A 70,870-nucleotide genomic window follows, 5' to 3' on the forward strand; every position below is an offset into this window, starting at 1 on the left:
GGGGGATCACTGGGGGGGGATCATCCCGGGGCGGGGGGGTGTGTGGAATCATCCGGGGGAGGGGGGGGATCTTGGAGGGGGGGATCTCGGATCATCCCGGGGGGCTGTGTGTGTGGAATCATCCCGGGGGGTGGATCACGGGTGGGGGGATCATCCCGGGGGGGGGGGTGTGTGTGTATGTGTAATCATCCCGGGGAGGGGGGAATCACTGGGGGGGATCATCCCGGGGAGGGGGGGGGGTGGTGGAATCATCCCGTGGCGGGGGGGGGGGGGGGTATGGAATCATCCCGGGGGAGGGGGGATCATGGGGTGGGGGGGAGATCATCCCGGGAGGGGGGATCACTGGGGGGGGGGGGGGGGGGGATCATTCCGGGAGGGGAGGTGTGTGGAATCATCCCGGGAGGGGGATCACTGCGGGGGGATCATCCCGGGAGGGGGATCACTGGGGGGGGGGGATCATCCCGGGCGGGGGGATCACTGGGGGGGATCATCCCGGGAGGGGGGGGCGGTGTGGAATCACCCCGTGGCGGGGGGGGGTATGGAATCATCCCGGGAGGGGGATCACTGGGGAGGGGGGGATCATCCCGGGAGGGAGGGGGGGGTGGAATCACCCCGGGGGGGGGGGGGGATCATCCCGAGAGGGGGATCACTGAGGGGGGGGGATCATCCCGGTAGGGGGGGCGGGGTGTGTGGAATCACCCCGGGGGGGGGGGGGTGGGGTGGGGTTGTATGGAATCATCCCGGGAGGTGTATCACTGGTGGGGGGGATCATCCCGGGAGGGGGGGATCACTGGGGGGGGGGGGGATCATCCCGGGCGGGGGGGATCACTGGGGGGGGGGGGGATCATCCCGGGAGGGGGGGGGGGGGGGGTGTGTGGAATCACCCCCGTGGGGGGGGGGGTCGCCGGAGCTGAGCCGCCCTTGCCCCTCCGCAGGCCGAAGGTACGGAGCAGGCGGAGGCGGGAGGAGGAGGAGGAGGAGGAGGAGGATGAGGCCGAGGAGCGCGGGCGTGACCGGGCGGCGGGCGGCGGGCCAGGGCTCGCACGCTCCAGCGCCGCGTCCCCGGCCCGGCCCGGCCCCCCCGCGGCTGCGGAGTGCGGGTGGGTGTGCGGGGGGAGCAGCCGCGCTGGCGGCCGGCCCAGCCCCGGCTTCCCCGCCTCTATATAAACACACATTGACTTTCCTTTTTTTACTCAAACTCAACACCGAGTAGGGGGCTATGCCCGGCAGCTTTACAGAAGTCTGGTGAAAAGTCTGGGGCTAACAAACAAGCGGCATATAGCGAGCTATATATTTATAGGGAGGTATTTCTATATAGGGCTAGCGATATAAACCGATCCTCCTCGCTCCGTGTGTGTAGATACATATATATAGAGCTATTTAATTCTTCCATCTCTCCAGGTCGTGGCTGAATTATTTTATGATTTTTTTACCATTTTTTTAAAATCTCGCTCCTTTTTTTTTTTTTCCCCCTCTCTTTCCCCCCCCCTCTTTTTTTTTTTTTTTTCCTCTCCTCTTCCCCCCCTTTCTGGTGTGTGTGGCTTTGCCTTGAAAGCGAGGGAGAGCCAGAGCATCTGCAGTTGGACTTTTTTGGGGGTCTTTTTTTTTTAATTATTATTTTTATTTTTGGACTCCGGGGTTTTTCTTTTTTAATTTTTTTTTTTCCCTTACCTTTTTGGCTACTCAGTTACCCCCCACCCCCTTCTTTCGGGGGGTCCGTCTTGGGTGTTTTTTGTTATTTTATTTTTTCTTTTAAACTCCCCCCCCCCCTCTTTTTTTGTGTTGTGTGTGGGGGTCGGTTTTGTGTTTTGTGGGGTGTTTGTTGTGTTTTTTTTTTTTTTTTTCGCCTGTGTCACTCTGTCAAGTTTATTCCAAACAAGAACAAAGTTTTCAGAGAGGGACAGAAGAGAAATTGCTTTTTGCACCCCCTTTTTTTTTTCTCCCTTCCCCCCCCCCCCTCCACCCCTTTTTCCCGTTGTTTTTCTAACCTGCCAGCGGAGAGGGGGGCAACCCGGGTCCCCCCCCCCAACCCGACGACCCCCCCAGGCTTTAAGCGTGCGCTCCGCACTCGCCCTCTTTTCGTGTGCGTGTGTGTGGGTGCGAGCGTGGTGCCTGTCAAGGGGCTGTTTCTCTCCCCACCCTCCTCCTCCTCCTTCTTTCCAAATATGCTTTTTGCAAGTTTTGATCTCGTCTCGGCACTGGCTACCCTCGCGGCGTGCTTGGTGTCGCTGACTTTGCTGCTGGCCGTGTCCCAACAGCTGTGGCAGCTCCGCTGGGCTGCCACCCGCGACAAAACCTGCAAGCTACCAATCCCTAAAGGCTCTATGGGATTCCCTTTAATCGGAGAAAACCTTCCACTGGCTCCTGCAGGTAAGGAGGATTCCCGGATTCCCTTCCCCTTTCCCTTCCATCCCTGGAAGGTGGGATGGGACCGGCTTTTTTTTTTTTTTTTTTTCCCCTCCAATTATTTTTTTTTTTTTCCCCTTCTTTTTCTTCTCCTTTCGATTGCATCATGCGGGTTCCCGGCGAGCTGGGGAGGTAGCTGGGGCTGAGGGGGGGGGGGGGGGGGGCTGATCGCGGTTTGGGGGGAGCGGGGGGAGCGGGGGGGGGAACCCTTGCCCGGCTGCTGCGCTGCGCTCCCCCGGCCGGGGGAATTGCGGGGGTTCCCCCGGCGGGGGCTGCTGGGGGTCGGGGAGGGAGCTTGGGGTCTCCCCCGCGCTGCCAAAAAAAAAAAAAAAAAAAAATCTCCCCAGCCAAAAATCCTTGCCAAAAAAAAAAAAAAATTTTGAATAAGCATAAAGCCGGGGGTGGGAGGTAGCCCCGGGGCGAGGGTGGGAGGTAGCTCCCGGGGGCCATGTCCCCCCGCTCGCCACCCACACGGCCGTGCAATGGGGCACGGGGAGCTCCTCATCCCCCCACAACCCCCCAAAACCCCCAAACCTTCATCCCCGGGGCTGCTCCCGTCGGGTTCGCAGCCCGCCCGGCTCGGGTCCGGTCTTGGGGGAAACCCGCGGAGGTAATCGGTAGATTAACCCGGGATTAACCTTGCTAAATGCTGAACAGCGGCGGGCGGAGCGGGATCCCCTCGGACCGCGTTGCGAGAGGGTGACTGCCAAAAAAAAAAAAAAAAAAATGAGAGAGAAAAAAAATTAAAAAAAAAAAAAAAAGAGGAGGCGGCCGGGGGGTGCCCCCGTTCCGCGGGGAGCTGGGAGCACCCCGGAGCTCGCAGCATCCCGGGAGGAAAATTAGCCCGGGGGTTTCCCACCCTCCTCTCTTCCTAGGGCAAAATAATTAATAATAATTAATAATAAAGCCAATGGGAGGCTGGTGAGGATGCTCCCGCCGGCGGAGGTTTCACTGACGGGACCGCCGAGAGGCCGGCGGAGCCCGCCCGGGGCAGCGCAGCCCGGGCCCGGCTTGCGAAGGCTCCGGTGTCCCCCGGTGTCCCCCGTGTCCCCCCCTCTCCCTCCCCACGCCGCCGGGGAAGCCCCGACGTGGGAGCCCGGCCCGGCAGCCCCGGCCCCGGCCGGCCCCCTCCCCGCCAGCGGCGCCGAAGGGGTTAAGCGCACGCTCTCAATAGGGCTTTATTTTTTAAAGAAATTTATCAGATTTTTTACAGGGGGACCAGAAAAGGGTTCTCGCTTTTCCACAAGGCTCCGTCCAAACAGAGTCCAGGGCTAAAAAATACAAAATTTTGTATAAATTGGACTCCATTCGAAACTTCTCCCACATAAAGGTCCTCTTTGTGCTGCCCTGGAAATGGTGTACAAATAACTCTTTATTAATGCCACAAAAAGGACCTTTAATTATATTTACGCAGATCAAGAAACAGGGTCACCTGAACATCTAAAATTCACAACCGCGCTTTTGTTTCAAAATAAACACAACGCGCTCCCAACCCAGCCCCGGGGCGCGGAGCTGCAGCGCTCGCAGCTATTCTTCCCACTCGGGATGGGTTTTTTTGGGGGACCCCTCCCCACCATTACCCACCCCCCCGGCTTTATCTACCTCCTCGCCGACAAAAGCCCCCGGAGCATGTGGGAAAGTTATTAAATTCTCCGAAATCTGGAGATTTACTTAGGCAAATTGCAGCCTTTCGAGTAAATGCAGCCTGGGTGAAAAAGGGGGAGGAAAAAAAAAAAAAGAAAGAGGAAGGGGGGGAAAAGGAAGGAGGAAGGGGGGGAAAAGGAAGGAGGAAGGGGGGAAAAAGAAAGGAGAAAGGGGGGAAAAAGAAAGGAGAAAGGGGGGAAAAAAGGAGAAAGAGAAAAAAAAAAGAGAAGGGGGAAGGAGAAAGGGGAAGAAAAAATAAAAAAGGAGAAAGGGGGGAAAAAAAAAGTTAAAAAGTGCCAGGGGAGGTAAAGGTAGAAGTAAAAGGGAGGAGGAGGAGGAGGAGGAATTGGGGAGGAGGGCACCGACCCCCGCCGGCCGCCCCGTCGGAGGGAGCCGGGCTGTGCGCGGGTGGGATGCGGGGGGTTCCCCCGCTCCCCCCCATTTCTCCCCCCCCCCAACCCGGGCCGGGGTCATCCCCAAACCTTCCGGCGTGACGACCCTCCCCCCCCCCCCCGCCCCCCAAACCTGCGCCGTGGGGATCCCCGCGCGCGGAGAGGCCGTGCGGTAACACCGCCCCCCACGCGTGTCCCCCCCCCCCCCCACTCCCCCCGGCTTCTCCCGCAGGGTTCCTGCTTCCAGTCTTCCCGGCGGGAGAAATACGGGAACGTTTTCAAGACGCATTTGCTGGGGCGGCCGCTGGTGCGGGTGACGGGGGCGGAGAACGTGCGGAAGATTCTGATGGGCGAGCATCACCTGGTGAGCACGGAGTGGCCGCGCAGCACCCGCATGCTGCTGGGGCCCAACACCGTGGCCAACTCCATCGGCGACATCCACCGCCACAAGCGGAAGGTGAGGGTCCCACGCGAGACCGCGCCGGGGGGCGTGGGGGCGCGCCTGGGGCGGGGGGACCCCCTTTTCCTCCGCCTCTCCCCCTCCTCCCCTTCCCCCACCCCTCCTCTCCCCCTCTTCCCCTTCCCCCTCCCCGCCGCCCCCCACCCGTGTGTGTGGGAGGTCTCGCGTGGGCGCCCCCCCCTTCCCTCCGTGTCCGCGCTCGCTGCCTTTGAGGAATTTAAAAGGGCGATGGGGGGGGGGGGGTGTCCCACGCGGCGCTGCCCCGCGGGTTGCTGCTGAGGATGGAGGTGCCCCCATCGCCCCCCCCCCCAAGTCCCCCGTCCCCCCCGCAACCCGTGGCACGCGTGGAGGGGGCTGCCGGGGGGCTGAGCGGCCAGCGCGGGCCCGGAGGGCTCTTAAAAGGGCGATGCTGGCAGCGGGAGGGGCACGGCGCGGCGTGGGGCTGGGGGCGGGGGAGCGTGGGGAGGGGGGAAACGGAGCGCGGTGTCACCACCCCAGTTTCCAGGCTCCGCCGGGGGGGGTGTTGCAGGGAGACCCCGCGGCGTTTGTGCTGGCTGGGGGGGGCCGAGGGGGTGTCCATGGCGCTGAGCGTTGCGTTGGATTTCGGGGGAAATTGGGGCGCTGATGGGGGTCCCGGGGGGACTGAGGTGGCTGGAGGGGGGCTGAGACCCTCCTGGGGCCTCGCCTCGCCTCACCCCCTCGGTGGTCGCCGGGGTGAGACCCCTCCTTCCAGACCCTAAGGTAGCGCAGGGCAGCCTGGTTTCGGGGGGACTTGCAGATGTGGGGGACCACCCTCACGTCCCCCCGTCAGCCAAGCTCCCGCAGCCAAGGGCGGTGGCAAAGGTGACAGCCCCAGCAGGCTGGCGCGGTGGCACGGGCGATGGCTGGCGCGTCCCGTCCTCCACGGGACAGGCTCCTTCCCCGCCGGGCTGGGGTCCGCGGCGGGTTTGGGGGTGACGGTAACGTGGCTGCCCCCCTCGCTGCGGCGCGGGGACGGCGGGGCTGGCGAGGGGAGCGCGATCCCCAGCGCCGAGAGGCTGTCCCGGTCCCTGCCCCGAGGCAAGGTCCACTCTCCTCTCCCTGCTCCAGCAGGATTTCCTATTTTGGAGTAGATATTTCTATAAAATCCCTACCAAACCTGATCGCTCGCTCTTTTCTCCTCGGGGGAGAAGATGAGAAGACAAACACCCCATGACACCCATTAGTCACCTTTCTTAATGTGCTGGCAGCCGGTACTCGAGCGATACCGCAAGAAACGCGGTGTCGATCCCTACCCGGGCAAACTCGGTGTTTGCAATTACACCGCCGTTTGCCTGGGCTATGCCTTTTTTTTAATTTTTTTTTTTTTTTTTTCCCCTTAAGGAGGGAGATATTTTTTTTCCAACCTTGCTGTGAAAGAGAAAGGGCGATAGTTCATGGGGCTCCCTCCATCACGGAGCGTAATTCGCGGCAGGAGAGGTGCAGGGAAATGGGGAGCGACGCGCTTTCCTCCGGCAGCGGGAGGAAGGCGGCAGCTTTGGCTCCTATTTATCTCCTATTAAGGGAGGGTTAAGCGGCAGCAGCCAGCGATTTGAAGGTGCCCCTACGCTGCTGCTTTTATCTTCTGCACGGCAAGATAATTTTTTGCTACTGAAAAGCGGGGAGCTGAAGGCCTTTGGTTGCCAGCGCCTGAATAAAACCACGGAATTCAGACCTCAGGAAAAGACACTGGGGGAGGCGAGGAGAGCGTGGGTTATGGGAACGGGGTCATGGAAAAGGGAGGCCTGACCTTTGTGGTATCCTGATGGACTTGTAATTTGTACCACAGCTCGGCTGGGGAGTGCCGGCACCAGCAAGGAGCAATACCAGCAGCGCAGAAAGGGGAGAGCCTCTCTCCCTCGATATTTATACCCGATGGTCTCACTTTCGTGTTTTTGCCTAGTGGGAGATGTATGTCCCACCCTAAACCGTGAATCCCAATGCTTGTGGATCTTTCTAAGCCAGAAGTCCGCTCTGGATCTCCATTCTCTTCCTCAAACCCCTTTTGCCTTCCCAGTTTCTGGTGTCATGCACGATCCCAAGCTGGCAAGGATCCTAATTCCTCCTTAAGGGATGGCTAAAGCCTCCTGAGAACGGGTACTCTGGCAAAACGCTGTCCCGGGATGACCCTCGCCAGCCGTGCCTGCTCCTGCTCGCACACCTTGCCTCTGCTTTGAGCTCTGGCGTACCCGAGAGCAAACGCTTTCCCCATATCGGCGGGACCGGGGATGCTGGAGTAGCTGATTGTTTTTTAAGCTTCCTCTTTCAGTGGCATGGGGTTGGGTGCACTGGGCTCAGCTGATTCCCTTCCCTTTGTGAAGGGGAGATTGTTCCGATTCCTTTGCTTGGTCTCCTCTTAACTACTGTTTCCGCGGAGCTGAGCATCTCATGTGTCACGCACCCTTGGGTGCTCCCCGAGCCCGGCAGTTGCTTGAATCCCACTCTCCCCTACGCAAACCATCCCTTACCCTGCACCGAGCGAGCTGCGCACGTGGAGAAAAGGGGAACCTGCTTCTGTCAGGAAGAAAATAGATAATTCTCTTCTTGGCCAGATTGCAATGACCAGATTAAAGCTTTTTCCAGGCCAGGTGCCTTCTACCGGCAGAAATTACCAGCGTCTTTTGAGTTCATTAGCCCTGAACTTTTGTTGCTGTTAAATAGTGTCAACTTTTGAGTCTCCCCATCCTGCTGCTGAGACTGCGAGCGGTCTGAGGTGGAAGCACGAGATTTAAGATTTAAACTTGCTCCTTCTAGGTAGAAGTTTTTCTCTTAGATACCCAGTCTGTACCTTCCTCTTGGCCTGCTGGGCCACCGAGCAAAGAACCTGTTGGCAGAAGACAGCGTTTTTCCCAGACTTCGCCAACTTTCATAGTAAGAACGCTAGTATTAAAGAATCGGAGCAGCCTGAAAGCTCCATGGAGAAAAGCAGTAGTGTTCCCTGGGAAACCTTTGAGGTTGGTGATAATTCAGTTTGAAATATTGTGGGGCTTTCTGGAGCGGTAGCTCCATCCAGCTCTCAAATTCTGCTTTTTTACCCCATCCCTGAACTTGAGCCTTCTGTCTTAAGTGGTTTCTCTTTTTTTGGTCTTGCCAGAAATTGTACATGAGGTCTAAGTTCTCAGGAGGCTGCTTGTGGTGTAGGGTGCTAGCTAAGACGAGGAAAGGTGGAGCGTGAAACCCCATGTGCTCACCCTCTTCTGCAGCTTGAACCATTGGGGTCATCTCTAGCTCTTGTTCCACCGACCTTTACATGGTCACCACCTGTGATAAGTCCTCGTCACCTTTCTATAAACCCGTGGAGTTGCACTTATTTGCAGCCAGCACTGGCAGATACTCTTTCATCATTCCCTGGCAATTGAGCTGTGGTCTCCTCTTGATGGGACAGATTGCCACTGAGATGTGAAGACAAGCTCTAGCAAAGAGCTTTAAACCCCACATGTTCTTGCATGACGTTTCTGGTAGCTTGCCATTGAAATCGGCTGTTTTGCTGGCCATGTATTGCAAAGCTTTCCAAAGAGATTTAGCTCTTCAGTGTAACTTCAAGACCAGCAAACTGCAGCTGTCGTACTGGATCTGCCGTAGAACGCTTTGCCCATGACGGTGATGGGATCAGGGCTGGGTCAGGCAACTCAGTGTCTGGAGCTCTTCTCTCAGTTTTGCTGCTTCCCTAGCTCAGCTCCTTTTCAGGATCTCGTACAGATGCAGTATCCCCTTCCATAAAGCAGATGAATGTCCTCTTCTCCATCCCAGGGGCTTAAATCCCGTAGGTGTTGATAAAGGACTCTGAGATGCACGTGTGAAAGGTGCTCAGGAGGAACAAAGCCATGTTAACAAGCCGGTAGCTATGGCAGCTTTCTGCTTTCCCCCCCCCCGTTTATTAAAGCTCCCCTGCAGGAAGCTGTCAAAGTTAATATAAATTGGAGAAAACTCCCCCCTTTTGGGAAATGAACTTTCCAATTATTTGGGGGGGGGGTTCTGGGTCTAAAGTCAACTTTGCCCAAGGACGTGACAGCTCGTGGGGCGGGATGGAGGGTGAGAACGGGGCTGGGAGCAGGGCTTGCCCGCATTAGGGGTATCGCTTTATTGCAGATGTCATCAGCGTTGGCTCTGTCCTTGGCCTGAGATGAAGCTGGTCGATAAGAACAGTTTACAAGTAGTAAACAAAAGCAACCCCAACCCCTTCAACCTCCCTCCTGAGATAAATATCTACTGAGAGGCTGTTACTGCTGTTGGATCATGGAGTTTATGTTGGTGTCGGAGAAGGATCCGGGCCACCCGTGCTGCAGCTCGTTCCTCCGCGGTGGCATTTTTGTCTCAAAATCACCTTGCAGGTTACTGGCAGGAGCAGTCGTGTTGCTCCCACGTCTGCCTGAGCATAGGCGTGTCTTTGCTCTGGCTTTTTGGTGGCAGACCCCTGCCCCTCTCTGTTACATGAAGGATGCACAACATCCCTTGGGGTCAGACGTGGCATGTCCCAAGGGATGGGAGCGCCTGCTCTCCTGCAGTAAGTCATAGGGAAGGGGTGACTGGGGATGGTGCCTGGCTGAGGGAGCTCCACGCTCCGGTGGTCTTCCCATCCTGCTCTTGTTTTGGTGGCACAGCCGTGCCACCTCTGTTGTACCCTGTCCCAGCCTGGCTCCTCACTCAATTTGTTTCGCATCTCACCCTAGATCTGTCCTTTTAGGCATCTTCAGCTCCCATTTATACCCACGAGCTCCCATTTATATGCGTGAAACCCCAGTGAAATCAGTGCAGTCACTCCAGATTGACCGCGTGTGTCTTTTGGAAGTGTCAGTCCCTGGATCAATACGCGCTGTAACGAAGGCAAAGCAAATCTGCTCCTGGGCAGGGCGATAGCGTGGGCTCTGGTTTTATGGGACGTAAGGCCAGTGGGAAGTTGAAGTTCAGCAAACAGAGAGGGAGGCACTCCTGTACCTCTGCGTGCAAGGGACCTCAGCATCTCAGTGGAGAAGGAAACGGGAACTGAAATGGCCGGGATGCACGGCCCTTAGGTTTTCAGATCGGGACCAAGCAGCGCCTGGGGCCAGGAAGGAGTTTCCCCGTGCAGGATACGCGCTGCCGGCGCGGCTGTGCTATGGTGCACGGCGAAGGTGGGACTCAGACTTTCCTCGGAAGCATCCAGCCTTGGCAGGAGAGCGCTGGACTTGCCGGGCCCGTGCTCTGTTCCAGCATAGTAATCCCAAAATAGGCACAGCTGGCTTAAAAAAGGAAAAGAAAGAATAAAATAAAAGCAGTCCGTGGGCTGGGTAGACATCCTAGACCCAGAGACTCGAGGAGGAAGCAGACAGTGGTGCAGAGAAACGGCCTGTTTTGTCTCACTGTCCAAAACTACATCATTCATTAACACACCACAATTAATGTTCTGCCTCGGAGGCATACAAGTGTTGAGCTTATTAGCACCAAGTAGAAAGGTCTGAGGCTTTAATATAGTTTGCAAGAGGATTAAGAACACAAAAGGGGCCATAAATTTACAGCCAAATATAAACCAGCTGCTGTGGGCTGGACTCAGGGGGGAGGGAGGGAAGGAGGGAGATGGGGGAGAGGGGCGGGAGGAGGAAGGAGGGATGGGAGGCGGCGGGAACGTACCTTTCACACTACAAAAAACCCTGACCCAAGTTGTTAAGAGGGGTTTTTTTTAGGTTTTTTTTTTTTCTTGCATTTCCACCCAACCCTGCCACCCTCCTCCGTGTGACTTGTAAATCCCTCGGTGGAAAGGAAACCATCCTGTTCCATCCCAGTGCTCCCCACCCAAATCGTATCGGTCAGCTCAAGCGGGCTGGATTCCAGCTGCCATCGGCTGGCCCGGCTCCAGCCCCTTCTCGGCGTGTCCGTGTTGGGCTGCTGCCCCGTGAGCTTTAACCCACGGGCAAAAGCCACTGGAGCCGGAGAAAAGGCTTTCATTGATGGAGGAAGGCTCCCGCTCGCGGTCTTGGGGAAGAATTTGTCGGCTAGATTGGCTCCCTGACTTTAGACCGAATAGCGCTGTCATCTACAGCGGTGTAAATCCAGAGTAATTCCAATGGATTAAAAAAAAAAAAAGCAAAGCGCAGGCGCTCCTGGCTGAAAGACAAATTTCAATCGTTTTCATAGCACCTTCCACCCCAAAATGCCCTGCAAGCTCAGACCCTGCTTTGAGAAGCTGCGCGGTGTCAGAGCGTGGTTACAGCCCAGCAGCTGTACGATACCCTGCCAGCTGAACCTCCTTAACGTAGGCTTTTCTACCTTTCCGTGTCATCTGGGCTGGAAGTTTTTGGACGTCCTGTGAGGCACAAAGATGAAACCCCTCCTCAGGCTGCAGTGCTCTGCACTGGGTGGAGCTGTGATCTGCAGCCCGTAGCCCTGCATGGGTCCGGGCTCCACTTCAGAGCGGGAATGGGGGATGACGGGAGCTAAACCCAGAGATGGTGGGGAAGCTTTTGAGGCTCTGGATCCATCCTACTCTGTCTTGTGTACCTTTGTTTTTCAACTGCATCATACTCCATCCTTCCAAACAGCTCGAGCAACCTGCGAAGTTGTGGGTCATAATATCCCGCTCATCCCTCTGGGGACTGAGCCCTTTGTTTCAGCTTAACGATGCTCTCCATTACTTCTCAGGTGGCACTTCCACCACTAAATATATCTGCTAGCCAGCTTGCTCTTCAACTTCCTTCTCCTTAATTTCGTAGGGTGGCCTTGGGTCATCTCAGCCCTTGTCGTCTCCTCCCTGGGCTTAGTTTAAAGCTCAGAAGAGGCCTCATTGATAGTCTGCAGGAGCTCACGCGTTGATAAGCAGGGACACCTCTGCACCGTCAGATGTGTGCTCATCCCCATATGGTGCATGGAGGTTTTGCAAGACCTTACTCAGGATTTCGGCAGCAGAGCTGCTGGAGGAAACACTTTTCTAAGCGTCTTCCCCTATTTTGGCTAAGAGACCATGCATGCTCAGAAAGGCGTATTTATTTCACCTTTGGGATGGAACGGGCTGCGTCATGGGGCGGGTGTTTCCCTCTCATCCCCTCTGTGAGTGTGGCCACCCCTCGCGCTCTGCTCCGCTCTGCTCCCAGCTTGTGGAACACTTGGCAGGACCAAGGACTAAGTGCTCCCGTGGAAGTGTTCTTGAGGCTGGTTTCTTTGCTGAGTCTGGCTTTCTCTCTAGGAGAGTCCATGCTCTGGGTTATTTAAACATGCGTGGTCCCTTCCCTTTGGTCCCCCCTCCATGCTCCAGGAAGATGCAGGCGGTTAGCAAAAAGGGGACTTTTCTCCTAATATTTCTCTTCCATTGGCTCTGTGGTGGTGGACAAGGCACTATCCCTGCTGCCTGGGCAAGCTGCTCTCCTCTTCTTTAGCTCTGGGTAAACTCTCATCTCCACACCACACATTTGGGATTCAGTATGTGGTCCAAAACCAAATGGGATAGTCCGTCCCAGCTCGACCTGGCCCTGGTGCTGATGGATGGCTGCTTTGACCATGCAGCTGCGTGCCTGGTGGCTTTGCAGGATGCTCCTTCTCCACAGCTCCAGCCAAAGTCACCAGCCACGGGCAGCGGGTGCGTGTGCCCTCTTGGACCTCTTCTTGGCCGGCTGATCCCACCTTCCTGATCCCTTCTGGCTGGACACAGCTCCCGTTTCTTTGCCACACTATCCGTTGATGTGATACCTTCTTTCTCTTTCCCTCCCTGTGTTTGATTCCCTCCTTGAAGAGCGGTGACAATGTGTAAGGTGAATTTTGCTCTCCTCAAATGCACCGGTTCCTCGTGAATAAATGGGGGGAGCAGCACTTCAGAGGTGGTGTAGGCCCACAGATAGTGAAGAACCGCAGTGCATTTAGGTATCCCCATAAAGTGGGCTAATAAACCTAAATTGCTGAATGTAGCTGGTTGCGTTTTGCTGGTGCTGGCGTTGTATTTTTTGAGACACGAGGCGGTTTTGCAGAGGGGGGTGCTGAGACAGATGTAGGGTGTCCTGCTTGTTCCCTGCCCTTACCCACAGCCTTTCAATCACAGCCCCTTTAACCTGGTAGACTGTTGAAGGTTTTGGATCGAAAGCGAAGTCTCCCATGCCATGTGGAGGGTTTGTAGGAGAGCTGCTCGGCCAGGGAGATTTTTGAGCTGTGGGGGAATGGGGTGCTTGGGCTCGTTTTTATTCTGAACCCAAGTGGAAATATGAAATGTTGGAGTTTCTCACAACCCTAGATGTTTAAAAAAATTTTAAAAAATTAGGGGTATGGGCAACCCTGAAAGGTGCATGATCATCATAACGTGGCCCAAGGATGCTGAAATGATCTTTACATTTTTTTCCCAGCACATTTTTTTGAGAGTCATTCGAATTTCAGTAAAATTGCCTTTTGCAAAGGCACTCCATTTCTTTTCTTCAGCTGGGCTGAATTTGGAGACTCCAGCTACTGCAACCAGATCCCTTTGGAGACAGGTTGCAGCATTCATGGGGCTCTTGCATTTCTCCTTGGGAGAGGTTGCTGCCTTCAGCTCCCCCAAGACACCTGTGCTCCTCACCTGCACTCTGCTTTGACGGGCAAACCCAGCGTTGCTCATTTTGGGTGGTCTGGGGCTGAAACTCTTGGCTTTTCCCTCTCAATGGGCCTGGATTCCTCCTATGACGGAGCATGGTAGGAGACCTTGGAGTGGTCCATGTGCTCCATTTTCCAATTACAGCACGGGGAGAAAAGGCATCAGCTCTTTGCTATGTGCCTATGAAAGGCAAAGCCCTTTAAAAACAGATGGCAGAGTGTCAGGGCAGCAGTGGGGTTTTGTGGAGGTCCTCTCCTCTTTGCGGTGCCTTGCAGAGTCTTCACAACTTTTTGCTGTGTTTCCACTTTGCTTGTGCTCCTGATGCCAGGGCAGCCTCTTGCCCACGAGTCTTCTCATCCCACTCCAAAAATACCACGGTTTACAAGCCCGCTGGAGCATGGCAGTGGGCTCCACGTCTGGCAGCCCCACGTCTGATGCCAGAGAGAGGCAGACATCCATTATAATGTGGCGACAGGACAGGGTTGGGACAAACACCACCCGGCCTTTGAAACGTAGGAAGAAATAGTATGCCTCCAGGTTGAGACGCCGCATTGGATGCTTCCTGACACATCCCGCCGGCCAAGCCGCCGGCGGGTGCCAGACTGGTTCGTAAAAACATCTCCACGCTAATCGTGCCTTTGTTTGGTCGGGCCAGCAGCTCTGGCCAGCAAGGGCTGGATGAAATGCAGGTGTCTGATCCCAAAGTGTAAGTTTTCCTCCTGGAGGGGAGGAAGGAAAAGCTCCGTTCCCTCTTTGCTGTGCTGATGTGCCGGGTGGAAGCAGGGGAGACCATGGTCAGCCATGAAGCTTGTGCTTGGCATGGGGAGGCTTGGCCAGCATCGAGAAGGGGTAACACAATGAAAAGCATGGTCCCTGTGAACTTCTTTCCACCCCAGCCGCCAAACAAAGCCTTTGCGATGCATGAAAACACTGTGAGTTGAAGTTCAGGGCTCTTCACTTGAATGTCCTCTCCTCTTAAGGACAGGGCTGGGGTATTCTCCAGCCGGCACTGGGGGCAGTTCGCTGTCACACAGAGCTGGACCTCTCCAGGAGATCCTGGAGCTGAGACACCAAGAAAGAATTTTCTGCCTTAGGAAAACCATAAATCTTTAAATATCCTGTTTCCACTACGAGATGGATTTGGAAGTTTCCAACCAGGCTCGCTGGGTGGTGGTGTCTCCCTTGGCACGGGTTGAGCGCGCGTGTGTGTGTGTGTGTGTAAATGAATGCCCTCAGACAGAGCAAATCCCCAGACTTGGTTCTTTTGGGACATATTAAAATGTGAAAAAAAAGGGGGCTCTTTCCAGCATCCCTGAAAAGTCCTGGCCACTGCCCCGGCACTGCCGCCGAGGCTACCCGGCCAGACCCCCACCATGGCTGGGCTATTGCATCTCGGTGTTAGCAAAGCCGAGCATCCCTTTAGAGTTGATTTTGCCTCTCCACAGCTCAAGAGCAACTTTTTTGCATCGATGCTCCTTGGCTTTGCCTGGTCTTGCTCCGGCAAGTGGCCGAGACGTTCGACTCGGCTTCACTAGAGGGCGCAGGAATTTTAGGCTAGAAACACGCGGAGGTTTGTCGGGGAAAGTTGGCTGCCTTTTCCTCCTTTTTAATCAACTGGAAAGATGCAGGGTTGAACTGGAGGTGACTGGAAGGGGATCCAGACTTGCGTCTGGCTGGGGAAGGATCCGCTGACATCTGGGATTAGGCGGCGTGGAGTGCAGCGGCGGCGAGCGGACGGGACGTTGCAGCGAGCTGGCAGCGTGGCCAGGGCTCGCGATGTCAGCCGGCCCTGTGGCTGGGAGCTGCAGGCTCCAGGAGATGTGGGGTGCAGCCGGCTGGGGCTGGAGGAGCCTGACAGTAAAAGGACAGCTCAAAAAAGAGCAAAAAAAGGAAAAAATCCTCCCTAATTCCCCAGGGCTAAATGCTCCCCTTTTTTCAGGCTGGGCAGGTGCTGCGTTGACCTCCATAGGGGCTCAGTCTTCTGTTCCCGAGGGTGCCCTCCTCTGCACCTTCGCTGCACGTCATTCCTTGGGACAGGCACTCTCCTATTCTGAGTCTGGCTTGGTCTGCAGCTTGTGGATCCAGCCCCGGGCTGGTTCTCTGCACCGCCGCAGCGGTTTCACACAGGGGGACCAGGGGCATTTCTTGGGCTGCTGTACTTTTTGCAGGGTGCGGGGGGTACCCGAGCACTTTGCCTGGGGGAGATGCTGGGCAGAGCTGGGGGAGGACGGGGTTTGTCCCAGGTCAGGAGCCCCAGGGGCCACCTCCATCAGGATGGTGGCTCCAAGCAGGGCTGCAGCCTCTGCGCTCCGTAAGCACAGGCTGTCCCCTCATCGGCTGCTTTCAGCTGGAGAAATTGAGTCATGGGAAGCGTTTGGGGAGAGCGGGGCGATTGACTGGGAGCCTCTGTCCTTATCCCAAACCCCATGGATGAAGGGCAGACACCAGACACATTGGTGTCCCTTTGCCGGCCCCACTCAGGAGGTCCCGTCCCATCCCTGTCGAGCAGCTTGTGGCTGCCAGCTCTCCTCCAGCCGGCACTGCGTCAAAGCCTGGTGTCCCGCTCATGGCCACCAGGAACCAGCCCTTCCCCAGCTCCCTTCATACCTTCTGCAGGCAGCCGAGGGGCTCAGCTTTAGCACCTCCAGCTTCTCTTTTCTGAGCAGCTGCTTTTTCACCCCCTCACACAGGCAGGTCTGCCTGAGCATCGCTGCCCTTCCCAGGCTTAAAAATAGCTCGTGAAGCACGGAGAGGCGGCAGAAAGCAGCAGCCGCACCGTCTCGCGCGCTCGCCGTGATCTCACCGCGGCCCCGCTGTTCGTTCATTCATTCCTCTGCTCCGGTCATTCATGCCTCCGCTCTGCACAGCCATCCGGGGATGGCTGCCTGTCTGCAGGCAGATCTTGCCGTTGGTCTGCTTGCATTTTCTCTCCCATCTCTCCTACCATTCCGTTTGCATGCTGATATTTCCACGGCGAGCGTCCGAGCTCTGCCCCATGGTGTATTGTGTGATGAGTTTTCCTCGGGGCTCAGCCCGAGTGCAGCTTGTTATGAAGCGGCTCTTGTCGAGCCTCCTGCCCGGGGCTGCGAGGGGACAGAGGTGTTATTTCACCAAACAAACTCCCAGCGAACGATGTGCATTAGCAATGAGGGGTCGCAGCCAGGAAAATGTTACCTTTCCCTTTGAGTGCTGACTGCGGAGGAAATTCTCACATTTACAGCTCCAGCGAGTCCAGCGCTCATGGAAAGAGGGGGCGGCTTTGATTTCTCTCCTCTTGTTGGTTTGATAACTTTGCAGCTCCCCCACCGTGCATTGAGCCCCCTCCGGGAACCGGCCACCGGTGGAGGCTACGCAGGCTTGCAGCTCCCTCCTTGGGAGCCCGTTCTAATTTGATTTTCCCGGAGGCCTGGCATGTGGTGGTGCGTGTATGCGTGCTGCCCCGTGTGTGTGTGTGTAGGTTAATAAAAAATAAACAAACAGCACTTTTTCCTCCGGTGCACTCTGGGAGGGATGCGGCGGGGATGCCGAATGAAAGCGTGCGCTGTGGGCTGCGCCGGGGAGGGCTGAAGGGACATTCCTGGCATTGCTGAGCTCCTCGCGCAATGCGCGGGCCCTGGCCCAAATTGGAGTAAGGAGCCGTTAGCATCGGAGACCTGGGGAGGCCCACTCCCGCGCAGTGTTTACTCGCAGAGCTTAAATTAATACTGTCTACTGACATCAGGTTTTTTGTCCGGTTTCCCAAGGAAATGAGCTGTGTGCGATCGCAGCCTCCGGGTACGTGCGTGCCTCTCTTCCCCGCTTGCACCCCTGTCTAAGTTCAGCCAGATTTCACAGAGATCCTAAACGCCTCAAAATAATTATTTTACTTAATTTTTTCAACCTTCAAAAAGGTTGGTTGATAGGTGGGAGAAACTGCCGACGCTTCCCATTGAGAGAAACGCTTGCGTGTGTCTGCGTGCGTGCACAACCGTAACATTAGACGCTAGAGAATCCCCATGGAAGAGATGTATTAGTAGCATCCAGATCGTGGGATGAATGTATGTGGGAGCCATGAGACATGGAGCTGTGGGAAAGCTGGCTACATCCATCCTGCCATGCGTAGGGTGAAGCATTTCCTCCCGTCTCTGATTTGCACCATGTTATTGCCCGTCATTTGCGATGGTTGTGGTGGGGATCAGCCCGTGGAGGATCTGTCAGCAGGTATTTCTCCATCGACCCTTTTTGGCAGCTATTTTAAGAATTGGTGATTCTGGATGATGAATTCTGGATGATGACAAATCTTCTGCTCAGCGCAGGAGACCTGCAATGTCCATTTTTGTGGGCAGAAGCTGGTTACTAGAGAAGGCAAAGGTAAGGGTGTTTGAGCTGTGTAGAAATCTCTGCTCACTCTCTTTTGTAGGTTTTCTCCAAAATCTTCAGCCATGAGGCACTGGAGAGCTATCTCCCTAAGATTCAGCTGGTGATCAAAGACACCCTTCGGGCCTGGAGCAGCAATCCTGAGTCCATCAACGTCTACCACGAGACCCAGAAGCTCACCTTCCGCATGGCCATCCGTGTCCTGCTGGGCTTCCGCATCCCCGATGAGGAGCTCAACCGCCTCTTCGAGGTCTACCAGCAGTTTGTGGAGAATGTCTTCTCCTTGCCTATGGATCTGCCCTTCAGTGGCTACAGAAGGGTAAGAATCATAGAATCATCGAATCGTTCAGGTTGGAAAAGACCTTTAAGATCATCCAGTCCAACCATTAACCTAGCATTACCAAGTCCACACTAAACCAATCAAGGGTGGACTAGACTAAACCATGTCCCCAAGTGCCACGTCTGCCCATTTGTTGAACGCTTCCAGGGATGGGGACTCCACCACCTCTCTGGGCAGCCTGTTCCAATGCTTGACTACTCTTTCCATGAAGAAATTTTTCCTAATATCCAATCTAAACCTCCCCTGGCGCAGCTTGAGCCCATTCCCTCTTGTCCTATTGCTAGCTACTTGGGAGAAGAGACCAACACCCACCTCACTACAACCTCCTTTCAGGTAGTTGTAGAGCAATTTGAGATTTGGGTGAAGTCCTCCACCAGCCAATAACACCAAATTGTTGGGATTAATGGGGTGGCGGCTAATCCCTACCTCTGCAGGTTCTCGGTGGGGTGTCTTCTCACCCTCTGACCTCTAGCAGCAGGTCCATTTTGGGCTACAAAGTCCTGTTTCCGTAGAGTGGAGAGGGAGATCCATCCATTCATAGGTTTTTAGAGTGCTAGGGACTGTGCAGTTTGATGCAAGGCAGAATACAATCAGGACTTGCCCAGATTTAATGCATATTTTTTCCTCATTTGTCACTGGCAGTTTTGCTGTATTTTTTTGTTTATGGGACCCTTCTTCCGCTAATTCCCTCCTGTCCCCAGGGCAAAACAGGTCAGTGGACATTGTAATTCCAAGAACTATTCTAGTTTTTTGATGATTGATGCGAAATGAAAACATAACAAAATCCATAGACAAAAAATTGTATTTTTTCGTGGGGAATTTTGTTAACAGACATATGAGGATTTAAAATTTATTTTTGTGATTGTTACTGCAAATTTTGTTGTTGTTATTTGACCACGTGAATGAGCCCAACCATTTGCAGCCCTGAAGCATTTGCAGCAGCAGGTTAGCCCGGTGCAGCTGCACTCAGATAGGAATTGCTTTACTGAGACCAGGTGATAAAATTGCTTGGGAAGCCCATTACGCTCCCGGGAAGAGGATACTTTTGGATGAATTGACTTTTCTTTGAGGGACAATTTTCCCAGGGACTGCCATACATCTCAGGGTGAGGCGGAGGCCTGTGAACTGGTGCAGTACTGGGGCTCCCACATCAGACCTATCATTTGCACGTAGGTGCTGATTACTCTTGCCTGTAATCTCGCCCGCTCAGGGCTTGCTCCTCCTGCCTAGGGAACAACTTCAGCATCCTTATTCTTCTCTTTGAGCATCTGCAATTGCAGTTGTATTACTTAGACGTGTCCTAGCATGTCTCCAGCTCCTGGGGACGCTGGGCTGGGGATGGTGGTGCTAGCGTTGTGTCCTGCATGGTCTGATGGCTTCCCACTCCGCAGGGCATCCGGGCACGTGAGATACTGCAGAAGGGGCTGGAGAAAGCCATTCAGGAGAAACTGCAGAACACGCAGGGCAAGGACTACGCCGATGCGCTGGACATCCTGATAGAGAGTGGCAAAGAGCATGGCAAGGAGCTCACCATGCAGGAGCTGAAGGTAAAGATCTTCCCCATGACCACCTCGTCCTTGCTGTGCTCAGGGCAGGGGCTCCCCAAAGAGCAAAGTGTGAGCTGCTGTAAGGAGGATTTTTTGGGACAGACCTGAGATGGTCAGTGAGAGCTGGGGGACCACAATGTGGTGTTGGAGCTGCAGGTGAATCCTGGTCTGGTGGATTATGGTGCCAACAAGCCAGTTGCTTTCCTAAGGGCCATATTTATTTGCAGATCACACTCAGCCCTTTCTAAAGAGCATTTCCAGAGAATACCAAAAGACCATACAAGTTTGCTGAAGCTTTCAGCCTTAACCAGCTTCACCCCTTGATCCATCCAGTTTTATGGTGCCTCCTTTGCTGGGTAAATGAGCCCTCAGCAGGCTGTTATCTGCAGCAGGGTTGTGGCATAACTTGTCCTTCATCTGCTATCAAGAGCCATCCCCAGGGTTTTTTCTCCTGCCTGTCTGGTTCTCAGCATCCTCCAAGGCTCTGCGGGAAGCTCCCCATGGCGGGTGTCCAAGACCTGTGCCTGCACAAGGAGGAGCCTTGCAGTTAGACATGACCAGGCTGGAGAACTGTTGGGGAAAAAAATGCCCCATGGCAGCCTGTGTGCCTGCCCCTTGACATGCCACGGCTGCTGGCCTGTCTGTCTGTCCATCCCCTGTGTCTTACCCTGGCTTTGCTCTTGTCTTTCAGGATGGCACCCTGGAGCTCATCTTCGCTGCCTATGCCACCACCGCCAGCGCCAGCACCTCTCTGATCATGCAGCTCCTCAAACACCCCCGGGTCCTGGAGAAGATGCGGGAGGAGCTGCGCAGCAAGGGCATCCTCCACAACGGCTGCATCTGCGAGGGCTCCCTCCGGCTCGACAACATCAACAGCCTCCACTACCTGGACTGTGTCATCAAGGAGGTGCTTCGCCTCTTCACCCCCATCTCCGGGGGGTACCGGACGGTGCTGCAAACCTTTGAGCTAGACGTGAGTATTGCTATCTCTCTGGTGCGCGGCTGCACCGTGAGCTCCCCAAACCAGCCTTTGGCATGCTGTTGCAAAGCTTGCTTGAGCCTGGCTTAGATAAGACCTCAGGGAGGACAAATTAGGTCCTCCTGGTGATGGGAGGTGGAATTGTTCCAGATTCAGAGGAGGGTGATGGGATCTGGCCCATGGCAGGGAAGGGATGTACTCGGGCTGTCAAAGAGGAGACAGGCGTGATGCTTCAAAGAGCAACTCGTGACAATGTTTGACGCCAAAAACTAAACTGGGGTGTGACAAGGGAAAGGTTTACTGCAGAGGGCATCTCCAGGCTGCTGGATGACAGGCGGATTACTCACTGCAATGGTTGGAATTTCCTACTAGCAAAACAAAATCTTGAGACCTGGCTTGTTGCTGTAAATCCTACTAATGTAATGATTTGAGTCGGAAACCTTTTAAAGTACTCAGGGGATGATAAATCCGCCCCGTTTCTCATTGCCCAGGCCCTGACATGTGCATTGGGCGTGTGGAGCTGACAGGCGGTGGGGTGTGAGCAAAGCCACGGGATGCTCTGGAGAGGGCTGGCCAGCACGCGGGGCACGGCACGGGCGCGAGAAAAGCTGTTTCCCTTCGCCCGGCAGCAGTCGAGCACCGCGGGGTTCCTGGTAGGCGACTCCTGCCAGCGACCGCAAAGCAAATAAATAGCAACGGATCATCCGGCGGATTCCTGGGATAGAGGCAGGAATAAAACCAGGATTCCCGTCTCCCAGCCCTTTGCTCTCTCGGTTTCTTTTAAATCTGCATCGCACTCGAGTAATAAACCCAAGGAAAATGGGAAAAAGCAGACAAAGCGAAGTGCCTTTATCTTGTTCTCCTGCTCCCTCTCCCTTTGCTGTAGGGTTGACTCCGGTTTTCTCTCCACCCCTTCCCTCTTCTCTGCAGGGTTTCCAAATCCCCAAAGGCTGGAGCGTCATGTACAGCATCCGGGACACCCACGACACCGCCCCTGTCTTCAAGGACGTGGACGTCTTCGACCCCGACCGCTTTGGGCAGGGCCGAAGTGAAGACAAGGACGGCAGGTTCCACTACCTCCCCTTCGGAGGAGGCGTACGGACCTGTCTGGGCAAGCACCTGGCCAAGCTCTTCCTCAAGGCGCTGGCCATCGAGTTGGCCAGCACCAGCCGCTTCGAGCTCTCCACCAGGACTTTCCCCAAAATCACCCTGGTGCCTGTGGTCCACCCGGTCGACGGACTCAAGGTCAAATTTTTCGGACTGGATTCCAACCAGAATGAGATCCTGACGGGGACAGATGCCATGCTGGGGGCGACGGTGTAAAGCCCACGCCAGCGGCACGAGGGACGGGTGGCCGGGGGACGGAGGGGTGGGGTGGGGGCAAGGGGACGAACAGAAGGGGAGGAGAGAGGGACGAAAAGCTTCTCCACGACGCTCGCTTCGCAGAGCCTCCAGGTCGGGACTGCTTTCTCCACCGGTGAAGCTGCCAAAACTGTTTTGCTCTTCCCGCGGGGCGTGGAGAAGGTTGGGGTGTCGTCGTGCATCTCGTTTCATTCGTAAGGAGGAAGAGTCGCAACACCCGAGTCGAGCTGGGATGTCTGACCATACACAGTATCTAAAATATTATAAATATATATATATAAATATCTATAAAACACTTCTGCTGCGAGGAGGAGCGCTGCAAAGGCCTGACTGCGGGAAAGGCTTTGGAAATCAGCTGGTGATCAGAGGTCTGGTGTCCCGGGGTGGCTCTTGGGTGGCCTCTGATCTTTTTTTTTTAACAGTGTTAAATTAGCTGGTGATAACAGTGTTTTGGTTTTGTTTGGGTTTTTTTTTTTTTGTTGTTGTTGTTCATTTTTTCAGTTGTGTTTTTTGTTTCGGGGCTTTGGAGGCTTTCCTTGGCGAGGGGGAGACGAGCAATGCCTGTTCCCGTTCCCTCTCCCGCTGGTGCCGGGGCAGGCTGGGGAGGGGGGGGCTGCCGTTTCGCCTCCGCTGCGGGACTGAAAAATCCTGTGGTGTCTTGTCTGGGGCCGAATGGATGGTGAGCCATCCCTCTGAGGCCTCGGACAAGTACATATTTGCATTTTGCAAGATGCATTTTGCATTTGGGGCTCTGGGTGGGGGGGGTGTCCTTTTTTTCTCGTTGAGTTTCCTGCTGCTGCTACACGGCCTGTGTGCACCCATTCCCCCACCGCAGCCCCTCACCAGCCCCTTCCCTGTGCAGAGGCACCTGTTTTGGGGGCATTTGGGTGCCTTTGCTCTCCCTCAAGGTGCAGGCACCAGCTTCCGAACTGCATGGCCCCACCGACCCACCACGGCTCTGCGAGCAACAGGGTGCTGAGCAAAGCCGCCCCGCTCAGAGCTGCTCGTTTCGGTGTGTCCTCTTCCACGGGAGGCATTTGCATTAAAGGTGATCTCTATAAATAAGCCAATGTATGCATTGTTTGTCTCGTGTTTGGGTTTTGTTTGGTGATGGGAGAGCTCAGCAGGAAGGAGAGCGAGCGGCGGGCTCCTTGCAAGCTGTTTGCCCCGTCCCATCGCTAATCCTGGAGAGGGGCCCTGCTCAAAGCTGCTCTGGCACAAGCAAGCGTCCACCAAGGTATCTTGCATTCGATTTGCTGGGTGGGTTTATTTTATTTTATTTTTTGCATGCAGGAGGCTTCTGGGGTGAGTGTGAGATGGGTGGGTTGGGTTGAAAGCGGCCGTGGGTGCAGAGCAAAAGCTTCCCCGAGCACCCTGGCAGGCATTTGGTTCAGACTAGAGCCAAGCACCAGGTCGGGAGATCCCTCTCTGACTTGAGGCATCTCTGCCCAGCCTGCTCAGCCCCACACCTCTCCCATCTCCTGCCCTCCGAGGTGGAAAGAACAAGACAAGGACCATGGCTGAGACCTCTCCTAACTGTGATGGGAAAAGATCTCATGCTTGGGTGGTCAGCTTGGCTTTCTGCTTTAAAGGTGTCCAGATAAGTCAGAGGGGTTGAAATAAGAAAGGCGAAGGGGCAGATGTGGCTTACCAGGTTGCTTTGCAGGTCGTGCTTTTGACGAGCGGGTGCCTCTTTGGAAGGTCGAAGGAAGTGTGAAGCGAGCGATGGTGATGGCTGCCTTTGCCAGCCCATCGTCTGGTGGGGGCAAGGAGGAGGGAGGCAGTTTTTTAGCCAGGGGAAGCACTTGAGGTTGGATTGCCGTCAGCCAAGCTGCCAGAAACCCCCCAGGAGCATCCCGGTGGATGGTCTCCGCTCATACCAGGGTTTACAGCTTGATTTTCAGGTTGATTTAACCTGAAACAAAATTTCCAGTCTTCTAGGAGATGCCGTTCAGACCCAGACCTTGCCTTCTGGTTGGTAAACAATGTGCCAAACCCAAAAGTCTCAGGAGTCTCTGGCTATGTGCACCATGTCCCTGAAGCAGAGGCTCAGCTAGTTTCCCAGCTTGGAAGTTTCGAGTGAAACATCGCTAGCTCAGGCACTGTTGACATTTCAGGTATTTTCCTTGTCCCTGAGGGAGAGAAAACCTTCCCAGTGATAAAAGGAGCTTAATCGCGATCAAAATCCTAAAGGGCAAAGAAGCAAAGAACATAAACCTGAATGCGGTGGGAAGGGGTGTGTCTCCCAGGGGCAAACTTTTGGGGAAAGGTAAGTGGCACGTGAGGGTGTCCATGGTCTTTGCTGATGACGAGCCTTTGTAGGACATGGGGACGGGGGCAGGAGGTGGAGGATGTTCTGCCAGGGGGGAGCTGCAGGGCAAAAACCCAGCAGAGACGCACCGCCGGGTGCTATCCAGGAGCTCCCCCATTTCCAGCTGAGACCTTTTGGGGAATAAAACTGTGCTCGGGGGAAGAGAGGAGGCTGAAAAAAGGGGAAAGCTGGAGAGAGGAATGGACAACAAGGTTAAAAGGTCCAGTTAAAGCTCACGGGTGGCTTCGTGCCACGCTACGGCGAGCAAAATCCCTTGGGCAGACTTTTCCGAAAGGGCTCGGTCCCGCTTGTGCTTATGGGAAATCAGTGAAGGGTTTTGCTGAAATTTTTATTTTAACTTCCAATGTCATTACAACGTGAAAACCAAACATGCTTTTTGAGTGAGTGGTTGATTGGAGAGCGGTAATGTAAGATGCATACATCCATTATATATATATGCTTACATCATGTGTATATATAATGTTTGTGTGTGTGAGTATTTAATCTAGGCATAAGTAAGTCATGCTTTTGTTTTTCCATTCCTAACTAATATAACTTGACTAAAAAAGTTGCTGCAGTGGGTTTGCAGAATAAAGCACTTTGAATCTCAGAATTGTTTGTTTGTTTTTTTTTTTTTCCTTAGCACAGTCCAATTTGCTATAATATTATTTTATACACAAATTTTTTTTGTCTGTCTTTATAAACTATTATAAGTACTATTTTTGTTATAATTCAAAATAGATATTTAGTATAAAGTTTTGCTGTTAAATATTTGTTATTTAGTAAAATATGATTTTTTTTTCTCTTTATTGTAAACATTGTCTGGAAAAATATTAATATGTTTTATCACAGTTGTTTTTAATATTAAAAAAAAGAAAAAAGCACTTGTGGGGTTTTTCGTTATGAAATTGGTGCCGTGTGAACATGTGTTTCAGTCATGTGGTTTTTAATATGTATATAATATTAAGTGTCGCATATTAAAATGAATGTTGTGTATTTTGTGATCTTAAAAAAAAAATAATCCATGTGGCTATTTTATAGACTTCCATAATAAAAAGAGTTGAATCTCCAAACTTTTTGTTTCATATTCATCTGCATCTCCTCTCAAAGGGTTTGTGGCCTCCTGGTTTGGGGTCTCAGGGTAACACCCCCATCCTGGGAACCAGGGCACCCCGTAAGTGGGATTTTTGCACCCACCTGGGGACCTATCGGTCTCCATGGGCCGGGAGAGGCCTTACTGGCGGGCACAGCTTGAAATACAGGAAATTCCACTTAAACATAAGAAAAACCTTTTTTTGTGAGGTGGATGGCCAGCCGTTGAACCAAGTTGCCCAGAGATGTTGTGGAGTGTCCATCCCTGGAGGTACTCAGAGCCCGGCTGGACATGGTCCTGAGCAACCTGACGAAGGTGCGCCCGCTCTGAGGTCCATCCCACCCTGAGGGTTTGGTGAGCTCCGGGAGACCCAGCTTCTGCCCAAAGCTTTTACCTCTCCCCAGCGAGAGACAGAGGCTGGGCAAAACAAGCAGGAAGGAAGGGAATGGTGCTTATCTCCAGTTGCATGAAGGTCCTGGCCTCCCTGAAAGAGGAACTTACATCATATAGACATGGCCCAGGAGACCACCACGAGTTGAAGAACATACACCCAACAATTGATTGCATTGACAGGCTGGATGATGGGCAGGCTGTATGTGGTAGACCAGATGAGGCGGGACACACTTCCCGAGGGTATCCCAGGTGGGAAGGATGCTGTGATGGGCAGCAGCAGTGCTGGAGGCTGGGTGGGAGCAGGCAGGTTGTCCCCAGCCCTCCCATCATCTCCCATTTGGGCTACTGAGAGCTTGACTGCTCCAGTAATCAGCTCCTCGGCAAACCTGTTTCCCAGAGTTTTCTGCGAGCAGGGCTTGCTTTGAGCTTCTTAAACCCAAAAAGTTTTAGGAACTTTTGGTGCTGGGTGGTGGGATGAAGTGCTTTGCAAGCGATGTGGCAGCCTGTGGTAGAAGTTTCAGCTGCACCCGTCCCAGAGTGGAGATGGGGTGTGTTGGGAGTGACTAATTAGGTAATTATTTAAGTAATTAGCTTCTGTCTTCTTGCTCTTTTCCCCATAAAAAAAACCAGCTCTGATAGTGCCCTGGCTGTGGTGGGGGTGTTGGAGAACAGGATGTTGCTGCTCTGCAAACCCTTCCTATGATCACATTCAAAGGCAAGTGAAGGCTGGAGGAATTAATATAGCTCTTTGCAGTTGGCTGGAAAATATGACCGTGCAACCCAAGCCTGTGTCCCTTCAGTGCAGCCAGAGGATCTGAGGCTCTTTTCCCTCCCTTTAGTGCTTTGCGGCCTCTCTCTTTTCCTGGTTGCTGTTCTGGATGTGTCCTGCCAACAGCGGTCTTCCCGTGTCTCTTCCCACCCAGCTGTCGCCAAAAAACCACCGTGCAGTTGTGCTCGTTCACGGTCCTGTCCCCTTCCCGGCCTCTTCTTGAGTCGAAGGGACTGATGTGTCACCTCCTCGCCCTTCCTTTCCCTTCCAACCTGCGATGCGTTTATAATACCAGCCTGTCACCTATTTAATAGCAGGGAAGGTCATTTCCTTTTTGCCTTTTCTCTTTGGGATTTCTCGCCCTCCCTCCCCCCCGCCCAGTTCTTCTCCCCTCCCTTGGCTTCTGTTTATTTATTTATTTTTAATTTATGGCTTTTAGCGAGAAGCTGCATCACCCCTGGAGGGAGATGATGCAGCTTGCTCGGCTCCAACAGAAGCAGGGAGCTTTTTTCGGGTGGTCTCGTGGGAGCCGCTGGACGGCAGCGCAGGTCAGTTGGACTCCATGTACTTTCCATTCGGCTCCGGCACCGAGTCTCACGTTACTTGCTTTGTTTTAACTTTAGCTGAACTCTTGGAAAGTTTCTTTTTAAAGGTTGTGTGAGAGACCATAGAAAAGGTGTGCGAGTGTGTGTACGCATACATAGACTTTTCTCTTTTTCTTCTTTTTTCTTCCGCTTCTGAACACAGCCCGGTGTCTCCTGCAAAATGAAGCAGGCTGCTGGAGCAGGCTCGCATCCTCTTGGTCTGGCTGAAGCATGGCTTTAATCTGCAAGGCTCAGGCCCTTCCAAGGGGATAGCATGGCGAGGCAGCGTTGAGCTAAAAGGAACAGTGCAAAATGTTGAAGCCTAAGTAAAATAACATTTATAGGAATTGCTAAAAAAGAGAGAGAGATGGGAGAAAGTGATGGATTTCCCGGTGGTGTGGGTGGCTTCTTGGCATCACTTTCCCCCAGATAATTTTAGGAGCCCTGGGAGACCCCAGCTCTGGTCTCAGCTGGTATTTAAACACTACGGGTGCCTGGCATGTGCTGCCCCATGGATAGAATAGAACAGAATATTTCAGTTGGAAAGGACCTACAATGATCACCATGCCTGCTGGGGGATGCTGCTACAGCAGACAGCTTGGGGGCTGCTCATGGTTTCTCCTCTCCACCCGCCTCTTGTGCTGGAGGCTTCATTTTAGACACACACCAATTTTAGACTCTTGCGGTGAAATAGCGAGGTTGGTATGCTGTGTGCATCCAGTCGCCTGCTGGCCTCCTAATAGAAACAGGCTGAAAACTCAAAAAAAAAAATCTACTACATCTTCCCAAATGTTGTGATAATAAATTATAGTACCTGAATAGCCTTGATATCCTATAAATGTCCAATCGGTACATTTAAAAATGATCGACTGTGACAGCAAAAAGGATGTAAAGTGGCGGAATGGCAAATGGCTTTCTGGCAAATATTTCTTTTTGAAGGTCTCCCTCATCACTTGTGTGAGAGATTTCCAATTTATCCCAGCTGGAAATGAAAATTTTCCTCTACGGGAGGTGATTATGCCTAAATCCTAACTTACAGCATCCTTCTGATTATTGATTTAGCTGCTGATGGGTGATTTTGATATGATAAAATACAAATGGTAAAGGTTTGCATGAAAAAATGTGGGAAAGAGGGAGTCAGGGAAGCTTTGACGCTGTGGCTCAAGTCTCCGGTGGGCGTGTGTGTGTGTTCCCTTGTAAACAAATAATCTACACTGTAGAGACACTAAACTGGGGGCTGAAGAGTGGTTTTTAGCTAACGCATCCCTGCGAGGCTTCACGCTTGTTCCCTCTGGGTGGTTTCACAAGAGGATTGCTGAGTTTGTCAAGATCAAGAGGTGGTCCTTCCACAGTGGCTCGAGCTTCCCAGGGACAGTGAAGATCAGAAAGGGCAGGCCGCCGTGCGCAGGGTGAGGGCTCCACGATGGAGACCTTGGGAAAGGTCTCTATCAGGGTAGACTTTTTTCAAACAAATTCCCAAAGTCACCATTAGGTGATATGAAATTGAATTAAGGTATTGTTGAACACAACCTTGAATGTCACACTAATGCTAAGGAGTATGGCCTGCAAACCCAAAAGTCTCCTAGGTATTTCAGGTAGCAGCTTGAACAATCAATTCGCTTGCACTAAGAAAATTTCTTTTTAATGGTCTAAGACCAACATCCAAATGACCTTACCTGCGTCCTCCAGTTTGTGCTTCTGTTTCATGTTCTCCTCCAACACTCGGTGAAGTCAATGGTTGTCTTTCTTTTGGCTGTGTTGGAAGCTGGATCAGGCTTTTATATGCTTTTTCAACATTATAAATATAGATGGAGTATATATGTATATTTGTTCTGAAGTATCGTGTTTGACCGTTTGTTATGGCATGAACAGTTCCTCTTTCAGTGTAATGAACACAGTTTTATCTGGCATAAGAGCTATGTTTAGTCTACATTCACATATAGCTTTTCCTTTAACAATATTTGTCTAATTATGGCTACACGGATTCATTTTGCTCAGTAGGGAAAGGTTGTTTTTTGGACGTGCTTGTGTGTGATGGTGGGGGATTGCATCGAGCAACCCCAAACAACCACAGATGTGCTCCTTGGGTGCTCATGAAATGTAAGAGCAGCCGTTGCATCCCGCTGTACTATATACCTGTCTCTGAGCATGGCCAGTAATGTATATTGAGGGAAAGGCTGGAAGAAATGGGATAGGTGGAGACAACCTTTTTTCTGGCTAAATCTCAGGTTAGGACAACGGGTAGGTTAGGGAGGTCCTGGCCTGCTGCAGCACCAGGATTATTTTGTAGTCACCAGTGGAGATGCTCTACATCAGCTTGTCTTGTCCTCTTCTGGAGCTCTTGAAGTAGATCTTTCTCTCTTGGTGTTGTGGCTTGTAAAGCATTTAGGGAAGGAGGGATCTGGGTTGGAAAGGTGAGGGAGCAATGAAGTACGGCCAGCAGTGCTGCTGGTTAAGCTTGGCTGTCTCCAAGGGTTGGGCTGCAGACCACCAAAACACAGAGCCTTCTCCCGAGCCCAGGGGAGGATGTCGTGGGTGTCCCATCATGTCGTGGCACTGGACGCTACTGCAGCACTTCACATCCCAGAATTGACCAGCCCAAAGCCCAGTCTCCGGCTGGTCTGAGCCACCAGCTTCTTCTGCAGAAGTTTATTTAAAAACAGAAGCCCATGAGTACTAGAATTGCTTTTGCAGGAGTCTCATTAAGACAGATGTTATTGCATCTATTAATAAAGCAGAACATTTCCTCTGCTGGATACTAATCACCGGGTGAATACGCTCAGTGGGGCAGTGAAGGGGCCTCATGGGCAAATCTGGACTGAGTAAATTAACGTGTCAGATTACTCTCATAAAATTAACCAGTGTTTGTCCACAGAAAGCTAGAAAAAATGGACCCAGAGAGACCACAGAGCCATCCTCCTGTTAAAGCTGACCTGCTAGGTAAGGTCAATTTACAGGAAAGCCCCCTCAAGATCAATTCATTAAGGTTTACAGGACTTGAAATGTCGGACTTGTCTGAGTCACCCAACAGAGTTTCAGCAAGCGTGTTGTTATCTGCTAGTGCTGATAAGGTAGCTGAGAGACCCCAAGGAGTAATTCAGCAGTGAATCCTACAAGTCTTTCTCCCACCCCCCTCAAGTTCACCATCTTCCATGGCACATTGCTGAGCCATTGTCCCTTCTGCTTGGGGCAGGCGGTGGGATGAGGTGAACTCCGCAGGTCCCTTCTGATCTAAGTTATTCTGTGATTCTTTCAAAACTAAGTTTGAATTGCTAACTGTTCCACTTTCCTCTGTCTTCCCTGCCGGGTTTCTTCTGAACTGTCTCCAGTGTTGTGCAGATAACCTCCTCAGGCTATCATCCTGTGACCATGGATGGATCTGGTTTAGCCCACCATAAGACAGGGCACAAATACGCACTTACGTGCGAAGAAGTGCACGTGTCTTCCATGCACCTGCACACAGGGCATGCACGGGACTCATGTTCTACCTGTCAGGATTCGCCCAGGTACTGCTGAGCTGCTTAGTGCCTCAGTTTCCCTCTTTGTCCTGTGGGATAGCCCAGCAGTTCCTGCTCCTGCAGGTGCTCATTTGCACGGGATGGAGCAGGTCTTGGAAGGGGCAAAAGGCTTTCTCACTGTAGCTGGTGACTCCCTGGCAGCAGTTTGGGATCAAGCCCTCCCTCTCTTGCCTTGTATTAAGTGGATTAATATCCCCATCTGGTAACATCTGACTCTGCAAGTCAACAGAGTGAAATTTGGATGTTGTGACCCTGAACTCACAAATGAACTTGAAATCCATGAGGCCTGTTGGGGTCTGTTTCTACTTTTAAGATAATAAAATTGGGAAGGGAGGGGATATTGGGTTTGAAGCCCTTCCAGACCTGCTCCGTGAGCTCTGTATAAACAAATGTACTTATATTGACCTGTCATCAATTTTCATTTTAATTGCCATTGCAGGGTTTTCCATTAAAAAATACAAAACCCAATTAGACCAACATATTTCAACTGGATGCAGAAGAACCCACAGTTGGTTTCTGAACCATCCCTCAATCCTGAAGATGGGCAGCACAGGACAAAGTGAAATGTCGTGCTCTCAAGGTATAATTCCAGGATTACTGGGAGCTAATGTTGATTTCCTTTTTTAATGCGGCACTATCAAGTCACTTTAGGGATATGTTCACCCAGTCTCACTTCTCGGAGGGAAACATCCCTGTGCTACAAGCAAGCAAGAGGCCATGCCTTGTTGAGACCTAATATAAGATTTTCAGAGGATTTTTTTTTTACAAAGCATAACTTATGGGAATTTCAGCCCGAGTGAGTTAAAGTCCCTAAAAATCTTTTTATTGAGTAACATGACAGTAAGAGAAAATAATCTGGTGGTCTGATGGGTGGGGGGGATAGAAAGTTTTGTCAAAGCGAGTTTCTGAGTTCAGCAGAGATGATTCATTGCCTCTGGTTTACGGATGGCACAACTCCACGGTGGTGTTGCGCTCACTTAAATCTCAGTCACACTCAGTAAATCTGACTTGTTCTTGCCCATTTTTGGTCTGAGGGTTACATTGCTGCAAGTAACTGCCACCTTTGGCTCTGCATCCTCCCTCCCGAAAACCCCTTCAGCCTTAAATTGCTCCCACAGCGATTCAAATCCACTGATGTTCACGATACCTAATCATAGAATCCTAGAATCATTTAGGTTGGAAAAGACCTTTAAGATCATCCAGTCCAACCATTAACCTACACTACCAAGTCTACTCTAAACCAATCAAGGGTAGACTAGACTAACCTGAAATAAGACCAAAACTAATTTCTTATAATATAAATATATTTAAAAAGCTGTGTTCAGGAATTGCTCATTGTTGTCTGGGGGAAGGGAAATGGCTTCATTCACTTTTGCAGTTTAGTTGTTCTCTCCTGGTGTTCACGGGCTGTCAGCCCCCATCTTCAACATTGCTAGCTCCTGAAACACCCACCGATTTACCTCAAATAGCAGAAATCTGTGTTTTGGCTAAACTAGCTGGGACGGCACTCCGCAAATGTCCAGTGGTGAGGTTTCTGCCTTTTTAAAACTTATTTTTGCTTTACTCCGTTTCCTGTTTTGTTTTTCTTAGCGGCAAGAGGAAAAAGTCATTTTGAGACTCAAGTGGTTCCCTTGGCCAGTCTCGTCTGAGACATCACATTGGGTTTTGGGGGGTGATCGGGATATGAAGAAGAGGTTTGTTGCCATTTGGGCAATGTCTGCTCTTGAAAGAACTGCTGTCACAGAAAATTAGGGAGATGTTTTTAATACGAGGTTTTATTAAATCGAGCAAGCATTACATGTGCAGAGGCAGACTGGGGAAATGTGTCTCTGCCAACTTTCACAGACTTCTAGATCCATCACGTTTATGACCAAGAAGGGACATTAGATCATCCTGTCTCTTCTCCTGAACACAGGCCTTAAATTTCATCCTTTTACCTGTGCATCGTTCCCTGCCATGTGAATTCAGCAAGAGCACGTCTTCCAGGAAAGCGTCCCATCTTGAAGAAATCAGGCGGCGGAGAATCCACCGCTTCCCTCAGCGGTTCGTCTGGTTAATCACCCTCACTGTTTATTTCCACTTGTAATTTGTCTGACTCTCAGCTATTAATTCTTATTCTGCCTTTCACCACCAGGCTAAAGACCCCTCTAGGACTCAGATTTTGCTCCTTGCAAAGAGGCTTGTGTGATGTAATCAGATCAGGTCTGGATCTTCTTTTTTTTGATAAGCTAAGAGAAAACTATTGAGCTCATGAAGCCTCTTACTGCTTCAGGTTCTGAATCATTTCTCTGTTTTCCTCACAATCATTCATTAATGCACCATCCTTTGAAAAATATGGGACATAAAAACTCTGCCCAGATTTCCCTTATAACGTCTTGTTGGTGGAGAAATCACCGAGGAGAGCTCACCTTCCTCAGAAATGTCTGCATTCATAGATGGCACTCAGTTTTTCCCTTTCTTTCACTACTTTGTGATGGGACCCCTCATCAGGTAACTTGCCCCCTTTGGACATTAAATCTTTGGTGGAGTGGCTGGTTTTGGAAGATGTCCAGCACCTCTGCTTTGTGGGGAGAGGTGTGGGAGCTGGGGCAAAAAGACCCGTTCTTTGTATGGGCTCCAGCTTCCTCCTTGTGCTGCCTTGTTCTTGTTGTAATTTATACTTCTTCCAGGCTTTTGAGTTATCCAAGCTTTTCTCTTTAATGTTATGGGAAAAGGTGGATTTGCCAAACCTGGTTTATTTATCTCTGAGTTATCAGAAGAGTGGAAAGGTGGAGAGAGACTAGGCTTGATTCACATGGGCTGGTGGAAATCCAGGAGAGGATGATGCTGTTGCTGGGACAGCCAGCACCTGAGCAGAAAAAGGTGGTTAGTGGCACTGGAGATGCTCACCCCCATGTCGTGTCCTCTGAGGCAGCTGGATCAGGTAGGTGCTCCAGAGCTTCTCCACCAGCAGATGCAAACCATCTTGGCTGCTGGATGCTCCCAGCAGGCAAGGTGTGTGCTGATGTCCCAGCTCCTGTTCGCTGGCCTGATGGTCCATTTGACTCCCCCAGCACCTCAAAATTTAGTCACCAGAACTTGTACAAACCCACCAGAAATGGCTTTCCAGCAGGCTGTAAATTCTTATTTTTTCCCTTAGGAAAGCTCTGCAGTTACCCATGCTGAGGACCTGCTCCTGTGCTTGGGAAGCATTACAACAGGATAGATTAAATTTATTAATCTGCTTGGACCAAACAATGGTTTAATGACTAAATCTTTACGTTGTGGTTGTACCTGAGGGTGACTTGGCCAAATTCAACATGTGCACCAGGGTCTGGTTCTTGCATGAGCCCACGATGTGGCCAGGGGAGGTGCTGAGCCTTGTGCACACATTCCCAGCTCTTCACATCCAGCTCGGAGAGGGGGAAAGGAGCAGGCAGCAGGAGACAGCGGTGGCCAAACAGAGGAGCTCTGCTGCAGGTCTGATAACCCAGGCAGGTTCACACAGCCAGGTGGTTTCTCTGTCTATTAAAAGAGAGGGGAAACCAGACATTAGACGTGGTCAGCCCTGTGGTGCAGACACCTAAACAGAGCAAACGTGCAGTGGTGTTTCCATGACCCCAAAATACCAGTCAAGCTCTCCCGGCTGCCCAGTTCGGAAGTGCCAGTCGTCCCTCCAGCATGACTCCATGGCTTGCTCTCACTTTGCAGTTTGTGGTTTATTTACTGTCTGGGTGCTACCATTGAGCTGGGAAAATATTCCAGGGCTGGCTGAACGGCATACTCAAGAAAGAGAAGGCCACACCGGCTCTGTCTGTATTTTTATGGATCTCCTGCTATGGGACAGGCTCAGCCTCAGGAGTTAATGCATGTGGTGAAGCCAAATGTTTGCATTGATGAAAGGCACTGATGCAGCAGCAGTTCCTATCGGGACATTGAAAATGGAAGGGGACAACCTGAATCCATCCTCTTTCTTTGCATGACAGAGAGGTGATAATGCAGTGAAGGCTTGTCCTGTGCTTGACAGCATGCACGTGCAGAGGGTCACCTTTGGTCCCTTCGATGGAACAGCACTGTTCATTGCATTTTATGCCACTGTAAGTAAAACTGAAATTCAGCTAATTAGCTTGGACTAATGTTCCTCAGCTTGAGTGCTAAATGAAATTCTCTGCTTAGGAGCTTGGCTCTAGATTGAAGTATTGTGGGCTAATTGTAAGTATGAAGATGCAAAGATGGTATGAACAGATGCAAACTCTGGAACGAAAGTACACAAACTTCTGACATCCCTGGTTATGCTCTTTCCAGCAAGGTTTTGTCTGGGTCAGGCCTGCTGTTATTAACTTTGCCCAAATACCTTTGGCCCCTCTCACCAGTGCCCAAGGTGACTGCAGGCAGCCCTTTGCCTCCAAAGCCCTCTGCTTTGTCCTCCCTTGCAGCTGCTAGAGCATCCCATGGCCATGAACCCATCTGGTGATGCATCCTGCGCCCTTATGATGTGGGTCTCCTAATTGTCCCCTGCCTGTCACAGCTCAGTGCAAGTCCATGAGCCAAGCAATGGCCCCAGGTCCTGCCCACGAACCTGGGGAATATTATGGTGCCCCAACATTCCCCAAGTTGTTTGGTTTTTAGGAAAACAAACCTTTCAAAGGCATGTTTAAATAACCTATTAGTGTGGCCGCAAAGTCCAGGCTGCAAAAGCTGGGAAACCCCAAGCTGAACTGTGGTTGTGTGGCTTTGATTTTGCTCCTTTTGGTGTGTAAATGATGTTCCTGTCTTAAATGACATGGCCACAGGCGCGGTAGTATCGCTACACTTTGTGGATCAAAGGGATGGTGTTCACTTCATGACCAGCTCTTTAATAACTGGTGCTGCTCTTGATGACCAAGAACAGCTGTGGGTCGCTGGTTTTAGGCCACTGTTTGGTCCCAGCTCTGTCCACCTGGGATTCCAAAAGTAACCTTGACCCATAGAGATTGCCAAAATTTGCACAAACTCCTCACCACGGCACTGGGAGCCAGCAGCATTTTGCAGAGGAGACACGGAGGTGCGGTTGGCACGTCAACCTGTGCCTGAAGTGGGTGATCGTGGATGTGACCCCACGTCCAGGGCATTTGCAGGACCTGCTGCCACGCTTCCTCTGTGGGCAGCCCCGTCCCACCTCACTCTGGCCATGCAAGGGTGAGCTCGAGGCATTAGGGAACGTGTCAGCCCACTGCCAAACCCTGTGTGTATCCTCTTTTTGCGTGGCTGAAGATTTGCATCAGGACTTTCAGGGATGCTCCAGCACCCAGGAGGGAGCAGCACTGGGGAAGTCAGCACCAGGCAGGCAGCAGTGTGGCTCCCAAAGGCACCCTTGGGGATGTTCCTGCTCCATCCACATAGATGCAGGAAGAGGACAGATGTCCCAACACCCTTCTTGCTGGCAGAAGCAAGATGCCTGCAGGTCTTCCTAGAGCAACACTTGCAGGTTACCTAGTCAATAAGATGTGCGTGGAAATTTTTCACAGCAGACCTAGATGGCTGTGGGCCCACTCACCCCTGTGTGATGCTGGGAGCCAGCGCCGATAAAACCTCACCATGCTTCAGTGCTACGGAGATGCTCAGGCACTGCTGGCATTCTTGGGAAGCTGTTTGTTAGCTCAGTGCTCATGGTCTTGCGCAGCACAGCAGCCTCATTCAAGCTCCTTCCTCCTATCCAGCCACCTACTGCCCTACCTGGGGCTGTGGTCAGGTGCGTAGAGCTGTGTTTACCCGCTTGCAGGTGAACACACAAGCCCTGACAAGCCAACACCCAATATATCTCTGCTCCAAGCTGGGATCTTTCTTCCCCAATACTCACCCTGTGTGTCATCATCTCGGATGTGGAAGATGCCGGTGATTCCTGATCGGTCCTGCAGGTAGGTGGAAAGGGAGATGATGCAGCCAGTGGGTCAGCATCCCTGGGGATGCACCTGCACAGAGGTTGGGATCTCCCCCAGGACCAGGGCTGCTTTGCCTTCCATCCTTTTGCCCAGCCTGCACCCTCCTCTCCCCTCTGTCCCCTCTCTCCCTGTGCACCTGCTTTCCCACCACACAGCAACCCGGCTGCAGGGCTTCAGGCTTGGGGAAGGCTGTGCCAAAACCACCACCCTCTGCCTTACAGCCTCACTTCAAAGGTTTATAACCAGCCGAACTCTGATTCCCAACCCCAGGGGCTGGGGTTGGCAGGGAGTGAGGCTCTCCTTGTATGTTCTTAGCCCTGGCAAAGAACTCAGAGTTTAATTTTCTTCCTTTTCCCCTGTTTTTCCCTCTTGAGGCAGAGGTTGCAAGTGCCGCGCTCAGTGTGGCTGTGATGAATACATCCCCCTACCCTCTCCTGGAGCTTGGGGTCCCAACCTGGCCAAGAGCTTGCTTATGTGCTTGGATTTAAGTGCATGAAAAAGCTGTGCTGGCTCTGGTCTCTCTTGTGTGCCAGCACCTTCCTTAGATCCGGCTTCCCACCTCCTGCAGCTGGAAGCACGGGGTGGCTGCATCTGTGTGTCCGGATTGCATTTGAGGGTTGGCAGGTGCTGGGGTCCCACAGGCCCTCGATGCAGAGCAGGGAGGAGATAACTCTGCTCTCTGCAGAAATCCTGGGTGGGCTGTGACAGCGATGGTCACGTCAATGTATTTGCAGCAGGATGATACAGTGGGAGCCTTGCAGGCAACTTCCTGCACGTGTGTTTGGTTATGTAGGCTGTGATTACTCTGGGTAGCTTGGTGAATAGCCAGGTCAGCCTCCCTTGAATGGGTGGCCCCTGCCCTCTTCTTCCCAAAAAGCTGTTTGGCAGGGGTTGAGCAGCAACTCAGTGCAATGGCACTGAGCAGTACCTGGGGTCTGGAGGGGACAACCTTCAGCAGCGGGCGTCGGGTGCTGATATACCCTGGGGCAGTGACTAAGAGGGAATTTCATTCTGTTAAATGTCTGCTTTGGGAGTTCTTGTGCCAGGCTGGTGTGTTATGGTGGCTGGCGCTTTGGGGTGATGGGGCAGGTGGGGGTCTGCAGGGAGAGGAACGTGATGCTGGCCCAAGATCCTGGCTCACATCCCCTCTCTGTGGCCCAGGTGGACCGGGACCATGGTGCTGTTCCTGAGAGCTGTGAGCTCATTTCATGCTTCACCAGTGCAGCCTGTGGTTGCGTGAACTTTCCTTTGCTGGTTGTGCATTTGCACGTGGGTCTGCTTGGCTGTTTGGTGCGGGCTGTAACGTAGCCGAGCCGGGGGCTGTGGGAGCTGTGTGCTGGCACACCTCGCACACACAGAGGCCAGGTTTGCTGGGGTATACAGGCACTCTTGTCCACCACACTCACTGTTTTGGGGTGAGGCCTTCCCCAGGTACCGATGTGATGGGGGGTGGTACTTTTATGATGCTGCTCCGTGTGACGCTTTTTGGTGCTGGTGCAAATCTGAGTGCAAGGGAGCAGGGGCTGCCCAGCGTGATTGCACGTGTGGCTGAGGATGCGTGTTAGTAGCTGAGGGTGCTATTGAGAACACACGTGTGCACATGCCAGCGTGTGCTAGGGAGCACGTGAGGCTGAACACGCTTGTGCACGCCCCACAGGGTGTGTGCATGTGTCTGTTGAGCGTGCATGGCTCTCTGGGGGGGTTGCTGAATGGGACAGGGGGTACGTGCACCTAATCCTGATCGTACCCATCCAAAAGCTGTTGGAGCTGGACTCCGGTGCTGGACATTGGACTCTGACACAGCACTTGGCTGTGCTCCCTTGCTGCCCTCTGCAGGCAACGGCCCCTCGACCATGGCTCCGCCGAGCAGACGCAACCCATCCTGCAACAGCTGAGAAACAGCCTTGGCCTGGCTTGCCACGCGTTCTCCCCTCCCGGTACCCCAAAATAACCATGCTCCGTTGCAAATGCAGACGGAGTCCGAGGGCTGCTGGGCACCCGCTGTGCTTGCTCGGGGCGGCCGGAGCCAGCTGTGCCAAAGGGCACCCGCAGCCTTCCCCCGGGGCGTCGGGCCGGCTGCCCAGCCAGGCAGCTCTCCGATGGCTTTGGCTGCAGCCGCTGCCGGAGGAGTGCGTAGGATGGAGAAATGTGAGTCAGCCCCAGGAGCCTCGCATGCGAGCGGCCACGCAGAGGTGCTTGGCAGACGCTCCCGGAGTGGGGCTACGTGCGTGGTGGGTGAGCGTGGAGGGATGCAGGCGCTCGGGTGTATCAACCCAGCTGCAAAGATGCCCTCCAATGGGGAGAGCTCATGGAGAAACAGAGTTGTTGCAATAATTCTCACTGTTTTCTTTCTAAAGCTGCAGGCAGTTCAGGGGGTTGCTTTGGGAAGCTGCTTTTGCATGCACAGACTGGAAGTCTGTGCTATAGCTGGACCCAAAGCTTTCTCTTTCCTCCCCTCTGCCCTTTCTCTGCTGGGTAAACCAAGGTTGCAGCCTGTTTGCAGGAGCTGCCTCCTGCTCCCACGCCGCAAGCCTGCATGAACCACTCTCACTCTCCCTCCACGGTCTCTTCTGGCCCATGATCCAGAGCTCGAAATTGGCCTGATGCAGAATATCTAGCATTCAATCCGATCCCGACCCAGGTTGAGATAAGGATGTCTGTAAGTCTGTCTCTGACCTGAAGCAGCAGTGCATCGGGAACCTGGTCCTGTAGCACCAGGATATTTATTAGTGCTCGCTCCAGAAGCTGTGATCTGATGGGATCCAGAGGAGCCCCAAACAAAACTCCTTGGGTAGATTGGGTTCTGCATGCACTGAGGAAATCAAAACATAAAAAAAGGAGGAAGAACTTGAAACCACCCCGGTTCTGCAACACTTCATTTTTCAGTTTCTGGGCAGGATTTGTATTTGGCATCTAATTAATCTCAAAACACACAAAAATCATGCAGTTTTGCAGTTCCGCAGTGCCTTTTACCTGGGAATTTTGAGACACCTTGTTAGGAAAATGGGCTTTGCAATTATCCTAAGTGTCCAGATGGAAAAACTGAGCTAGGCTATGTGATTTCACCAAGGCTACCCAGACAGTCAGTGGCAGAGGCATGAATGAGGTGGTAAAGGCACTTTCCTGTTCACAGAAAATCCAAGTTAAAGGAAAAGTGCAAGACAGGATCACTGCTGAGCTTTCCGGGAGCAAGCTCAGCTCCAGCCCTGTTTCCCAGAGCCCGTGCTCAGCCTGACACTCCATAACTGTTGCAAAACTATACAGCAGCTGAGTAATATGATAGTGGGTTAATTTGTGGTTGCAAACGGAGCACGGGAGCCCTGATTGATGGTACCTGACTCTGACCACCAGACCCCATAGCCCTTTCTAATGAGAACATAATCTTGCACAGTACCTGTGAGCTGAAAGCAGTTTTGGTCTCCAGCAAGATGAGAAGGTCCCACCTTGTAGGCTTGGGGGGGTCCACCTTCCAGGACCTGGAGTTCAGCATTTATTACTGGAGTTGCATGCACCGGATTTTCATATGTACAGTGCTTTTTTGTGGCTGAGTATCAAAGCTCTGCTCAGCAGGACGTGGACCCTGCTCTGTAGTAGTTTGCACTGGCAATGTGGGAGGCAGCAGGATTGCAGCTTGCCTCAGCTTCATGGCAAAGAGGCTAAACAGGAGGAGCAGATGGGTCAGAAGAAGGAGAAGCAGGATGGTTAACTGGTTTGCTATTCACTCACAGACCAAGAACAGCAGAGAATATCTGGGGTTTAGACCATGGCTTAAAGAATGGAGTTAATGGGATGAGGGAAGCAGCTGGACTCTGTTGCATATTGGGTCAAGGCAACAGAAAAAACAGGGGAAAGGACATCCTTATGGTTAGAGGGCTAGGAGATGTGGTTCGGTTCCCTGCCTTGTGTTCCTGTGTATGCTGCCCTTGGTTTGGGGCAAGGCCCAGCCTGCATACTTGGGCATGTGTGGTTGTATTTGAGCCTCCAAGCTGGTGGTTGAGGAAACCTGCAGCTCCACACTTCTCAGGTCTGCAAGTGCCTGTTTTCAGCTGATGGCTATGTTTTAAGTCACCATTTCCCTGAGCAGTCTTGCAGTTACATTTGAGGCTTTGCAATATTCAGGCTGATGCCCGAGACTGGTGCTGTGAATGGCTGCCTCTGTATGAGGGGTATTAGAACCCTGCTCTAACTCATGAAGATCCTGAGCTGAGCACCTAGGTACCATAATGAGATGCCATAGAAGGGGAAGCAAATAAAGACCAAAAAAATTAATAAAACCTTCACCTATAAAAAAGGATAAAGACTGCAGAAAAGAGGGACAGCACAAGAAAGGCTCTCACAGTGGCTGAAATGCTGGATCTGAAATGGTGGATCTGGGATGAAGTATGGGCTTGGCCTGAGAGGCAGAGGAGGGAGCAGATGTGGTGAGAATCCTGCGGGCAATGCCTTCCCCATGGCTTACTGGTACCTTAGCACAGGTAAGAGGTCATTTGAGCTCTGGCAGCAGCTAAAGGGAGCGCCAATTGGAACCAGATGTCAGGAAGTGCGAGGCACCACAAACGTGTGGAAGGGCCTCCCAGCCATGGCGGCGGAGCCCCTAACACTGGGGTCATTCACGAAGCAATTAGTTGGCATCCTGCGGTTTTGGCCTGTTAAAAACGGGAATCAACCTTCAGGAGCTAAGTGGGGCTGCAAGGAGCTTTCCCAGCGCGATGGGAAGTGCTGGCATGGAGAATTAGAGTGAGCTCTGGACGGTAGGTGACAGGAGGTGGGATGAATGGACCTACCGTTGACCGTGGAAAGACTCCTGTTGAGTTCAGAGGGTTTTGCCTCAGGCTGAGTGCCACAGCTTTGAAAAAAGAAATGGAAAAGAGAGGCCAGGACCTCTACCTCTCATTCAGCTTTCCTGCCGGTACACCCATTAGAGCTTCTGTTAGTCGTGTCTTCTGTGTTTTCTCTTGGGGAGCTTTTGTCTGTTGAATTATCAAGGCATTAAGCCTGAGGTCATGGTGGGTCCATAGGTGCTTTAGGTCTTTAAAACAGTTTTGGGAGACTTTGTTAAGCACATGCTGTTAAGCACATGCTGTAAATCATCTGAAAGTCATGCTGGAAGCAGGAATATCTGGGTGAGATTTTCTTGCCTGGCTTTTGCCAGACTGTTTGAATATATGCAGTTCTTCATGCTCCTATGATCATGATAATGCACCCTGTTTTTCCCCTTTTTTGCCACATGTTCCTCCAATTTACATCAGTTTCTTCAAAAGACAAATGGGGGAAAAAAAGCAGTTCTGAGGCTGGAAATCCTGGCTTGTGCTTTTGCTCCCCCCCTGCCTCCAATTGCCTTTCATCTCTACTATTTCTGCTCTATAGAAAGCCCCCCAAAATCTCAGCAGACATCTTATGCTAGACCAGTTTTGCAAGCTCAAGAGGGTCAAGTGGTTGTCTGCTTTTCTGGCTGCATACCCTACACCTCTCTGACATAACTTGAGTTTTTCATACCCTTGATTTACTGCAGGAAGAGAAAGGCTAAGGTACAAAGTCATCCCGTGTTGCCCGTGGAGAAGCATTTATGCAGGTGAATATCTGGAGAGTCACCAGGTCTAGCTGCTGAGCGCTCACTAGTAGACACATGCTGCTGTGGATCAGGAGAAATGTCCCAGCCCCTGCTTGCTGAGGTCTGGGAGCTGCTACATTAAGTCTCTATCAGGCTGTTTCGGGGTCCACAGGTCAATGGATGCTGCTCTACCAAGCTCAGTAAACTACAGGATACACCCAGGGGGAGACGGTCTTCAACTGAGTCACGATTTATTAGTGTGGTTACGGAAGCCTATTGTCTCAGGAACCACAATGCTGAGTAATATTACATGAAGAGATGATGGTATTTTGTACATCACGGGACACCAGCTAATGGAGCAGCCAGAGCCTGGATCAGTCCGTTATAAGCATCCTCATAGGAGGAGGCCATTTCTCAGGGCAAGTGTCCCTGAGGCTTGACATGAGGAAGGTGTATGAGATTTGACACTGTGGCTGGCATCTGCACGGTGAATGTTTAAAGCTAGATCAGACCGTCTCCCCCTGCCTGCTTTTACACACCCCTGAAGCGTGTCACACCTCCGGAGGTGATGCTCCCCCTCCGCTGGCTGTTGGGACCTGCTGGCTGAGCGGGTCGGACTAACACCTTGCTCTGAGATGGTTGGAGGGAGGCGAGAGGATTCCCAGCCAAGGGGATGTGTTATGCGGCTTATTGCATTTGCCCTCCCGGGAGGCAGAGCTTTAATTGCTCTCCCAGCATCTTTCCTTCCCCTAGTGCAGGAGATGGCAAACTTTCTACCATTACAATGCATGCTTAGAGCTGGAGGTCCCAAGCAATAGCACAGAGCTCTGAATTTCCTCTGCTTTGCTGTTTGTGCAGCCAGGCCAGCACACTGAAAATGAGAGCAAAACGCTGCTGTTCAGGACTGCAATGGGGGACTCCTGTCTCTGGTACTTCTCTTGCATGTGAGAGGCAATGCAAAGGGCACGGGATGCTGTAGCGCCTTGTGCAGTGTCAGAGAGAGAAAGTTCACGCAGGCTGAAAAAAGAGCGGATTCACTCAGATTTTCCAAAATGCTGCAGGCTGCATGGTGGTACGTGGGCAGGAGTTGGAGCGGTGGGCTTGGGGGGGATATCTGGAGCAGGGGAACACCCTTTACTGCCCTCCGCTTCTTCCAAACTTCAGCAAGTGAAAAAGTCCAAGGGGCTATGGCTTTATAACTGCTCGCTTAACAGGATCGGAATGACTTACTAACCATTCCTATCTGAACAAAAATAACACCAAAACATTCTCTTTTCTCCCCCGCCTTCCAGGCCTCATGACTTTAAAAGGATTTGTGACAAGCCATGAGCCTTGAGAAAATAAACCATGATGAATTCCCATCCACAGAGACAATTCTGAAGGTATGTGTCCCCTCCTCCCTGCTCACTGGAAAACCACAGTCTTGGCCAGGACTGGAAGAGGAGCCATTCATTCAAGTCCGATTTCCCGAATTATATCACAAGAAATGGTCTCAGTCGGTCTTAAATGAGCTCCATGGGGATTCTGCTTCCCCTCACGTGCCAGGTTAGCTCTGCAGAGCGTGCGGGGCTGGCCAATGTCCTCAGCACATGTGATGGGAGGACAGCACATCGGGGCAAGCATGTAACCAAGGGATGGCTGGGAAGAGGATAGCCTAATCAGTGGGCTAATCACCTTCTGGAAATACCCAGCTCCTCCTAAGTGTTCCACTGTGGTTGGCTTGGGAGAGGGACTTTAAAGCAGAAGACATCACCTTATGTGTTTTCCTAAACAGCTAATGAGTTTTGAGTGCCATGCTTCAAGTTTGCAAAAGGATGTTGTTTGGGGCGGGGGGATGGCATGGCTTTTGGATTTCTGTGAGGGCATGTAGGGTGCAGAGCTTGTCCCATTTGCTGCTTGCCCCTCCGGAGGTGATCTGGACAAACCTCACTGCCTTGGTGGTCACAAGTGTGCTAGCCAACGTGGGCGAGAAGGTTGGTTTCTGGCCCAAAAGAGCTTCAACCTATCAGGGAGCAAAGCAAACAGCCACCTGTGGCCTTAAATCAGAGACTTGACCCTGGTGTAGGTCCAGGAGAGAAGTCATCTCTGCTCGATTCCTTGATGTACGTGATTTTCTTGCCTGTGCTGGCTCAGCCGGTGCTTTGTGGGGAACAGAACTGTGGCTCCAGCCGCTTCCTGCCCACCAGAGAGGGAGGAGGAGCACTGGGTGCTTAGAAGCTACTGGTTTCCCTCGCCCTGGTCCCCACAAGACATGATTTTGCTCCTCTGAATGCACACATGAGAGGATTTACACTGGAACATGCCGCTGGGAGGGATGAGGTTAGCACAGGGCAGTCTATGTGCTACGTAAAGCTCTGTGGGATGCCTGTAAAATATTGCGGTTTGAGCTGGTCAGAAGAAGGACAAGATTTTGCATGCAGGAATTAGAAAGGTCATTTTCTCTCTGTGCACCAGAAATCATCTGTTTGTTTGGTTTTGTTGAGAACATTGGCAGAGATGGCAAAAAAATGTTCTTATCGATGGCATGGTGTTTTGTATTTTGTCGTCATGGCTTGTAATTGTTAAACTCGTGCTGATTTTCTTTCGTTCTCCTTTTGCACCTTGGAGTTTTATTTGGACCTTGGTGAAAAACTGAAGGCAGAAATAGATTTCTTTGAGTAATCACATTCTTGGGGAAAGGTACAGGGGAAAGACTGTTTTTAACTCTTTCCTCAGGTAAAAATTATCCCCAGTTCTAAGTTATATCAATAAAATTCTGGTGTTACCTCATACTGATGAGCAAAAAGGTTATTGATTCCCAACACCTCTTTCTGCAACAGGCTCGGCAAATTTTCCTGCCTTTCAGTTGGTGCTGCTTCACCTTCATTTGCTTAAGTGGTCCCATAGTCTGCACATATTTTATGAGCAGGACCAGACACAGGTCTTTTCCTGCAGTTTTGTGCATGCACATAGCAAACTTTGCATAAGGAGGCCCTGTGCTACTCTAGCAGGGCTAACCAGGGTGTGTAGGAGGGGGGAGGACAATGCAGGCATGAAGTTCACTGGGAAATTCTCTTGCAATGGGTGGGGAGTGATGACACATCAAAAGAGATGGGGAGAAGCAAACCCCGTCATATCAAACACATGGCAAGATGAACCACCTACTGTTTAACGAGAGAATTAGGACACATGAATGTTTTTTTTCTCAGTCTACTTCAGTCTGTTTCTAATCCTGGCCTAGGGAAGATGAGAATGCAGGAGGCCAATATATATATATATTTTTTTTTTTAAATGTTTCTCATCTTTAGTAAGTGCGTGTGTGTATCTAAATTTACTGTAATTGCTCACAAAGACATGTTTGACACTGTTATTTCTGGTGTCCCTTGGCAGCAAGAAGCCTTTTACCACCAACCTATTGATGCCACATGGTGGGTAAGAGCACCTCCTGCTCTCCCTCCCCTCTTTGCTCCAGACTGAAAAGCACTGGGTTGTCTCAGCTTGGCAGAAAAAAAGCAAAAAAAAAAAAAAAAAAAAAAGAGAGAAGCCAAGTTATCTGTTCACCTCCAGAGCCCTCCCTGTTCCTCCTGAAATGTGGGTTCCTTGTTCCAGCAAGGGTACGTGTGCATATGTGCTTGCTATAAAGTGTTCCCATGGCAGAGCTTTCACAGCACTCTATTTATTTTGCTGGGTTCTTGCTCAGGTCAACCACGATACTCTGAAGCATGGTGGTTTGGACTTGGAGATGGATCATGTGGTCTCCATTATTGGAGATCACTGCTTAAAAGCCAGCCTTGCCAAGACAGACCAGAGCCTCTCATTATCTGACAGCTTTGCCCAAAGTTGGATGAACTTGGAACCTTCTGGGAGAAGGATCTTCCTGGTGAATGTAGATAATGCAGAAGTGCCTATAGGATAGAGGATTAAAAAGAAAACAGTTCCTTACTCCTCCAGTGATGAAAAAGGTCTATACTTTGATAGTGAGTTTTGCTTACACAGATTGTCCACTCATGAGTCCTTGTTTCTTTTGGGGAGTCACTATAAGTAAAGAGAATTTGTGTTTGTGGGAGCTGGTGGCCCCTTAGAGGGGCTTGTAGAGGGAAGACCATTTCACCACATATTAAGTGGATTTACACAATCTGTTTTTGCTCACTGAGGACTGTGTTGTGAGAAGCACTGCTGATCCACAGTGCTGCTTTGGAAGATGAAATCTTGTCTGTGAGATACAGCAAAGAGTTCTGCTGGAAGACTGTTGCAGAGGACTTTCTTAGAGAAATGTGCTGAATTTGTCAATGAATCCAAAATACTGAGCTGGGTTGGTCTGAGATCCCTTCAGAGAAGATCCAGTAGACATCTGCCTGGGGACTGGAAATCAGCCTGCAAAGTACCACTTGGGCTGCTACTGCTCATTGACCTCATGGTGAGCAAGATTTTGGGTGAATGGGTGAGGTGATGCAATAAAAGCATCTTGGAGTGAGGGAGGAGTATTTCTCACTGGTGGCAGGGAGCACAATCAGATGGATTGGGGCCAAAGATACTGTAAGGATAGCATAAGACAGACGTGGGCTTCCTACTTTAATACTTATACATGAATATCTATCTATCTATCTATCTATCTATCTATCTATCTATCTATCTATCTATATCTCGTTTTCCCCAAGCAGACACATCCTTTTCTGCAACCTGTATCGCAAAGTGCTGGTGGCTGAACCTTTCAGAGGCTCTGGTGGAATGTGTCCTACAGCTCCTCTGGCTGGAGAAGGGAGCCAGGGTAGGTTGAATTGGGATACTTGTTTGTTACAAATGACTTGGATATGCTAAGATAGTCCTAAAGCGGCTGTTTTCTGTCATAAATTCTGTGAAGTTAACGTCAGAAATGGTTAGCTGATCCCCTCAGAGAATTGGCTCTTCCACAAAGTGATTCATCTGCTCCGAAGATGACCTGCTTTTTGGAAATGGCATATGCTCTCTGTTGATTCTTAAGGAAGCCAAAAGTCCAGCCTGGGCTGCCTCCAGCCTTTTAAACTGCTAAATGCAGGTGGGATGGACCCCACTCTTAATTTCTTAATCCTTTTTAATTAGATTGAGCTTTCAAGGTCTTCCACCACAGCACTTTCTCTTGCTCTCAGATACTTTCTGTGTTTTCTTCCTTAGCTCTATCCAGCTTTTAAATATCTTTTCTACAATATGTATTGTAAACTGTACACAGTATTTCAGTACCTGTCTTGTCTGTGGTTTCTGCAGACGTAGAAACTCTTCCTTTCCCCTGTTTACCATCTCCTTTTAGGGAAATCAAGTTGACTTTCTTGCCCATTCTAACATTCAAGTCCTCAAAAAAATCACTGTCCTTCAGGTCACAGTTCTCTTCTCAATGGGTATGGTGGATGCTCCTTGACATCTGCATGTAACATTGCATTTTGCTACCTAAAATCTATATTTGAGCTGAAGCATGCCAGCAGCTTGATAGTCCTGATGGAGCTGAGTGCCCTGCCCTCCTCATTACTTACTGCTTTGCCAGCTTCTGTGACCTAAACAGCTTATGTCAGCTGCAAGTAATATATTTACTTTCATGAAAGTTGATGACAATGTTGACTACCTCTGGGCAAGGCAGTAGATCCTGACAACCATCAGTGATACTTTCTCACTGAATAATACCTCCCAGCTTCTGCAAGCTAGCCAGTCCCAATCTATTGAATGTATGTTTTATTTCTATAGTGTAGCAGAAACTTTTCAAACAGAAGGTTGTGCAATGTTAAGTCATGCACCACATGAAAGTTTGTATTATGCCTGTAAGAGACTCTTTGATGAACAGAACTCATAATTTTGTCAGAAAATGAGATCAGGCCTATTTCCCATGAAAAACATTAACTGACATTTGCTGCAAATGTAATTATTTTGTAAGGTGGAGTGGTGTCACCTGGCCTAATTTTAACCAAATAACAGTTTGCTGTCTGATCCAAACTAGCTGCCAAGGTTCATTCTGCAGTCAACAGAGAGAGATCAGCCCTCCAGCAGCTGAATCATCTAATCTATGTTAGACATCTGTCTTACAGTAGGATGATTGCTGTTTGGAAGTGCCTGCCTGTCTCCATTGACTGAAGAAAAGGAGCAAGGATTAATTTTGAGCTAGCCTGTGTATAGCTACCTGAGTGAAATCACTTCTCCTGTAAAAATACTGGCACAGCCTTACCATGCCTTTCTCCAAATGTTGGGAAATGCATTGTTCCCCTTCAGGACTCTCATGACTCATAGTCTAGGGAGTTTCAGGTAATTCGTAGGATGAATGCTCAACACCCAAGTCCAAGATCCCCTCCCTGCCCCTTCTCTTTATCCAGAAAGATGGTTACGCTTTGGCTAAGATGTTAATGTGGCAGCATTTGCTAGACTAGTCCTCGTTTGCCAGCTAGCCACAGGCTTTGATCATTGAGCTCTGTGCATCATTCCAGCTGGAAATGAAGGTCTTGTGTTTCCCCCAGCAAATGCCTTGGAAGCAAGTGGTAAATTCAAGAGAAAGTTGCAAGGGGTGAGGATGGAAATGCACATGTGATGCCTTGACCTTGCCTTGGGGGAAGAGGGCATGGCTGGGCTGGGCCAGATGGTCAGAGCTGGTGTAAGCGCTCCTGTGAGTTGTACCAATATTGGACAGCTACTGAGCACAGGAGCGGAGGGCCTTTTTGTCAGGAACCATTGACCTGCTGCAGGCTCTTAAAGATGGGCTAGATATAGTCTCTGGGCACCAAGGTCTCATTCCAGGTGTGCAGGAATTGGAGATTAATCTATGCTTGGGCAAATGAGATGGCTCATTAACAGCTCGTGCCAGGCAGCTATGCACTGTCTTACAGTGTCATAGCACTTTTTGAAGTCTCCAGCTGGGATAAGGAGAGGAGCCATTGCTTCATGCACCCAATGACTCCCCAGAAACAGAAGCAGAAGAGATGAGCAGAAGGTGGCCAAAGGGGAGGGGAAGGAGGTGGAGAGGATTATTTCCCCCCAGTCGGAAAGGAAGAAATGCTTGTCCATGCAGCATCATGTAGCGATGCCTCAAGCCAACTCTTAGTGAGATCAGTATCACCGTTGACAGTGTGGCTTTTGCCCCAGAGAGGAATGCCAGGATTACAGCCCATCCTTCCAGAACCTGCTGGAGTGGGGTGACAGTCTTATCATACGGTGTACCGGTTACTGCAGCATTTACTAGCTCACAAAAAACATGCACGAGGAATGGCAAGTGGAGTGGGGTGTTTTGTCAACGAAAATATATGCATCTAAAATTGCTTTTTAATCCTGGTTATCCCTAGTTTCCTCCATTTTCAGTGTGCATCACTCCAAGGATACCAGAATAGTGCTGGAGGTGCACAGATGTACAGCTGCAACTATGAAGTGCTGAAACTGGCCAAGGGTTTAGAAGCCATTAATTACAAATAAAACAAATGAGTGCATTTCATGACCTGCTAATTTGTAAGTGGAGAGAGAAAAGCAAAACAAATCAAACTGTTGTTTGCAGCAAATTGTTTACTTTGCTCTAATAATAAATGCAACTAAAAAGAAATGCCAATGCTCTGCCAAGGCAAAAAATGTGTGTGTCTGCATGTGAGTGTAATTCTTCTCCTGTTAGGCACTTTAAATGAGTGAAGCTGAAAGGATTACAGAAGTCTCATGTTTCATCCTTTAAGCTCTTTGTTCATTTTTGCATTTCATTGATTCCATGGAGGATGGACTAGATTGCTGTAATGTGGTTAATCATCAATTAGTGTCAATTGGAGCAATTTTGTTGTCTTTAATAGATGGGTTCCTTTTTGGGAATCAGTTTCTCTTCTAAGAAGAACAATTCTTGTTATTGATTAAGGGAAGTGGAAACATCTTTTTTTAGTTGTATTGATTTTATTTTGACTTCTTTTACCATCTAGCATGAGGATTGGCTTCTGCAGCTGCAGTGCTAGGCAGCAAAAATGACACGTGTTAAGACGTTTGTGAACAAAGAGATATATTTGGGCACAGCAGTATTCTCTTCTTTCCACCCTAACAAGTCCTGAACCACAACATGGCTCTGGAAAATCACCAGATGTGCTGTGCTTTGAGGACCTGTAGTCAGGAAGACTTCCTACTCCACCTTTCTTCAGTGTCCAGGACTGGCTCTCAAATATTTTAACATTTCAGATATTTGCATTCCGGACACAGTCCCTTGTGGGAACAGCAGAGCCATCCTAAGCAAGGAGGAAATGTGGATTCGGAACCATATCCAGACTTAGTAACTTAAGTCTTCCTCTCTAATGAGCTGAACTGAGATCTCTGATCTGAGAAGTCCCAAAAGGCTTCAGCTGGAGCCCATGTGTCCGGTACAAGGCATCTCAAGACAGATGAAGGCCAACTGGACAAGGTCCAGAGGAGAGCAGCAAGAATGATCAGAGGTCCAGAAAACATGACCTCCAAGGAAGGACTGAAAGAGTTGGGATTGTTTAGTCTAGAGGAGAGATGACTGCAGAGAGATTTGTTGGGAGACTGCAAGTATGTAAAAGGGGACTGTGGAAAGGAAGAGAAGAACCTGCTCCTTGAGTCCACTGCAGGAGAACAGACAACACGTTTTCATCTAAATCAGGAGCAAGACATTTGTGTTGGACAGGAAGAGAGGGTTTGCAAGGGTGAGGTTAGTTACTTTAAGCAAATGTCTTTTGGTAGACTTTTGGTCTTTTGGTAGCAAATGTCTTCTCCCTCATGATCCTATGAGGGAGAAGAAGAATGGACTAGATGACCTGGCAAAATCTCTTCTAGTTCTGTTTTTTTGTGGATATTTGAAATTGTTTGGATTCTGATCTTGATTTTGCTGCTCTGGTGCTTGCCCTCATAGATGTGAACATGGGGTGTAACTTCTGGTTTGAAAACCCAAAAGAGATGATCAGAAATGGTCAGATGAAGGAATCCTATGCAGGGCAGCTGCTGTCCTGTGCAGAACAAGGAGAACAACAAACACCTATGGGTCACCTGCAAGTCTATATGGCTGGAAGGTACACCCACAGGTATGTCTGTGTAAGTGAAGGAGAACAAAGTATGAGATGAGAAAATTCACTCCCTGGTGAGTGCAAAGTCCTTCCCTCCAGGCTTGTCATTATAATTCTTCTCAATTTTGGGTGGTTACATTGCAGAGAGCTGGTGTTTGGAGGTGTTTCTGAATCTAATGCCCAAAATACTTCTTTACTCAGCATTTGTTAGACTTCATTGAGAGACTGTGTCCAGTTTTGGGGCTCTCCCAGTACAGGAAAGACTGGAGTGAGGTCAGTAGAGGCCACCAAGATGGCTGGGGGCTGGAGCAGTTGTTGCATAGGGAGAGGATGACATGATGGGTTTTGTTCATCCTTTGAGGTTTTCAAGATCAGACTGGATAAAGCCCTGAGCAACATGATCTGATCTCCTAGCTGATGCTGCTTTGAGCAAGAGGATGGACTAGAGATCTCTGGACGTCCCTTTGAACCTAGATTATTCCCTGATTCTGTGATTCTAAAATTCACTGTCTGTCAAAACCCAGTGCTATTACTGACGCCAAAGATGCTTTCTAAGTGTCTGGTGCTAAGAGGCAACAAAAGCATCACAGTGCATCGTTGGCACCAGTACCTCTTCCTTAATTATCATCACATTTTCATATTAATTTTTGTACAGATGACAAACATGTCTAAATGTCTTCAGATGTCTCTGTGAAACCACTTCTCTTCATCTCATGTGCTCTCAACCTTTTCATCCTTTGTCTGTTTGCAGGAAGAAGACAGCCATGAGCTCCAATCGGGATTGCTCTCACTCACCAGGAGGGATCATACAGAGATCCTCAAGCAAAAATGGACCAAACTCGACTCACATCAGTGTGGTACAAAAGGAAAAGTTTATCAACTCAGGTGCAATGCAGCTGTAACTTGGCTATCCACTTCTTGGATCCTACTTGTTACCTTCTCAAGGTACTCCATACTCCGTGCTGAGTGCACCGGTCTGCATTAGCTCTATGTTCCCCTGTGTCTGCTGTCCTCCATGTTCTGGGCTGTTTAAACCTTTGGAGCAGCTGAGGTTATTCTAGGTTAATAAGGAAAGATTAAGATTGTTGCTGTTGTTTAGCATCGTGTTGGTGTGTTTCACTTCTACTGCAGCTCCTTCTCAGTGGAGTTCAGGGGGGTTTGTTGGGTTTTTTTTTATTTGTTTGTTTGTTTGGGTTTTTTTGTTGGTTTTGTTTTGGTTTTGTTTTTTTTTTTTTTATGAGATCAGAGATGTAACAGGCCCTTGGCATGGATTTTTATGTCATAAATAACTTTTATGGCCAATTTGAAGCTCAGGCCAGTCCAACATGTGTGATAATCCACTGTGTATTGCAGATGTTAGAGCCTCCCTGATAATGAATATCTATGGTGCTATTTCCACAGTTTTTCAGGAATTTGAAAGAGGTGTGTGTCCAAACTTCAGGCACAGCATATAAAAGTCCTGTTAGTGTAAACTCCTAACAGTGTTCCACAGACAAGGTGCCCACCCTTACATCTTGACTTTCCCTCATTTTCAAGTGCCTGGGAGAGAAGGAAGAACATGAACAGCTCTTCATACAGACCCTCATAGTGGGACTACTCCCAGCCATGAAGAGCAAACCTTAATGCCTAGTCCATGCCTGGATTTTCTCAGATTCGGGTAAAAGGCCTGCCTGTGCTCTCTGAGCACCTTCCCATGGTGCACACGTGCTCAGCATCCCATGCTGTGCTTCTTGCAGGGAACACCCTGCCCGGATCTAGTCCATCTCCAGTCAAAGGATTATTCCCAACAGGCTGTGATTTAGTCCATTTTTAAATGTCTTAAAGAGCAGGGTTTCCACCACAGTCCCTGGGGAGGATGTTCCACAATCCAGTAGGTTAGATCTCACTGCTAAGAATGTTTCCCCTGATATTCAGAGTTCATTTTCCATTTCTTAATCCCATCTTGTGATTCCTGGTTATTCCCCTGTTGGACTAACCTAAACAATTCCTCCCCCTCCCCAACATTTATGCTTGTCAGCTAGTCAGCAGACGGTTGTCCTCCTTTGCTGTCCTCCAGCCAAACTATACATATTTAGCTCCTTCTTTTTTTTTTTTTTTCCTCATAAGTCAGTCCTTCCAGTCGCTTAATCATCCATGTTGTCCCATTTTGACTTCTCTCCAGTTTGAAGCATTCCAGTGCTACTGAGGTGCCCAGAAGCAAATCAAGTCCCCAGTGACCTCAGCCCAAGGAGGAGGTTGACAGAGAAAACCTTGTTTAGGAGAAAATCCCTACAGCCACCTTCTTCGTCGTGGGGTGGAAACAGGGGTTTGGTGCTAGCCCTGAGACCTGGCTGGAGAAAAGCTGCCAATTTTATTCAAATATTCCATTGAATCCAGACACTGGGAACAACCAAGAAGCGATGTTCTGCTGCATTATTTTCATTCATTTCATTGTAATCTACTGTAGTGGTGATGGAAGGACAGAAGGAGGAAGGGTTGGCCCAAGGAAACACAGCGATAAATGCACGGAAAGAAGTTGCTATCGAGTGCCACAGCTTGTCCATGCCAAGGTCATGTCATGACAGAGAAAAAGCCCAGAGTACCTCTTCCATTTCCCTTAGGACCCTTTTTCTGTCTAAACGTGAAGGAAAGGAAGTTGCTTTCTGTTTGTCATCTGTCCTGAGACAAGGTTTATGCTCACCTTGTTTTCTTTGGGTATTAATATGAGTTTGCTAATGCAGGCCAGAAAAAAACCCATTCTCCAATCTTTCTTTGAAAAAGTAGGAAGAACCAGCTTAGGAAGAACAGGCTGGCAGCATATGCAAATGGTCCTGGGCCACTGCAAATCTTTTGTCTCTGTGTAGGGTAAATGGAACATCAAGGAGTTATGGGTGATTATCATTCTGTGGAGCCTGGCTTGCTCCTTTCCAGAGCCCCTCAAACTCTTCATGCTCTTTCCAATGAAAAGAAAAGCAACTGGAAGCAGTTATTTAACCAGTGCTCACTGGAGCAGGGGTCAGGGCTCGTTTGAAACTCTGGATTCCTCCCAGGATAGCAGTAATGTCTCAGTCTTAATTAGAGCCCAAGGTGCCATCGGGTTACAAGGAGATGCTGTGGTGATGAAGCTATTGCCTTTGCCTGTGGCATAAAACTAAGCCCCAGACTGCTTATTCACATCCAAGATCCTCTGCCATGATTGAAATTCATTATAGTGTCGGCGTCTGTTATTTGTAGTACAGCATTGTCTGCCGCCTTAGACAAGAGAGTGCCCCAGATGACGGAAGATTTAATGACGCTGGGAGGAAAAAATGACTGTGCCATCAAAATAGACAAGTCAGGAGGAGGAAGGAATATTTTTTTTTTTCCCAGTTTAATGATAAAGGACAGAAATGTTAGGCTAGAGAGGAAAGTGTACTCAGCTTTCCCTGCTGGGTCAGGTTTTCTCGGGAGCTCAGTCCCAGCTGAAGCACTTTTGTAAAGCCACAAGTTGTAGGGTGCTTCAGATCTTGTCCAGAGACAAGGCTGTGCCTGAAGCCAAATTGCTTGAAATAGCAGGTGATGATTTTAACACACGATTATCCTTCCCGCACACCACTGTGAGTGGACAGAGGCTTGAAGCATTGACCGTCCCTGATGTAGCTTAATGGTTAAACTGTATTTTTCTGCAGCAATCCTGTGCTTATTTCATACAAGTACCAAGTAGTGAACGGCTTTAAATCATGGCAAGGTTACTGCAGCTGAAAGTGCTTTGTACCAAAACTGCAGATTACTGTAGGTCAACCCATCAGAAAATTCCTCTTCAGATTTAGAACACAACCTCTAATTTTGCTCCTCCAGCCTATTTTAAAAATAGGAAAACAACAGCCTCTTTTAAAAATAGGAAAACAAACACTTTACTAAAAACATCAGCTTTTTTTTCCCCCCTATTTTATTTTGCACGCTGTATAGGCCCTGACTCAGCAAGGCATTTCTCCTTTGTGCATATCTTATGCCTCATGTGGCACATCCCATCTCTATTTTGATCCCCTCGTGCCTCCAAGGGGTTGGCTCCTGGGTAAAGACCAGTTAGTGGAAACTTGGTCCTTGTGAAATGCTGAGCGAGCAGGATTAAACAAGAGAAAACCGGGATGAAAATTAGCTACGTGACAGTGAGAAACACCTGAAATACTCTTTCTACTGAGGACATAACTGTGAAGCAGAAGGCAGTGTGATAACATCAGGTCCCTGTGGTAGATGATGCTGCCAAAAGAAAAAAGCCTTGGTGCTCACCCAGACGGGGACCCAGTTTCATGTGCTGTATCCAAGCCTGTGTTGTTCATCTCCCATCCACTGAAGTGGATCAGAAGTATTTGAGCTCCTGTGTGACTCCTTACTAATCTTGAAAGAGGAAGGAGTGCTAATGAGTAAAAATGTGGTTTTTTTTCTTTAGCATATGCTGGGAAACGTTGCCTCTTTTCTTGCACAAAGACGTTTGACCATATTGACCTACCTGTTTATTACAAACAAACAAAAGACATTGAGGTGCTGGAGCGTGTCCAGAGAAGGGCAACGGAGCTGGGGAAGGGTCTGGAGCACAGGGCTGGTGGGGAGTGGCTGAGGGAGCTGGGGGTGTTCAGCCTGGAGAAGAGGAGGCTGAGGGGAGACCTGATTGCTCTGCAGCTCCTGACAGGAGGGGGCAGGGAGGGGGGTGTTGGTCTCTTCTCCCAAGTAACAAGCGATAGAATGAGAGAAAATGGGCTTAAGCTGCACCAGGGGAGGTTTAGATTGGATATTAGGACAAATTTCTTCACACAAAGAGTGGTCAAGCATTGGACCAGGCTGCCCAGAGAGGTGGTGGAGTCCCCATCCCTGGAGGGGTTCAAAAAACTTGTAGATGTGGCATTTTGGGACATGGTTTAGTAGGCATGGGGGTGTTGGGTTGATGGTTGGACTATCTTAGAGGTCCTTTCCAACCTTAATGATTCCTAGTTTTTACTTTCATTAAAAAATAATCCAGCCACCAAGCCAGGAAACATGAAATTGCTACTCTGCCCTTAATTGGTCTAGTGGTGGAGTTGGTAGTGTTAGGGTAATGGTTGGACTGGATGATCTTAAAGGTCTTTTCCAACCTAAACAATTCTATTCTGTTCTGTTCTATTCTACTTGCAGGCAAGGTTATTGTATCCTCCTGTGTTTGAAATTGAACGTGATGATAAGGTACTTGTCTGAGTCCAGTCACCCTTTGGACTGCGGGGGGATAATGACCATGCCATAGAGACAAGGCTAGAGAAAGGATCAAACACTGATCTTGTTATCCAGCTACTCCAGTCAGTGACTGATGGCCAGAAAATGAAAGTTATCTTTCTTCTTTTCTGGGAGCAAAGGGAAAACTGTGTCCCAGATGACACGCCTCTTTCTCCCACCTTTCGGTCTTATGTCTTCCTTAAGCATCTGCTGCTGGCCACTCCTGCAGACAAGGTATGGGGTTAGTTCAACCTTTGGTCTAATCCTGATCATGGATTTGTAGAGGGATGCTGGCCCCAGTTGTGCAGGAAAACCCTGCCCATCCTGTTTTCTTAGAGTAAGATTCAAGCAATGTGTTTGTCTTTGGGCTCTGCATGAGAACATGATACACTCTATGGGTGCATGTTAAGTGTTTTCTAAAGCCAAAACCCTACATGTTTCATAGTACTGCTATTAATGTCCGTATCCCTCTTAGCATTTATGGCAAGTCCCGTTGCATACCAGGTGTTTTCTAAAGACTTCAGGAAATTTCCAGGACTCCAGCTGCCTCTTAATGCCCAGCTCAGATGACCAGTGTCCAGGACACTTGCTGCAGTGAATGGCAGGGTGATCTCAACCATTTTTCATTCCTCTGCTACACTTCGTTGAGGCAAAATGCACAAGAAAACATCGGCAATGTCACAAAATGCCTTCTAAGGGTCAGGGGTTGCTTTGTGCCCTGGGTTTGTATCACAGCATTCAGGCTACTGTGGATACCCTGAGGAGTAAATAGGATTCAAATAGTAAATAACAGTAACAGCCACACTCCTGAAACATGTAAGCCACTGACATTTGAAGTTTATTTACTGCTTTTATGTTCCTTTAATCTCTCACCCCCCTTTCTCCTATGTTAAATGGCACTGTAAAAATAGTGTTTCGAGCTAAAAGCATGGGAAAGTCCTAAACCCTCTCTGCATTCCCACTAAAACACCAGCAGTTCCCACAAATTGGAGATTTCCCTCCCTCCTCCCCAACTTTTCTCTTTTTTATTTTTTGCACTGGATAGGAATTGTTAGATTCAGGGCGACCGTACAGGAATTGGGGTTGGAAAGGAAGGGAGTGGGGAAGGGGGGGAAGTAGGGTAAAGCAAATGGAAAAAAATACACCACAGTAGTAGCCACAGAATTCTTCTCTGCTCCAGCTTCTCCTTTGAACTGGATACGCCATCCCCCCGTCTTTAATAAGGAACAAATTTTCAGTGCTCTATGGGAAAGTTTGAATGCAACATATTTCTGACAGGTCACTGTCAGTTCACGCTAAGGAGTTTTTTGCTTTTTCTTTTTTCTGCCCCCACCCCCTTTTCTTTCTTTTCTTTCTTTTCTTTCTTCCATTCTATCTTTCTTTCTCTCTTTTTTCTTTTTTAGGATGGAAGTGGTGCCTGCATTACGCTGGCTTAGATGCTGACAGGCACATTGCTGTGGGTAGAGGCATGCAGGGCACTTGGGGTTAATGACGTCCTGCAGATGCCACTTGCTGCTCACAGGTGACAAGCGGTTGCCCCTTGCTTGGCCATGGGCATGTCCGGCACACAGTGGGAGCCAAGCAGTTTGGAGCTGAGCTTGACCCCTGCCTGGCCTTTGAGCTCCAATGCCAGCTCTGGTGCAACTGGAAATTGCTCAGGCAACGTGTTGGGGGACAGGGTGAATTGGCCACCGGTAAACCCCAGAAAGACCCTGGATTTGCTGGACAGCTCAGTGCTAAATTTATTCTCCTGGCAAATTTGCAAATAATAGCAAAGATTTGCGGAGAGGGAGAAGCAGGAATATAATGTACAGACCTCAGCATAGCTGAAACAAAGAGAGCTGGAGGCTCCCTCATGCTAATGGACCCTCCTCCCTGCCGATGGTCCTGTACCTTCAGGGGTCTGAGATGCTTCTGCCCAACCCTCTCCAACAGAGACACAGCCACCGTGTTGAGCTGCACGTGACGCTTTGGATACCCTGCTCATGTGGAGGCCCAATGCAGTGTGCCGAAGTAAAGCATTGCATTGACCTCGTTGGACAAAACTCCTGATATTCGGCCAGTTTCCTCTACAGCCTGACCAAGGGTGCTCAAGCCCTGGTTCCTTGCCCAAATATAATGACAGTTTTCAGTCCTGGCTTGAGGCAGCACTTGTAATGCCCAGTGCTGGTTTTCTGGAAAACAAAAGCTGGTGCAGACTGGTACAGCTGGGGCTGTTCTGGGAGCAGGCAGAGGAAACGCTTTTTAGGGGAAGCCAAAACATAGGGCAGTCCTTTTTTCCCAGTCTGCTGTGAAGCTATGGTGGCTACTGCTGCTGGGGGCTGGCTTGGGGCTGCTGGGTTGAAATAGGAGGTGCTCTCCTCCATTTCCCTTCCTCCTCCTCTCCACAGCAGTGGCATTTAGTGGTTCTCCCAAGCTCTGTCTCCTCTCTCCCCCTTTCTTCTGTCCTTCCTCTTCTTGTAGGAGCAATCTAGGGGGTCTGTTTCACCCCAGTTTGGAAAAGCCTTATGCCATCTCCACCCACCATGCCAGCTGAGACGATGCTCAGCCAAAGTTCCCTTGCAAGTGATGTCCCCCCTGCGCCCAGCAGCACCTGTGCCCCAGCTTTGCTGGCTTCCCCCAGAGCAGCCAAGGGGTTAATAATTAACAACAGCCATCAATAAGCTGCATTGCTGCTGCCAGGTGATGTCTAACATGGGTCGTCTCACACAGACTTTGGTTGCACCCCAGTTTTTTGAATGACACTCGGAAGCTCAGCAGAGGGTGGGGGGCCTACGGTGGAATGAGGCCCTTGAAGGGCAATCTTAGGCAAAGGTAATTGGCTTCATATGTCTCGCAGGCCACTTCTGAGATCTCAAAGCAAGGTCAAGGGTGCTTGAGGCAGAGACGAGAGGCTGTTCTTGCTAACATTCATTTCCCAGTGGTATGTCAACAGCTTGTTACATGGCCAGGGCTGACGACTGTTAAAGATTGGGGTGGGTGACTCATCGCATTTGCTTTAATATCCATTTTTATTTAGTATCGCGGTGCAGTGGCTTGACTAATCGGCATAAATCTCCCCTGCTTCCCAGGAGTGGAACACATCAGCGCTGGGCCCAGGAGGAAAAATAGGAAAGCCTTTTAAAATGAAGTTTGGCCAGTGGTGTCCCATGAGAGGGACAACCTTCACTTTTGGCTGTTCTTTGGGGTTTCTGCTCATCTTGCTGGGTGGATTTTGGCTTGTCAACATGTCCCTTCTTTTACTGGCTGGGGCCTCAGGCTTTTCTTAAGACGCTCTCCTTTGCAGTCCTCTGATGCTCATTGCAATGTCAGTGCTGTGCCCTGCTGATGCTGCTAACAACGGAGCTAGCCTGGGCCAACAAATGCTAGGGCTGACATCCAAGTGTTCAGCAAAAACTTATTCACAACAGATGAAGGTACCTGAGTTTCTATTGATTCTTGTTGCTGCAGAGCTGAGCATCTCTGGGCAACGTTGGCCACTTGTCCTATCAGCCAAGTATGTGCTGAGATCTTTAGGAAATCTTGTGATTAGCTGCGACGATGGGTTTTGGGGAAAGGGAGGGAACCTGGATGAAGGCAGTCGGATAAAATAAAAATCATTAAAATTACTTTCCAGCCAGCTTTCCATTCCAGGAAAGGTCCAAAGCAGACCCAGGACCTGTGGTTGATGGTAAGGTTTTTGTCTGGCCCTGCGTATCTTCTGCTGGGGGTGACTGATGTGTTTTAGGTCTTATCCTTAGCTGGCATGATTATTATTTTCTTGGCCTAAGTGTTGTGGATTTCCCCTCATTCCCTTGTGGAAGCTGTCTATGCTTCAGATAGAGCACCTTTGCCAATGCTCCATGCAGTGCTTCCCTTTGCGCCCTTAAAATGCCCTGCAGAAGGGAAGGAGATGAAAATAAACCTGCTTTGCTGAGGGAAGGTCATACAGAGCATGATCTGTCAGCTGTACGATGTCGTGTTGGGTACTCTTATCCTCCCACTAAAGGGTGAGATCTGTGAGAGCTTTCAATGTTTAAAGATTAGCCTCTTGGTCCCTGTCAGGTTATTGAGGGCATCAGAGATGGGTGTCAGATATAGGTGTCTTAATTTCTGCTTCAGCCAAAGGGTAATGCCCAGATCCCTCACGACAAGTGGAAACCTCCAGTGGAAAGCCCTGACCCCAAGACTTCTCTTGCTGGAAGTTGGAGCTTCTGCTCAAAGAGGACCTAGGACACTGACCTTGCCTGAAGGTAGGGACACACTTAGGTAGGGGGCACCCACCTGGCTTGTGGTGGTGTCCTCTTATCTGCCTTTGTTTTTTGGTTTTTCTTCCTAAAGAGAGTTAGTGAATGAATTACAGCCACTGGAACACGGGTGGCTTTCTGGGTTGTGTTTGTGGACCTGGGTGTTTGGATTCTGCTCAAGTCCCATTGCAGGTGTGAATACAGCTGCTGCCTGAGACTGCCCTTAGGCATTTAAGCAATTAAGCTCCAAAGAGGGAGACACCTCCAGAAGGTGGTTCATGCCCACCAGCCTAGTCTGTTGCTATTCTTTTGGGCATAATGGAAACCCTGTAATCAACCTGACCTTTTTTTCTGCTTCAGATTTACTCTCACCTCCTTCAGTTCTCTCATCTTTACTGTGAAACAACTTTAATTCTTTGTCCAAACTGTATTCACTTCCCAGGCTGCCTCTTAGCACCATTTCAATGGAACTGCACCAATGGAAAGTCATACAAAAGTTAGTCGAGTGCCTCAGCTCTGCTTACAACCCCTGTACAATGTCTAGTGTAAGCTGTAGTGGTGTAAATTGTGCTGTAAATTGTCAATTTTAGTATCTCATAACTAATACGTTAATTAATTCATAGAATCATAGAATATCTCAAGTTGGAAGGGACCCATCAGGATCAAGTCCAACTCCCTGCTCCTCGCAGGTCTACCCAAAACTAAACCATGTGACTGAGACCATTGTCCAGATGCTCTTTAAACTCTGACAGGCTTGGTGCAGTGACTGTGCCAGGTTTAAAACTGCTTCTGCTCAAATCACAGGAGAAGAAGTTAACATGTTATCAGAATAGGCATTTCTCCTGCTTTTGCAGTGAGCAGGTTGGTTGTGGTCTCCAGCTGAAGTGGGATATACCCAATGCCCAGACAGCTGCTGCCTCCTGAGATCTGTAATTGGATCATCTTATACTTTCCCATCAAAGAGCAGAAGGCTGGGGAAGGGCATGAGGAGGACATCTGTGTCACCTCCATATTAGACAACAATTTTGGGCTGAGGTAAGGTAATTTCTTCAGTGTCTTTTTCTCTCCAATCCGTGAGTTATATAGATGACTAACTCAATCCAGTGTTTCAACTTGTAACTTGGGGCAGACATTGCTGGCAAAAGAGTGGAAAGGGGGAATAAAAGATCTGTGAGACAGTGGCATTGCCAGGATCAAAAAGCAAGTTGCGATATTAACGCTGGAAGCCAGGTTCCCTCATTCCTTGTTCAGTGTCCTATGGGTTAGATTACACTGCTCCCCTTGTTGACTCCTTGGTGTAGCTTGGTGAAGTCAATGGAGTCGTGCTCTCCCTCTCCTTCCTTTCCCTCTAGGCATGAATCAGAGTCCAAGCCCTTGGCTCTGGGATGCATCCATGACGATGAGGTAAGTTTCCAGTCTTAGGCACTGACAGAGACGAGCTGGGAAGAATTTGTCTCTGTGTGGCTGGAGAATGACTGTGTCCTCCCATAAGGGAGCAAAACTGGAAGCCAGAAAAAGGGTCGCCTCTTGGCAGTGCTGCGGAAATTCAGCATTACAGTAGCAAAAGGTCAGGAGGCAGTGCAAATGTGGCTAATCCTGCCACGGCAGGGGAAAGTCTTTATATGGTATAGCCCTCTCCTCCTTTTCTCAGGAGAAAAGACTTTCAGAACACCCTGGTGGAAGAAGCCAGAATTGGGGGATTCTTGACATTTTTCTCGAAACCCCTCAAGGGAATCCTATCAAAGCAGAGAGCTGGTTACAGCCTCCTGCTGTCACAAATACCATCTAAGCAACCTCGGGCTGACCTTAGCTGGTCAGTGACACTGGTCTTTCTCAGAAACCCACAGTCCTAAAAAAGAAGGAGCCGCTTTTTCTCTTTCCTCCCCTCCATCACCCTCTCCCCATTGAGCGCCAAGCCAGAAATGACAAACAATCTCTCGACCTTCCAAGAAAACAAGGCAGAGCCACCTAGTGCGGAACAATAGAGAATGATGAAGACACAGCCACAATAGCTGGCTGTGGTTAACCTCAGAGGCTGCAGTCAAACCCAAGGAAATTACAGAAAACCCTTAAACAAATACAATGGCCACGACTGTTTTCTCCCCAGGGGACCCATAAATAGAAGCTAGTGCTCCCGGGGAGGGAGAAGGAGGGGAGAGGCGGGTGGCCACTGTTTGTTCTTCTGTGGTTCGGTGTAGGCTAAACTGGAGATTAGGCTACGAAATCGAAGGCAGCGAGAAAGCAGGCAGTAATGGATTTTGGCACTGATTCTCGCTAAGCTGCATAAATCCAGAGCAGAAAAATGCTGTGTTCCAGCATGGTTCTGTGAGGCTTGCATGGGCTTGCTTGATCATCTGTGAGTGTGGATTAAATTCACCTTGAGCCAGGGGTCAGTGACTCTTAAGATTTTTCCATCCCTATTCCTTTTCATTTTAGAGCTGAAATTTAGGTGGTGCCTAAGCAGGGCCATGGTTTGAAGTGAGCCCTCTGTATGGGGGTATCAGGCTGTTGTGGTTGTATGTACTTCAGGCCAGTGATAATCTCTGTCTGTCTCTTTATTCTACATATTACGAGACCTGGTTCCCCACAGGGACATCTGGATGATGCCTATAGTGCTGATAGCAGAGAGAAGTATGACAAAAAGAAAGGTCTAGGCTGGAGCTGGTGTCAAACGGTGACAGATGGATCCATCTCCTTTAGTTTCCAAGTCTTCTGGATGCCACTACTCAGGGAGCTCTGGATATTTTTTGTAGAGAAGGTTGCAATTGCACTCAGTGGCACCTTTCTTTCTGGCCAACCTATTCTGCAGCACTATTTTGTACCATTGGTTATAGTTGCTGTGAACTCTTCTATTTATAAGAAAAGGAGGATGCAGCAGAAGTTACCTATGCCTCTCTGCCTTGCAGTGCAGAGAGGTGGCAAATCATCTCACTGGGGTCATAAAAGCAACCTGGCTAGAGCAACTTGGAGCTCAAGGCATTTCTGAGTCCTCAGATTAGCTTGAGTGTAGCCATCTCGGGTATCTGCACAGGGAAACTGTCATTTTAAAGAGCCTGGATGCATAGAAAGAAAAGAGAGTGGCCCAACGAGTGTCTCCTTGAACAGAAGAGGATGGTTGTTACAAGGATGGTTGTTACAGGAGAGAAAGACAGCTTGTGCACCCTAGGCACTGCCATCAAGTCATTTCAGGCTGCAATTGCCTGTTGGCAGTTGTCCAGCCCCATTACCCCTGGCCCACTCTCCTCCAGTGCAAGCAATTACCAAGGCAATAACAACCTTTACTTCTGCTCCTTGCAAGTCTGAATTCTACAAGGCAAATTCCTCTCTTTTGGGTGGTGTGGAACTGGATGGGCAGGTCCTAGCTGGATTTTGCTGAGCTTTCTGCTTTCAGGTCTCCAGGTCTCCCTTCCTAGAAGGTATAAGTGAAAACCAGAACAGGTGAGAATTTCTCATTAGCTTTAGCTGGGAGTTGGGAAGACCTCAGGTACAATGAATTAATGATCAGCTTTTTTTTTTTTTTTTTTTTAAAGAAATTTAAGAAGATAACAGCTGTGTAGGGTTTTTTTAGTCTGGGAGGTCTGAGTCAGAGGTGGTGTGATGGCAGCAGCTGAAGGTAGGGGCTGAGGTTTTGTGCTGGTTTCCCCCCCCCCCCCCCCGTGTGAAGGATCAGCAAGATAAATAACTTGTTCTTACCTTTTCTCTTGAGAAAGTTGGAGTACCTACCATAAGTTGCACCATGTCCTTTGACATGGTGTAAACTACAAAGGTGAACACTGGGAAACTTGGATTCTCAATGGCTTTGGGATCTGGACCTGGTCCCTTTTATTTCTTGTAAAAGTAAAAGAAGCTTGAAATAGTCCTGACAAACTCTTTTAGTGTTTCTTTGGAAAATATTGATTTGTTGAAACAAGAACTTCTTTGTGGAGATCCTGATGATGAATTAGTTGATGCACCTAGCAGGAGGTACTTGGTCCAGGATGAAGGTGGTTCTTACGGTCAGACTAGCCAGTGTCTGGCATACTGGTCATTGGGGTTCAGCTTCTGTGTGTGACTCATGCAGTGCAGAGGGTTACAATTGCTCTTGTATCTCATGTCAGCTCTCTAATAACTGACCTATTTGTCCTTCTTCCTTCATAGAACCATGGAATCGTTTAGGTTGCAAAAGACCTTTAAGATCATCCAGTCCAACCATTAACCTAACACTACCAACTCCACCACTAAACCAATTAAAGGGAGAGTAGCAATTTCATGTTTCCTGGCTTGGTGGCTGGATTATTTTTTATGAAAGTAAAAACTAGGAATCACTAAGGTTGGAAAGGATCTCTAAGATCATCAGTCCAACCATCAACCCAACGCCCCCATGCCCACTAAACCATGTCCCAAAGTGCCATGTCTGCCCTTTTTTTGAACACTTCCAGGGATGGGGACTCCACCACCTCTCTGGGCAGCCTGTTCCAATGCTTGACTACTCTTCCCATGAAGAAATTTTTTGTAATATCCAATATGAACCTCCCCTGGTACAGCTTGAGACCATTTCCTCTTGTCCTATTGCTAGCTACTTGGGAGAAGAGACCAGCACCCACCTCACTACAACCTCCTTTCAGGTAGTTGTAAAGAGCGATAAGGTCTCCCTTCAGCCTCCTCTTCTCCAGACTAAACAATGCCAGTTCCCTCAGCTGCTCCTCATAAGAATTGTGCTCCTCAGCTCCACCATATTTATGGAAAAACTTCCAAAGGACATATAATAGTGGGATAATGTGATCTTCGAGTCATGGACAAGGAAAACATTTCCTGCTTAACTGAGCTTTGCAAATAATTCTGCTTGGCTTGGTGCTTTCTTTCTTGTTAATCTTAGTTCTGAATCATCTAGGGGAGGAACTAACTAATGTTTGGCCTGGGATCTTGAAGGAGGTGTCCAAGGCCACATTACAATCTGGGTGCGTGATGTAAAGTTCAGTTTTCTGATTCACCCGTTGTTCACAAGGTCATGATTAAGCCTTGCAAATGTCACTTACCTTGAGGTCCTTCTAAAGGTGAATCATGACTTCTTGTCTATACCCCCACTTCAAAGATAGCTTTGACAATGTCTAGTGAAGACTTAAAGGAGCGAGTAGCAAACACCACTGGTTTCCCGTAACAAAATGCGCAGCTTAAGCAAAAGCATCTGTAGTGACATGACTCTGTGGCACTTGGCAGATATCCCACTGCTGACCAGTCCCTGAGTCTCAAGGTAGGTTATGATCTCAGGACAAGCTGTAGCTTTGCAGCAAAGAAAAACAGGCTTCAGAATCTATTTAGGAAAAGTTTAGGCCTCTTTCTATGTCTCTTTCTGACCTCTGTCAATATTGAAGAGATGCTCCCTTGCTGACACGTAAGGGACCTCTTCTCTACCTCTTGCCATGACTGGGTTATCCAGCATACACTACACACCACCGTGTATAATTGTTGCTGTAGCAACCTGGGCGTGTGAAGAAGGGAATTAAGCTAGCTGGAGATCTTCTGAGGCTTGGAAAAGCTGGAAACACGGTGGTGTGGGATAGGGAAGGTTGTGGAATATCTGAGGAGGATTCTGAAAAAGATGGTGAATGCCTGTAGATGCTCTGAGGTTTGAGGGGAGGATGTCTTTTTTTTTTTTTTTTTTTTTGGGAAAGACATGTATTTTAGGGTAATGGAAACCATACCTGAGGCTAGTGGGCATGAATACTCTAGTTTGGAGACCCCTTGACCACCTAGATTCTTTTCAACCCACCTGTCTGCTGCCAAAATACTTCAGCTTTTGTCCTGTGCCTCTTGGAAATGGTGGGATGTGCAGGCAATGATGTTGTTCAGTACCTGGAAACCCCAGGTCTAGGAAGGAGGATGGGTGCCTGAAGGTTTGTGTCAAAAAGCTGGCTGGCCACAAGGATTTATGCCCTGTACAGCTGGTGCTTTGAAGGCAGAAAAAGGAATTTCCTTGGCATAGCCAAAGACTTTCCGCTTTCCCTGGTTAGCGTGGGAGACGGTGCAGTGGGTTGGTGTTCCTGAGAATTCATTTGTCCTTCTTTAGTGACCTGAGAAGCGTTCTCCACTTTCCAGAGGCTTTTTTGGCACATTCAAGAGAAGACTTATTGGGAAGGTGGATTTTGTAATACCAGTCTTGGTTAGGGGAAATCCTGCTGGTTTTTTTTTTTTTTAACCTAGTGTTCAGGAAAGGTGCTTTTCTCCCCTCTATCCTGTTTGCTTAGAGAAAGTCTCTTCTGAGACACTTCAAAATCCATGTGCACCTGAATATAATGGGCCCTGAGCTCAGCCAGAACTTTTAAACACCCCTTGGTTAAAACAGGAGCCCTAATCCATGGAAAGGTGAGTTCAGGAATGGTACCCAAGCCAGTATTGTAAAACCAGGCTGATGGCTGAGTCTGTGCATGGCACCACATCTGCCTACCTCTGGCTCCTTGGATGGTAAAAGCTGGAATAAGTGTGAACATGGCGCTGAATGCCTGAAGCACTTATAAATGCCCAGGCTGCAGCAGGTAGAAGTGTTTATGGCTGTGGGAGATATTTATGGCTCTATTACATCCTCTGTTATTTTGGCCTCATTGACTTCTTACAAAATCTTTAATGAAGGTTTATATTTTATACCTTCCCTCCTGGCTTGTGCTTGCTTGTAAGTGTGATGGCAGCAGGTGAAGGTACAAAAGGTCCTGCAAAGTAAGCCTGGGAAATGCTTGTGGTGGGTGTATGGCAGGATGGTATGTCAGCAGAGGAGAGGGCTCCTGATTCTCAGTCTTGTTTCTTGAGAAGCCCTAATTTTTCACCGCAGCTCACTAAAATGCAGACAGATGCATGTTCCTACTCTGAGCCGGCTGTGTGCCAGCCCGTAACCAGTAGTTCAAGCTTAGTACCGTGTGGGTATACATCCTGCCTTTGGGCTAGTGTGAGTATGTGCCTTTAGACCCAACTGACTCAGGAAAAGAATGGCATTAGTGTTTGCACCAGAATGTGAATGCTCTCGCACTTGCTGCTGTTGTCTAAGTTGATTCTGTGTATATCTATATATCTATTTATTCCTCTATATATTTATTTATTTATTTCCAGCCCATGTCAACTGGCAAGTGCTGGCAGTCCTGTTGTCCTGAGAAGGCTGGTTGATTTTTCTCCATGTATGAAAACATGGACGTCGTCTTTCTGGAGCATTTTATGCTTTGTAATGAACTTGTCAGAAATTCCTGGGGATGCTCTGTAGGTACATTATGTTTGGCAGAAGCTTTCTCTGAGAGAGGGGGAATGGAGTTTGTACCAGTCTTATGAACTCTAGGTGTTGTCCTTCTTGTTGACCTTACACATATCAGACCAACACCCATCAAATGTGTGATGGAAAAACTGCCTTAAAAAAAGCCCAAACCACCCCAAAGCAGAGAGGAACTGAAATGGGCTGCAGAGTGTAGTCTTGACTGCATGTGGAAGTGCCTCTGTTGTTAGGGTCTTCTCAGTTTCTTTGTACAGGCATGTGTTGCCCTATGGTTTTGGTTCTCCTTAACAGGACAGACATTGCCTTGTAGCAAAGGTGTTGGGCTGGGACTCTGGGGTAGCTGTGCTCAATTCTTTGCCCTGCTGTAGGCTCCCTGGGTGATCTTGAACAAATCTGTCTCTCCTGTGCTTGGTTTTCCCCACCTGCAAAAACAAGAGGTCCGGTGTCCCTTCCTACTTCCAGGCAGTACTTGCTCTGATCATGAATTCACACGGGCCACCCCAGTACCAGGTGTGAAGAACGTCTGAGGTCACTTGCAGACAGGCAGACATAGGGAATACATCTCTCCTAGGTTTATTAAAGCTGCTGTCATCTCATATGGAAAAAGACTAGCAACTATCACAGATGTGGCTTGGCCTTTGGACCTGAGGGCTTTAATTTATTTGCTGCCACTTCAGACAGGCACATCCATAGGCAAAACTTCCCAGGAACTCTCTGCCCCATTCTCCTGCTCCATGGTGGGAACAGGACAAACACTTGCAGGAGGTAACAAAGTGCAGAGGCACGTGCACTGTGGGCCAAAGGGCTCTGTGAGTTGCCTCTTGACTCATTCACGATGACATGAGCTCTTCGCAATTTGTAAACTCCAGGAGGGTCAAAAGTTGAAGGGCTTTTCTCTTTTGTTTGCCACCTACGTTGCCCTGTTCGGAGGAACGCTTGCGGGAATTCTCCCTGGAGGTGCACACCAGGACAGACAGGCTGCATTGTTCTGGCTCCCAACTCAAAACCAACACAGCTGACATGCATTGCTGCATGGTTCATTGGCTTTGAAAGGAAGGGAAGAAGCTGGTGACTTAATCCTTTGAGCGCCTGCCTTTCATCCCTGAGAAGAGACAGATATTTTTGCCTCTTGTCATGGTTGTAGGCAAGCTGAGTGAGGCAAGCAAAGGTTCCTTTAGAGAGTGCAGCCCCACACCTACAAAACTAATAGCTGAAGGGCATGTCTATCCTGCTGGTGTAGGCAGACCTGAACTCTCGTGTGAGCTCTGAGTTAGGAGCACGGGGTGTGCTATGCCAGGTCTGGATGTGGCCTGGTTATGTTATATGTTATCCTGGTGCTGCACTTAACAGTCCCTGCTGAATCCCTGCAGCGCTTTACCTGAGGCTAGCAAGATCTCGCTAAAATCTTAACCCATCCTGGGTGAGTCCACCCAGCACCATATGGACTTAGAGGTGTGGGGCCTTACTAGGCCATTATATCTGTATTGGGAAGGAGTAAAAGGCTTGAAGGTCTGGTGCAGAAGGCAAGCAGCTTTGCAGAAAGGTAGCTGGTTCCAAAACTTTGGCATAAAGTTGCAAAACATTAGGTTGCTGCTCGGTGCTTTCCTAGACATCAGAAACTTTGCGTGTCCTCAAGTGGGACCTGAAGCAGGGTTTGCTGGTGTCCTGCCTTGTCCTTTCACCAGAAAAGGAGAAACATCAGCTGCACCCTTCTGTGGAAGGGGAAACACACAAGCACAGGCTGGTCTCAACCTGTGCTCCTGTAACTGCATGCTCCGAGCCGGAGCCTCCACCCTCCTGTCCGGCCGCTGTCACCCAGCGAGACACGTACAGGGCTGCGGACTCTTCCTTGGGGCAGGGATTACCCAGACTAATGAGTATTTCTCCTCATTTTGAATCTGTTTTATCACGTCCCAGTCCTGGCTGTAACTTCAAGCAGCTCAGCCTTTCTCTGCTAGAAGGAGGTGTGATTTTTAGTGGCCAGTGTTTTCTCTGGAGACACTTGTAGGTTTTAATGAAAATGCTGTGAATCCCCTGAAAAGACACTTCACATCCTGTCCAAAGCTTTTCTTTGCCCTTTCCAGACTTTCAAAATTATTCTAAAAATGTGGAGAGTCAGCACCGCCTACGTTTCCATCGTTTCCTGACGCTGTATGTGCCATACAAACTGCTGGGACATAGCTCCCAGGTGAAGGTCTCTCAATTTCTTCTGCAGAAAATGGAAGGCAAGTGTGTTGGAGTTCAGTTTTTGACCGTAAGCATTTTAATCAACTAAAGAAAAGTTTCATAGCTGTACTAGATGAGGGGGGGTCATTTCAACAGGCCTCTTCAAACTCAGATGTGGACAACCCCAAAGTAGGCATGGACAATGTTCTTCATCAGAAGTTACCAGTCCAGTGCCTTTTGTGCTGCTTCTTATCTTACTGCGCCTGTATCTTGGGGAAACTGTTGCCTTCCCCCTTGCCTTGCTGCTTTTTTCTTTCATCTTCTGTTACCTTACAGTGTCTCCCAAGTACTCAGTGGTTTGGTAATTGTGCTAACGGCCTTGGTGGCTTGAAAGCATTTATCTTTTCTAGCACAACTGAGGAACTGTATTTTGCAAGCGTCTCCTTGGTTGTTTTATCTCTAGCCAGCTTCCTAATTTAACTTCTAAATTAGACACTCTTGCTTGGTAGAAGGGGATACTTTTTAAAAGAAGCTTATGTAAACTCTTTGGAGGCTGTATTAATTGTATTTACTTCTGTAATTAATGGACTCACTCCATTTTTGAATGATTCCTGCCCTGCTAGTAAATGCTTCACATTCCTTTTACCCGCTTCTCTGCTGATGAACAAGAAAGTTAAATGACTTCATGTTTGTGAAAACTTCTTCCTGTCTATTTTTTTGTTTTGTTTTGTTTTTTGTTTGGGAAAAGCTGGAGATCTTTGAGAGGATTTATGTGAAACCATGCCAATCACTTCACATTCCTGTCATATTTCCTTTTCAAGAGTAGGGTATTATGTCTATGTAAAGTCACCTACTTCATGGGTGGATTTAAAGTGACATATAAAGGGCTAATTTTTTCGTTCTGCAAATACTTCTGTAATAACCTCACT

General features: G+C 49.7%; 1 protein-coding gene across 1 annotated transcript; it reads left to right on the forward strand.

Moving 5' to 3' along the window:
• The first annotated feature begins 2,165 nt into the window (after nucleotides 1–2,165).
• Nucleotides 2,166–21,989, forward strand: CYP26B1 (cytochrome P450 family 26 subfamily B member 1). The gene is given in 7 exon segments (XM_075709496.1): nucleotides 2,166–2,348; nucleotides 2,350–2,370; nucleotides 4,675–4,899; nucleotides 17,844–18,119; nucleotides 19,532–19,687; nucleotides 20,379–20,660; nucleotides 21,597–21,989. Coding segments are annotated over 7 exon segments (1,536 nt in total).
• The last annotated feature ends 48,881 nt before the right edge of the window (nucleotides 21,990–70,870 follow it).

Source organism: Pelecanus crispus, chromosome 4 (assembly GCF_030463565.1).
Source record: "Pelecanus crispus isolate bPelCri1 chromosome 4, bPelCri1.pri, whole genome shotgun sequence".
NCBI classification, from domain to species: Eukaryota; Metazoa; Chordata; class Aves; order Pelecaniformes; family Pelecanidae; genus Pelecanus; species Pelecanus crispus.